This window comes from Dermacentor variabilis, chromosome 6 (assembly GCF_050947875.1).
Source record: "Dermacentor variabilis isolate Ectoservices chromosome 6, ASM5094787v1, whole genome shotgun sequence".
In the NCBI taxonomy this organism is placed as follows: domain Eukaryota; kingdom Metazoa; phylum Arthropoda; class Arachnida; order Ixodida; family Ixodidae; genus Dermacentor; species Dermacentor variabilis.
The window spans coordinates 117,637,188-117,709,276 of NC_134573.1; the positions used below are offsets into that span (position 1 = coordinate 117,637,188).

General features: G+C 45.7%; 1 protein-coding gene across 2 annotated transcripts; it reads right to left on the bottom strand.

Moving 5' to 3' along the window:
- Positions 1-19,582: 19,582 nt before the first annotated feature.
- On the bottom strand, positions 19,583-48,333 carry LOC142585100 (uncharacterized). Of its 2 annotated transcripts, none has more exons than XM_075695615.1 (4): positions 48,161-48,333; positions 32,633-32,703; positions 30,780-30,962; positions 19,583-20,713 (listed from the first exon to the last, which is right to left on the bottom strand). In XM_075695615.1, the coding sequence occupies exons 1-4, from the start codon at positions 48,240-48,242 to the stop codon at positions 20,531-20,533; spliced, it is 519 nt and encodes a 172-aa protein (XP_075551730.1). In that variant the 5' UTR covers positions 48,243-48,333; the 3' UTR covers positions 19,583-20,530. The 2 variants fall into 2 exon arrangements, with proteins under 2 accessions (XP_075551730.1, XP_075551731.1); XM_075695616.1 differs by lacking the exon at positions 48,161-48,333 and adding an exon at positions 35,330-36,332.
- Between the last annotated feature and the right edge of the window lie 23,756 nt (positions 48,334-72,089).

Below are 72,089 nucleotides of genomic sequence, written 5' to 3' on the forward strand. Positions count from 1 at the left end.
GGCTGTGCTACGAGGAAGGCTGGAAGACGGGAAGACAGTAGAGCGAGAAGACGTAAGACATGGGGCTGCGCCCCATGTGCTTCATTGGGTCGAGCTCTCTGCCTTACGAAGTCTCAGGTATCATTGCGTCCTGTATATGTTATCCCAAAAGTGCTGTCCTATAATACAGGTTATGTCAATATCTCTCTTTACTGTTTCTACAAATGTTCTTCTTGGCCGAAAAATTCGGCTTTTCTTTCTCACTATTACCGATTTGTAGCGTCTATCGACCTTTCTGTGCATCACCTCACAATTAGAGACACTTTTATTTTTTTTTTATTTACAGAGACTTCACAGTCAGGTTAAGCAAAATGAATTAGGAAAGGAGGAGGAGGAGGAATAAATTTTATTTGTGCATAGCAGATTTGAGACCTAGGCCTCTCTACCTAAATGACGGCCTCGAGCCCTCGGGCCCTGGCGGCATCTTCGGCCTGCTGGATTGCCTTGAGTTGGTCGTCCGGTGCACAGCTGAGCAACGTGGTCTCGCACTGCCCTCTGGTCTTATTTATGTTATTCTGTATGGGTGTACGAGGACAAGTCCAAACCATATGTTGTAGGTCCGCGCTTTCTTGACAGAATCTACATCTATCCGTGTAAAGGTCCGGGTAGTAGCGGTGGTAGACCACCGGTTCGGATATGTATCTGTTTGTAAGAGGCGCCATGCCGTCGCTTGCCGTCTACTTAACGAAGAGTGTGCCGGGGGGAATTGGGCCCTTCCCAATTTATAGTGTTTGGTGATCTCGTTAAAGCTGGTCATCCGGTCTCTCTCCGTTCCCAGTATTTGTTGCGTGTCACCTGCTCGGTCTGTCAGTTCTCGAGCCAGGTTGTGCACTATTTCGTTCCCGGAAAGGGAGGAGTGTGCGAGTGCCCATATAATGTGAATGTCGCGATCTTCACGAAAGTTGTTTAAAATTCTCAGTGCTTCCGGCGAGATTTTTCCTTTTGCGTAGTTCTTGACGGCTGTCTTGCAGTCGCTTACTACAATGTTAGCTTCCGTGGAGGCTATTGCCAGTGCTAAGGCAGCTTCCTCCGCCACCTCTGCCTTTCATGTTTTTACCATCCCGCTAACTCTGCAGTCACCCTCTAGACTCGTAGCAACTATCGATATAATGTGCCCATTTGTGTACTCCACCGCGTCCACATAGACCTCGACCCTGGCACTACGGAATATTTTGTGGAGAGCTCTCGCTCTTGCGTTTCTTCGATCTTGGTGAAACTCCGGGTGCATGTTTCTGGGGATTGGGGATATTGATAGATGTTCCCTTATTGTCCTTGGGATGTCTCTCCGCACTCCGTGCTGTGCTTCGTAGGTTATTCCGATGTCATCTAAGATGTGTCTCCCCGTCAAACTCTGTGTAAGCCTTTCATACTGCGCTACTCTCTGGGCCTCAATAAGTTCGTCTAATGTGTTGTGCACGCCGAGCGCCAAGGATTTCTCGTTTGACGTATTTGCCGGAAGTTCCAAGGCTTGCTTATACGCCCTTCTAATAATACATTCTATCTTGGCTTTCTCCGCAGCGTAGAGCTCGAGGTAAGGAACCACATATGCAATACGACTGATTACGAATGTTTCTACTAATCGGATGAGATTGTGCTCTTTCATGCCATAGTGCCTGTTGGATACCCGCTTTATTAGTCTGATTGTTTGTTGAACACTCTTGTCAAGTAGTCTAATGGTTTCTCCGTTATGGCCGTTTTCCGATATGCGGAGTCCCAGTATTCTCAGGCTCTCCACTCTCGGTATCGTGGTGCCTTCTACTGTGACCACAATGCCCGGCCTTTCTCTAATGCTTTTTCGACACCGGCATGTGGGTCTATAGAGCAGACGTTCTGATTTTTGCGAGGAGCATCTCAGTCCCTTGTCTTTGATGTAGTCTTCCATCGTGTTTACTGCTGTTTGAAGGATATCTTCCACATGCCCATCACTTCCACCCGCCACCCAAAGGGTGATGTCCGCGTAGAGGCTGTGTCCGAGTCCCTCTATCTTTTCGAGTCTCGCAGGAAGACCGATCATTGCCACGTTGAATAGAAAGGGAGATAGGACTGAACCCTGCGGGGTACCCCTATTATCTAGTTTGGGCGCGTCCTATTCGGATTCTCCAATTTAAATCTTTGCGGTACGATCTGTCAAGAAGTCTTTGATGTACGCGTATGTTTTACGTCCTACATCCTGCTTTTGGAGATTTTGTAGTATGGCCTTGTGCGTGACGGTGTCAAAGGCCTTAGCTAGATCGAGACCTAGTATTGCCTTAGTGTCTAGACTTTTCTCACCCACATTTATGATCTGATGTTTCAGTTTGAGCATAATATCCTACGTCGATAACTTTGGTCGAAATCCAACCACGGTATGTGGGTAAAGTCCTCCATCATCCATGTATCTCGTGAGACGTGTAAGAACCAGATGTTCCATGAGTTTACCGATGCAGGATGTCAGCGATATGGGCCTTAAGTTCGTCAGTTCTGGTTTCTTTCCAGGCTTTGGTATAAAAATGATTTGGGCTGATTTCCATTGACTTGGAATGCTGCCTTGCTTCCAGCAGTTATTCATGTAGTCCGTGAGAGCTCGGATGGATACGTCGTCGAGGTTCCTGAGTGTTTTGTTGCTTATCCCATCAGGTCCTGGTGCAGATTTCGAGTTCAGCCTGGTAAGTTCATATCTGACTTCTGCCTCTGTAATAGGGGTATCAAGATCAGGATTCTCGTTACCTAGGTAAACCGAAAGTAGTTCTATCTCCGCATCTCCAACGTACATCTATATATTGGAGCTCTCGAAAGAGCTCTTCTTCTGTACCGTTGTAGCTGTGTATAACCTTCTGTAGAGTGTGTCTTTGTATAGTTTTTGTACTTCCGGGGTCCAAGAGGCATCGGAAAATGTTCCAGGTCTTGGACATTCCTATCTGCCTTTTCTTCAAGTCGCACATGGCTTCCCACTTTTGTTGGGTTAACTTATTTGCATATATCTCGATTTCCTTGTTTAATTCCACAATTCTCTTCCTTCATTTCCGATTATGTTTTTGCTTTTTCCATCTTTTCAGCATGCTACCTTTCGCCTCCCACATGTGCAATAATCTGCTATCCATCTCCTCTATACCTGCCTCCTCTGGAACAGTTTTGGTAGCTCGTTTAATGTTTTCTTGCAGTTTCTCTGCCCATTTCTCAATGTCCGTTATAGTGTCTTCCGAATCATCTTGTCGGATTTTGCGGAAAGGCTCCCATTCTACTAGCTTCAGTTCTCTCCCCCTCTTTTTACTTGGGCCTGCTTGTATCATTGTGACGACGGTGTAGCGGTCACTACCTAAGCTTTCCTGCATGTTTGTTCATTGAGAAACTGCTACATTCTTCGGAAATGTGAGATCTGGTGTCGTGTCGTTGGTTACGCTGTTTTCTATTCTGGTTAGTGTCTGAGAGTCGGTTATGAGCGTTAGTCCTTCGTGCTGCGCGTCTGCCCATAGGCTTCGGCCCTTGATGTTCTCTATGCTGTATCCCCAAGCCGCGTGTGGCGCGTTAAAATCACCGACCACGACTAGTGCCTGCTTGTGCGCTACGCTCAACACTTTGCGGAAGAGTGGGCCGAATTTGGGCTTGTGTCGGGGTGGACTGTATATGTTGAGAATAAATAGACTTCCCTCTTCTTTACGGGAGGAGATTATTTCAATCAGGACGTGGTCTATGCCGCGCACACCGGTATCGTGCTCGACAGCCGATAGGTTTCTGTGTATCAGCGTCGTGACGGTTGCCTTCTCGCCGGAAGCACTGTAAGATTTATACCCCGATAATCTTGCGATCCCCCGGTCTCCTGCAGGGCGATGACATCTGGCGCCTCCTTACTTGTTACGAACTGCTGCAGGTTTCCTCGCTTGCGACGAAACCCGCGGCAGTTCCATTGCCAAATCGCGTATTGGTTACGCGGCGCCATGTTGATTTATCTGTTCTTCCCCGGTGGCCTTGCTATTTTCTACCGCATTCGGTCTGCTATGCAGTTTGCTTTTAACCGGTCCTGCGCCTGCCGGCGTAGTATCCTTTGGTGTGCTTTCTAGTGCCGCTACTCTATTCTCTAATCCATCGAATCGTTGTTTAATCTCTACATACACGTTTGTGATTTGTTGCTTTAACCCATCGAACATTCCTTTAAACTTTCCCATAACCTCGCTGATCGCAAAGACATTCTTTTCTTCAAGCGTTTCTTGCGCCCTCCTCTTGTGTGGTGGTGCTTCTGCGTCGAACGGGCGTTGGAGCCCGACTACGCATCGACGTCGTACTGGCGGAGGGTGCGTTGCCATTCTTTTGTTGCTGAAGCTTCGCGTTTTCTGCCCTAAGCTGCTTGATCTCATCTTTAAGCGTTGCATTCTCTCGGGTCATCTGTTCTAACATTTTCTAATCTGTGTCATTTCCTGTTCTAGTGCGGACCCTTTAACTTTAGGCGATTGAGTAGCAGTGCCGGAGACCGCGCTTGCCCAGCTCACCTGTGCTTTGCTCCCGTCTCCCCCTCGATTATTTCTCGAACCGCACCTCGACCTTGATCTCGTCCACGATCTGGTCCTGGACCTGGACCTGGAGCGTCCGCCACCGGCTTCCCCTGGCAGTCTCGGGAAGGAACTGGAGCGGTGTCTTCCATAGTTTTTCCTGCTTGTTTCTTCTCTGTCGGTTGAGGGCTGCTTGCTCGCTACAGTCTTATGATTATCGTTGTTGCTCCCTCTGGTTTCTATGTAGTTGTGGTAGTAGTACTTTTCCCCTTCGGCCTCTTCTTCTTCCCTCCTCCGTCGCTCCCAGGGGCGTCTCCTGACCAGGTACGGTATCTTGTATCTTGCCTGGCACTTCTTGTCTCCCGTGAGGTGGTCTTTGTCGCACAGTTGGCACTCCGCGTCGCAGTTGTGATCCTGCTGTGGATTCTTGCACCCACACCCTCGGCAAATTTTGTCTTCAGAGTTGGGGCACACGTCAGCCCTGTGCCCTGTTCTTCCGCATCCATAGCATATGTCGATGTGTTTTTTATACAAGGAGCATTCGATAAGCATCGCTCCATACCTCACATATCCTGGGATGTGAAAACCTTCAATGAAAATGATCACGTTGTCTGTGTTACCCATACTCTGGGAGTGCAAGACTCCAGGATTGCGTAGCGTAACCAGACTGGTCACTATGTCCTCCGGAGACTCCCGCTGGCATATTCCTCTGATAAAACCCTTGGATGTGTTATCAGGAGCTGCTCTGTAAGCACTTGCTTCAAATTCTTGTTCTCCAAGGCGTAGCTTATTGATAGCCCCATATTTCCTGGCTCGGCCTCGGAAGGCGTGCTGAGCACCACTATATTTTGTTTGCTGTTTATGCATATGCTGTCTTCCTCCGCTGTCTCTCGGCCGACGCCGGCAGCGTTGCGCAGACGGTAGTAAATGCGATCCAGCTTGTAGTCTGATACGTTAGGTCCGCCACGTGGACGCACGATAACCCTATAGTCTTCTTTTGGCAGGTTAGGCAGCCTACTTGCTTTGATGATTTGTCGCACCTTGCGTTCGTTCTTCCATTTGTTTCTATTTTTTGCTTCCCCGACGAAGGTTCTTCCCTGCTGCTCGTGTCCCGCCAATCCGACCCCACCGCTGCATCGCTTCTTTGTGCCTCTTCTAACTTCGCACCAACCTGATTCTTTTCCGAACTCCTCCGGTTGCATTTCTTCGCCTTCCACGCTCCCGACTTCCATCATGGAACAGTGCCTGGGTATCACCGTCGGCGCGGTAGGCCGAGCTCTCTCAGGCACTGCTGCGGAGGAGGCGTTCGAGATGTTGAGGCGTTCGAGTTAGGTGTAGATCTCCCGCCACGCGTAGCGAGATGAAGGAACGATTGACGGCCGAAAAACGGGCCCACCTGGTAGAGAATGGTGTTCTTGGAGTCCTTGGCACCTGTTCTTTTGATGATCAATGGATTTCTCCACAAAATGCGATTTTCCGCCGAGAATCATAAGAAAATGTGGAGCTGTTGTTGTTGTTGTCCTGAGTGGCTGACGCGATGTGTTGTTGTTGTTGTTGTTGTCCTGAGTGGCCGTGGCACATACCCACAGTGGGGGATTGGCCAAGAATCGGGCGGTTTAATTAGGTGCCTAAATAATAATGATAACAAGGGAGTTAACAATTTGGGCGTGTGAGTTTAAAAGTGAACGTTTTGTGTTTGGAGAAAAAGGAAATAATCAGATGAAAACCGGGTATAAGATAATAATAATATTAACAATAATAGTTAATAAAAGATAAGAAATAAAAGAAAGCTATGGTTGGGAGGGAGAACGATCAATCTAACATGGAAATCGCTTGGTTTCAATTAGGTAATTTTGGATCGCCAAGCAAACATTTCTGTTGCTGAACCCAACAATGGAGGCTCCAAAAGATAGGATCACTGGCACTGATAAAGTTAGACCAATAGAGCGAAGCGGGATTTCGAGTAGTCGTTTTCTTATAATAGAAAAACGTCTGCAAGACAACAAGAAATGGTCGATTGTCTCCGCCTCGCCGCAGAATGAGCATAATGGTGAGGGGACCAGACCAGACCTGTGGAGGTAGAAGTTCAATGCAGGTATACGGCAGCGCAGCTTTGTTATGGACACTTCAATTTTCCGTGTTCGGCAAAAATCTCTGTTCCAAGGGTGCAGGAGATGTCCGTAATCCACAGAGTTAGTAATTGTGGAGCCTGATACTGACTGTATAATGATACTCCTGCGAAATCTAGCTGCAGTAACATAAGCAGTCAAAGGGCAGCAAGGAAGAATCGGGCCACTTATTGATGCCTTGGCTGGAGAGTCTGCAATTTCATTAATGATTAGTCCTTTATGGCCAGGCACCCAAATCAAACGCACGCTTCTCAAGTAACCAGGTACCAATGATTGAAATGTCCTCATTACGCGAGAATCATTAGAAGCAGTAAGGGAGGAGCACAATGATAAAGAATCAGTGACTATCACGGCTGACGTAATTGATGGTCCTAATTTGCGTAATGCCAGCACCACGGCCATGAATTCGGCTAAAAAAATCGGTATGAAATCTGGCAGCCGAAGAGAAAATGTCCAATCGAGAATCGGGGAAAATATTCCTACACCTGACTGTTCTTCACATTGTGAAGCATCTGTAGCAATTACAACGTTTGTTTGAAGGTTTTTCAGGTGATCTTGTAATATACCGTCTAGAATACGGTGTGGAAGTAATTTTGCATTATTAGGAAAGATATCATCAAATTGAATATCCGTGGCAACAGCTCTGTCGGTAATAGGAAGAACATCGCATATGCGCACGCCCAAACAGTCAAGTAATTTTTGCACGAATATAATTTGCGGATTATGTAGTCGCGGCCAGATGACACCGAAAAACAACGCAGGTTGTGAAATAAAGATTATCTGGGGATGACGCAGTGGTGATTCGTAAATCCTTAAGAACGTCTGCACCGTCAAAAGCCGGAACCTGCACGAAAGTGGCGGGACACGGGATTCTAGATAAAGAATAGAATTTGCAACAAATTTAGGAAGACCTAAACACAGACGTAATGCCTCTCTTTCTAAGAGGATTAGAGGACGGGACATGTAGGCTGGAGCTCCAGAGAAGAGCACGCAACCAAATTCTAATACAGGGCGAACGTACATACGATATATCATTAGGAGTGTATCTCTTCGCATTCCTATTCGACGACTGCTCAGCCTACGCAATATGCCAATTGCACGGGTACCTTTCCCAGTCAAATGATCTATATGTGAGCGCCAGTTGAGAGAGGCGTTATAAATAATTCCGAGGTATTTAACAGATTCCACCTGTGGTATGTCTTGAAGGTGGTAAGACAATGAAATGTGCACTATGTCACGTATCGGAAATACGAGAACAGCACATTTGCTGGCATTGAGTGTGAAGTGACTAGCATCTAACCACCTCTCCAGATCATAAAGGTAAGTTTGCAGTCGTTGGTATAGCGTGTGGATGTCGTTGGCAGATGCAAAAAACGCAATATCGTCTGCATAAACATAAGTGGTTATTTCTGGATGACAAGGTAGTGTGCACATGAGAATATTAAAAAGTACCGGGGAAAGAACTGAGCCTTGCCGTACGCCTCTCGTTTGTTTGTGTCTAGAAGAAGAAACGCCCCTTTCGTAGCAATAGAATTCTCGTTCACCTAAAAATGACCGAATCCACGCTACTATATAACCAGGAACACCACAGGAAGTTAACCGATTGATCAATATACTGTGCTCCACAGTGTCGTATGCTTTAGCGATATCGAGCGTCACTAAGGCAGCGTATTGCTTATGACGTCGAGCGAGTTGTATTCGGCTTTCTAAGTCGACGTGGGCATGCCAGATGGAGCAGCCAGCCCTGAAACCAATCTGACAGGGACTAAGAATGGAATTATCATTAGGAAATTTCATGATGCGACGGTGAAGAAGCCTCTCAATGAATTTTACTACGTTTGATGTAAGCGCAATGGGCCTAATGTTCTCCAATACATACCTTCCTTCTTGTTTCTTAAGCATCAATATTACTTTCGCAAGCTTCCAGTGTAACGGAATCCATGCATATTTAATTGAATAATTCACCAGGTCTAAAAGAACGTTAGGCGATTCCTGTAACAATATTTTTAACATTGCATTTGTGACGCCATCAGGGCCAGGGGCTGAATTCGGTAAACATAGTGCAGTCTCATTTAGTTCAGCTAAGGAAATTGGAGTAAAGCCATCCCAATGACCTAATGTAGAATGAATAGCCGGAAGCCTGGCCGTAAATCGATTTTCTAAGCCTTCGGCAATCTCTTCTAGGGAGGCGCTCAGTTCCTGCGGGCTCAAAACAATTGAATCTAATGTTAAGGGTGTTGGTAGCACCTTCCTAGCACGAAGGAATGAAAATAAAGCACGCTTATTTTTTGAATTAGATAAATAATCGTAATGTCTAATATCGTATTCCTCTTTGGCTCGATTAACAGTACGCTTAAATACACCAGCATGAAACTGATAATTTTTCCAATTGGTCGGGCACTGATTATGCAGAAGCATTTTCCAAGCGGCCTTTCTTTTTCTATAGTCCCGCGTACACTCATCATTCCACCAACGACAAGCGGTGCCTTTAGCCGAAGGGATGACAAATTCAGCTTGCTTCCGGGAATCCTCTAGTATTGAGCAAATGGTTGAAGCGATTTCCTTATCATTGGCATTGGCAAGTTTCGAAACGGCAGAACGCAAGAAAGCGATGTGTATCCGCACTCCATGGCTTCTTCTTCTTCTTCCCCTTAGGAAAGGAAAAAAAAAAACTGAGTTTCTCGCACGGTTGGCACTACCACACGAGAAACGTGGTACATAAGCAGAATCGGATAAACACGTGAATACAAGAACACGCTAGAGTAACGTACAAAAGCGAAGACAACTAGAACCAACGTTCTGAGACATAATTTTTTCATTAATGTAGCGCACGACGCCAGCATCACAGCAAGCGGGTACCCAGCGTTTTTCGACCGATCAACTTGCTAAAAAACGCAATGTTTAACAGGATAAAGAACTATGCCATCATCATCATCATCGTCGTCGTCGTCGTCGTCATCATCATCAACCTGGTTACGCCCACTGCAGGGCAAAGGCCTCTCCCATACTTCTCCAACTACCCCGGTTATGTACTAATTGTGGCCATGTTGTCCCTGCAAACTTCTTAACCTCATCAGCCCGCCTAACTTTCTGCCGCCCCCTGCTACGCTTCCCTTCCCTTGGAATCCAGTCCGTAACCCTTAATGTCCATCCGTTCTCTTCCCTCCTCATTATATGTGCTGCCCATGCCCCCATTTCTTTTTCTTGATTTCAACTAAGATGTCATTAACTCGCGTCTGTTCCCTCACCCAATCTGCTCTTTTCTTATCCCTTAACGTTACACCCATCATTCTTCTTTCCATAGCTCGTTGTGTCGTCCTCAATTTAGGTACGAAGAATGAAACGCAGGAAGATTTAGCTTCCAATTTTTCAGTGATTCCGTATGTACAGGGCCTTTCACACAGACTTCTAAAGGTGGCTGGGAGTTACGAAGTAAAAGTGGTCTTTTCGGCTAGAAGCAAAATAGGTAGTGTCTCTTGTAGGGTAAAAAAGTAAGTTCGAAAGTAAGGATGATGCAAAGAAAGAATGTTGTATTAAACATTCGCATAAGAACCAATTTGTCACGTCATAGATTCCTATGACGTGTGCTCTGGTGTACGTAGAGCAGACTGCGAGATGCATTAACGGGAGAATAAGGGAACACTTGTCTACTCTGAAAGGTCACCCTAGTACGCATTTGCGAATGCATTGTCAAGAACATGCTTGCTCACACTCTCTTAGAAGCACCGATATATTGTTTACGCATAAAATTCAAACCGCGAGAGAAATTGTGGAAGCTCACAGGATTGCAAAACTAAAGAAAAAATGCATCAGTCATCCTTCTGTTTCATTATTAGATAAAGAGAATTCGCTCCTGTCAGTGCTTGTCTTATGCGCTTTGCTGTTTTTATGTTGACCGGGTAGCACTGACCCGAGGCATTTTATCACAAGTGTTGTTATATGCGCTATTGGCGTTTTCTGTTGACCGGATCGTTCAGATCTGTAGGGAATTAAGAAGGTGGTTCTTCGAAAATAAAACCAGTTGTTAGAAAGCGCTCGCCCTTGTGTTTCTCCTTCTCTTTGTCCCCGTTTGTTTTTCGGACAAGTTCTTTTTTCTCTAAAAATGAATCTGTTCCAACTAGGCCGACTCGCACTTAAGCTTCACAATGTTAGTTGCGAATTTTATTCGTAGACGATAATCCTTTGACCTATGAATGTTTAGTTGTCGAATCGGTTCTTGCCATTTCCTGCCGATCATATTGAACGTACATATCTTTATCGGTAGGGCCATGTAAAAAGGCATGCAGTAATTAGGTTTATTAGACACGTAACAGATGGCGGGCAGGGAAATTCGCCGAGCACATTCAGTTTGCAGATAGGAATTTCGTTTGTTTATCGTTTATAGCTTATACAGATACCAATCATCTACATTCACACTGTTTTAACGATTAAATGTACTGCTGTAGCTCCACTGGTTAGAGCGTTGTACGCATAATCTGAAGACGTGGGATCGTTCCCCACCTGTGGCAAGTTTTTTTTTTCATCCCCCTTCGTTGCCGTTAATTAATCATTCCTTTAATGCCATTAGTAACCACAAGTAATTTCCCCTATGTTTTCCTTGGTGTCTTTGTTTGTGGGCTTATCATTACTATCGGGGCGTCTCAGGTTAATCCCCCTTCTTCTTGTTGTTTACATATTTTGACACTTTGCGTAAATGAATACAACCTACATCCTTTATTACGTGTTCTGGCATTAAATGATAAATTACAAGCAATTACAATTAAGAATTGTAAATTAAATAAAATTAAATTAAGAACTGCGAGCGATTGGGCACCGCTGAAGTGATGCCTTGTGTTCTTGTGCAGAAAGAATGCATGGTAGTCCTGAGTGTTCTGCAAGGGAGCCACTGCAGTAGAGCTTCCCACGGCGTCCTGAATATGACGGTAAAACCTCTAGTTTGTCTTAAAGTGGTGTAACAAAGTTTAAGCTTGCATATTCTGTAAATTATTTTTTAAATCTTTGTCCATCATCCACTAATACATATTGTGTTGCTGACTTAACTGACAAAATCAAAGATCACCACAAAGCAAAACAAGCTATGTGTCATGCAGGTGCCACCAGGACAAATCTTTCAATCTTTGTTGGATATCTGTTCATTTTCATTTACTCAAAAACCCACAAGCATCGTTACACAAGGGGCCAGCTGCACAAAAATTTAATATGATTGCCCGTTTTGCAGGCGATGAAAAGGCACTCTAGCACACATCCTTGCAGAGTGCACTAAGCTCAAGAACCCCCCACCCTCCCCAGCCCCAACTGCCCCGAGCGATTGGAGACCTTGTTGTCCAGCCCCGACCTACCGACCCAGCTCGCGCTGCCGGCTAGGGGCCAGGAACTGCTGGACCCATAGGGGGCATGAGAAGAACGTTCCACCCCATCTGGTGCCAGCGCGCACCAACCTTTACTAAGGGCTCAGTATAAAAGTTGATTCTCTCTCTCTCTCTTTAATATGATGGCTGCATGGATTCAGTGCAGTCTGAGTGGTCACCTGAAGGTTTCTACTTATTAAAACGTATGCTCACTGTCTGTTTACGTATTTCGATACTTTGAGTAAACGAATACAACCTACATACTCTTACTACATGTTCTAACATTTAATGGCAGCTTTTCTTCGCTACAGGCAGTTGGGCGTAGCTGACTGAGCCGTTCATATTGAGTTAACAAAATTTCTCATGATGAGTCCAACGCTAAATTCATGTTACATTGCAGAAAGCAGCCATTTAAGTTTCATCTCAACGCCCTGTGGAGGAGGTAGATTTGAATTTGCAGACTGTTCTAAAACGCACACATTTTATCAATGTGATCATTTTATTCGAAACTGCCGTTTATTGCTTCTATTTTGGTGACATTGCAGACGACGCTCAGAGTGACTTGCCAGGCTTGTGGCCGTTAGTCGAACGACGACACCAAGCTCAGGTAAGGCCTGCATGGCTACAGAAATCAGCTCCAATGGTATATTTGTGCTGTTTCTCGAAGGCCACTACGGCTGTAGGATCCAGCCATTTGAGCATGAACATTTAGGTAATTTGAGTGCCTCATGTTCTAGTACCATGTCATGCCAATTTATTCCCTTTGTTGCATCGACACTTGTCTTTACGAAAAGTGTAGGAGAGACGCCAGAAAACCTTCTCCCATGCCCACTAGCCTCTTATGGCTGCCTCTCTGCCAATAAATGACTTCTCACAATCAGGTAAGACTAAGTATATTGATTGCACTGCTTTTACTTATCTTGCCATAACTTGCAGGATCATATGGGCTGAGCAGGGCTTCATTTCCCACTGCTGATGTACTGTCTAGTAAGTGCATATTACTTTTAGTTGATAAGTGATAATTTGAATGCTAAGTTTGGTCATGCTCTGTCATACAAGAGGGCATGACTATGTGTTTTGCTTTCTGGTACAGTAGTGAGTAGATTCCGTTGCAATTTAAATAGACAATACTGCTGAATGAGCTTGCGAAATGTGATTACATTCAGAATCCAACCTCGACATTAGTATGCTATGTAACTGCAAGCTTGTGAACCAGAAAACCTTGTTTTGCAATTGATGGACATTTCATTGGCAAAGAACCTCGTGCGGGCAATTCACTCCCAATGGTTAAATTACTTGCAGCACCTACCTCAAGGCCCACAAGCCGGCCAGTTTCAACTGTAAATGGGCCATCTGGTAAACAAAAAACTACATTCTATTAGACCGGTGTTCAAATTTGAGAGAGGCTTTCTAGTGCTACCTATTCTGCCTGTGCATAATGCATGCCTGGATTCCTTGGGCTTTTTTAACATAATGGTTAGCATCCAAAGCCACAGTTGAGTGTGACACACTGGACCAAATTTAAGACTTTTGTGCACATGGATTTTTGCTGTCGATGTGAAATAGTCAAGAAACTACTAGTGTGCATGACCTGAGTTTTCGCTGTCAGCTTGCCTTGTCTACTATAGGTGTATGGCCTCTACCTTGCACTTCAAATTGACTGTATGCTTAATCTGCCAAACCTAACCTATGCCTGCGGATTTCTTGATCTCATCCCTGTGTCTGCATAATTCTCTGCTGCCCTCAACTGCCTACTCTTCCTTTTATATATCACCATTCATCTGTTGTACCCAGTACATACATGAAACAACCTTTCCAGTTTCACTTCCCCTTATTCTAAACTAGAATGTCATTTGCCTACCTTCTACAGTTACATATAAATATTTTGTTTCATTACTCATTGCATGATTGACATTTTTTTTCAATTTTCGTAGTTACCAAAGTTTTAGTTCCATAAGTTAGTGCTAGCAGAATACAATGATTAGATACATTTCTTTTCGAATATGTTAGTAAGCTGCAGATGTTTTATTAAACTGTTATTGTTACCTCAATCTTTGTAGATTTTGAACACCAGGTCTTCAAGACGTTGCAAACAATTTTAATGAAGGTCGAGCACCAAGGGCGCCAACTTGATGTCATTACAGAACAGCTATGCAGTGGCCCTTTGAGAGTTGGCCCCGCAAAGGCTGTGGTCCAAGAACCATTCAAGGATATCGAGGAATTTGAAGAATTTGATGCCGAGATATCGACAAATGAAGGAACAAGGACACGCCTGGTCTGATATTTTTTTTCTTTTCTTTACCTGCTGTATCAAGTGCACTAGCATATATGAAACTGGCATACCAGTGCACGTTTTACAGGAATAATTCTGGTGTAGAGCGAAATGTAACACGGACACTAGGAGGCACATAAATAAGACAACACACAGCGCTTCTAGCAACAATGATTATTTTCAAAACCAGACTGCTCCTATACCATCAGCGGCAAGCACACATAGATCACGTGGAAGAACTGAGACATGTGCTATGAAAGTCACACTATCGAAATTGTCAATGCTCACGCAGGAAAGCTAACTCCTTGGGAGATAACGCTATTGGTGGCTTGTTAATGCAAAATTAACCAAGTACGTCGATATGCTCAGCCTCAGCAATCAATAGGGTGATCTCTCCTTTATATCAAGCAACAATGATGGCGAAAACATGATTATTGTTGGCCATATTCATTGCTGAGGCAGCAGGCTATGACCCGCAACACGGCGCATTTTACGAATTTTGCTAAGCCAAGAAGTTGCTGTGCAGTACAATTGGCTTGGCAAACAATGAAAGTTTTTCTGCATTGAAAGTGGCTGGCACAATCACAAGTAAGGGATTGGCTACCTGAATGTTTATATTGTAGGTGAAAAGAAACTTGGTAGAACCATTTCCTTTCTCGCTTTCAAAAGTCAAACTAGTACGGGGTTGCATACTTCGCAAGTTTGTCAAGCTGAGGAGCGTTAAACCAGCTGAGCCAAGTACTATTGTACTTGGGCAAGCTATAAGGTGGCTAATATGAAATTTCCTGTTGTTTCTGGATACTGTTAATGTTTTGCTTTGAGCGTGTATACACACAATGTTGTATATAAGTAATCTCCAATGCAGCTTTCAGGGGCTGTGATGCAAAATTTTCCTACATCAAAAAGAAGTGATGTCGAGAGTGTAATAAAGTGTGGCTGCGCCACTCTGGCGAAAAACTGCGAGAACAGCAGGTCAAGGCTGCCACATCTGAAGGTGAGCTTTGTATTTAGACTATCGTGAAAAATGCTCAAAACATTATTATCTTGCATGAATGCTTAAGATTTGAAGGCGAGTGTTTTCGTGCTTATGGGTTTGATCCCCATATGACAATTTGGATGCTGCCTGGCACCCAACATAGCTGCATGGGCTGCCAGTTTGAGAAGTTGCACTTTGCTGTACATGCAATACTTGTATTCTTGCAGAACAATTGTCATTATCAGTGCTCATCATCAGATTATATGATTTTCTTCTAGGCTCACTGGATTTGCACTCAATGTTTTCGGATTAAATGCCTCAAATTTCAAGTACAGAGCCCAATTTCAAGAGGAGTCACACTTTGTTCAGGAAATATTGCTGGCCTTTGCAAGGGCCAGCACAGTCATTCATAATAGTCTAGTCAGGAAACTGCACTTCGTTGAAGAAACGTTGGTCTTGGCAAGTGCACCCACAGTCTTGTAATACACCAGTCATTGGGAAACTGGCTATATTTGTGTTTGCTTCAGCAGGTGCCATGACCATTAGCCGTATGCATTGCCTGCTACAGATACGTTTTATTAGCAGGTAGATACATTTTCGTTGGTACAGAAAAATTACATTTTCTTGGAGCCGGAATTTCATCCATGATTCAAAAGGCAAATTGACATTATCTGGGCACGGTGCTCATGGCACCTTCAACATTGAGTTTCTTGCGATAGATGAAGTAGCCGATTCAATTCACAACCACACGTCAGGCAATTAACGAACCTTACTGTGCATATGTGTTGAAAACTAGCTGATCACGGCAAGAGTTTGTGCTATTTTTGTCACGTAATGCAGTCAAGGCATTGGCTGTTTAATATATGTAAATTAGCCTTGTATATTAACCAGCAAGCCGAGGCTACCAAGGCATTCCATTCATTATTGATCGACTTCTGGAAGCAGCAATATATGTGGCCCATAACCATGCTTTAGTGTTACGTTCTGTTAAAAGTAAAACCAGGTTATTGAATGAGAAAATTCAGCATTCAAGCAAGCCTAGAGTGTGCCCTAATAAGTCCTCAAAACACCCTAAAAAAATCCTTGTGGACTGCCTGAGGACCTTTCTAGGCCTTTGCTAGGACCAGTAGAGTATGTCCTCAGGACGTTGCAATGTCCTTGCGAGGACGTACTGAGTAACTACTCAGGACGTGAGTGCGTTGTCTGGGAAGCGCGGCATCCGCATTTCGACGGAGACAAAATAGAAAACGCACATGCACTTAGATTTCGAGACATGTTAAATGCCATTACCCTGTCAAAATTAATCCGGAGTCCACCACTATATTGTGTTATTTATCACTCGGATGGTGAATAAGACGGACTGACTGAATAGGAAGGTGCAGATATGGGAGCACCTGGGCTTATTTATGTGAATCAATCACTGCTGTTTCTGACGGCAGCTAAATTGAGAGTTGAAGCGTATTTGACCTGCCTGAAGCTCGGGTAATTGTCATCATCGTGTTAAAAACACGTTGTGAATGCGTTCCGTACAACTGAGGACGTCGAGGGGAAGAAAAATTTAGAGATAATGTAAACTTTTGGTGCGAGGAAACCTAGGTTGTTTATGTTGTTTTGAATTGAGCTCTATTTGTAACCTTACAATTTGAAGGTGAAAGCAAAATTTAGGTTTTCATTATTCTTTGCATAAAAATATCAGGAAGGAGAGCCTTCTACACTGTCATTAACTGTTTATCCGTCACCTATATGGACATTAGACAAACACAAAATGTCTAGGTAAATGAGTTACTTATATGGTCATAGTGCTCCGAAACGCCTACGTTGTTCCAAATCCGCTTGAAACGTTTGGCGAGAATTCAATGGCTTTTTGTTTCTCACTTCAGTGAAACGCCTCAGAAAGGTTCGGCAACACTGGACTGTAGTAGTTCATTATCTGCGATTGGTAACCACATATGTGAATCACAATTATTGCAGCTATGCTGAGGAAGCTTGATGCGACTGTTCTTATAGGTGGTCTTATGCGGAATTCATTTTGTGTTCCGAAATTCCGTTTCGAAACAGTGCTTCTGTTTGGCTACTGTTGGCTCAGAAGACTTCTATAGACAAGCAGTGGAAATTGGTCAGATCTTTATTCTCTGTTTCCCCCTCTCCACTTTAGATTCTCTCATTAAATATCATTTCACACTGCAATGCGCAATAATGGGCAATCAAATGACAGTTCTCCTTTCCTAGAAATTGTCTGTCGGTCCGGAATTCAGCGGTAGTCTTTTTCAAGAACTTGTTCATTGGCCTCAACTCAGCACCAATCTCTCCCACACCAAGACCGCAACAATCATTGGTTCTTGTCAGAGATTGCCACAGCCTCCTTCCGCCCCCGCAGACTTTAGATCAGCGTGAGAACAATTGCTATTCCGGTGTTGTTCGTTCTCAAAACAAGTGGCCGCACACAACGTCTTCGGTTTCACACTTGGTACAAACAGTCAAACACCAGCGGGGCGCGCGCGCGCGCGCGTGTGTCTGTGTGTGTGTGCGCGCGTGTGGCTTGACTCTCCTCCCCCGCCCTCGAAAAATAGTTGGTACACCACTGTTCAATCGAGAGACTTGCTCTTCCTATTCCCGATTCGGGGTTTGTGGAGCCAAATCGAATTATTAATTCATTAATTCAAGCACGGTTTACCAATCGGTGTCCTTTGTTGCGCAAGAAACATTGCAACAGTTTATCGACACCTTATTCTATGAAAGTAGCAGCATCACATCGCCAGCATGTATTGCAGGTGGTAAAATAGGTGAAGCAGCAGGCACTGACGCCCGATTTGGCGGCCGCTTTGTCGGACAGACTGTCTCGCAGCTGCGGCGCTCGTGCGAAGTCATTCGTGGCGGATGATAGCTTTCTGGCGTCTTACGGTGATGTACCCTGTAAATAACATCAGAGATATTTTTGTGGGAGCAGTACAGCGACCGTAGCGGATCCCGGGCCGCATATATCGAAAATCTAGAAGGCAGAGTGCCTTAGCAACCGCGGTTGAGCGCAAGTGGCTCAAAGGCCGCCGGTGGTGATGACTGACTCGATCAGCACCAGCGCCGCGGGCGCGAGAAAGTCTGTCCGACGTACCTTCAGAGGCAAAGTTCTGACCGGTGTTGCAGAAGTCCTCCCCTAAAGAATTGGCAATACATGCGGAGCGCCGCACCAGCGTACATCCCAATCCAGGTAACTGTGAAGCTCCGAGAAAACACGTTTTGCTAGCTTTCGTGCTCCTAAAATTTTCGCAACACGATTTTCTCAACATTGTTTATCTGGCACCCGGGCGTGAAGTTTTACAAAATAAAGAACTACAATATAACTCGATTGAAAGGGCTGTTAACATGGGTGAAATGAGCTGATGATAGTGTCCGCGAATAAACCACGATCAACCAGACGCACGCGACGCGTTGAAAGGTTGTGCGCAACGTTTCGTTACGAACGGTGCCTGTGCGTGCAAGGGCACCTCGCCTACTCGAGAATAGCTGAAAAGCGAAACACTGCACTTTGCAACAGCAAGTTTATTTTCTGCAGTACTACGGCGGGTGCGATGAGCGACGTCAGGATATGGAAGCACGGGAAAGCCTATGTGAAATAGGGCCGCGGCCGGCACACGGTAGGCATGGCTTTGGTTACAGAATGGAACAGAACGCACCTTCATTTCTTAGGTGGCACGTACTGTTTTCATAACACGTCCTCGATCAACTTCCGCCAGAATGTTGGTAGTCAAGCATGACAATCTTAGAAGTTAGAACACGTTGGAACAGAATAAGTTTAATGTGCGTGCTCGAAGAAATAGTCAACTTCATCCATTCGCAATAGCTGACCGAGTTGAGTACGCATCTTTCTTTCATATCCCAGTTTGATCATGGGTGCCGAGTTCCGAGTTCGCCGCTGAGCGCTCACTGGGAACAAAACCTTCGGAAGATACACGCAATGGCATCAAGTCCTTTCTGTTTATGCTGGCAATACAAAGCGGACGCTAAGCTGCTCCTGCAGCGCGGCGGTTTCCACGAAGTTGCCGCGGCTTAACACGCACTTCACGCTTGCTTGCGAAAGTTATTTTTGCAGCAGAATACACCAGAGTGGTAGCCCGTAGATCTTGAGTCATCCAACATCGCAGAAACCCCAGATAAAACATGTTAAAACCGCAGAAATTCGTAATTAAACCCCTACCTTTCGAAGCTCGCGCTGGGAGGAAACGGAATCCGCACATGCCAGTGCGACGCGCTGGTTCGAGGATACGTTCCTCCTCGTCCATAAAACAGTAACTCTAGTTTGGAATAAGCCCCCGTGTTCTGCATATATTTGCTCACGGGTGTACACTGAAACATTTCCTGAGGAAAAAACATTTATTGAAACGTATCACATCTGAACCGCATTCTCGAAGCGCCAATGACAATTCACTGAGAATTGCGAATACCAATATACACCCTACCACAAAACCAAAACTTACAAGCCGTATCCCAATAAGAAACGCATTCACCGGGCCTCGTTAATGATTTTCACGTGTTCTGCATCCTTTCTACACAACGATTAATTACCACCTCATATTACCCAATCCACTGAGCTGGTTCAGCAGTGACGACATTGAGATGCTGAGCACGAAATTTCAGGTATAACTCATGGCCAACGTGGCCTCATTCTGACTGTGGCTGGGCGCTAAAGCCTAGTGTACTTGGCTTCATATGCTCGTTAAAGAATCCCAGGTGGTCGAAATAATCCAGAGCCGTCCACTCGAGCACTACGGCGTCTATGATGCACCGTAAGTTGCTTCGGGACGTTGAACCTCATTACTAGATTATTGCATTAGCACCTGCTGTTGACGTACAGCAGTGATGTTTTCCCAATTATGTCTTAAGCATTTCTTTATCAGTAATCCCTATCGTAGCGACAACAAATATCTTCCGAACGAAGAAAGCAAAGCTGTGCACCAGGCAGCGATTCGTATCACCATTGGCGCCTTGGAGAGGAGCAATTCCACTAAGACACAGCGCAGATCGAAAAAATTATCTGGCTTCGAGAGCCGTGACGTCGCTTAAACTATGACATCTGCAACATCACTCAATTCGTCACTGTCTAAACTGATCGTTTCAGTAGCGGAGGGAACGTGTCATTAGGACGAAGATTTATAACTAACTAGGAAGTACACTTAGGTGTACCCCCCCTCCCCCCTTCGGAGGTAAGCTCTTTTGTATTTTTCTTCAATAAGTGTTTTCACCACCATCACCAAACGCGCTGCTCGATTCTAAACAGCATATCACCGTAGGCGGTTTAATACTGCCTTCTAGGAGAATTCCATGCGCCGGTAATTCGTTCGCGGCTCACGGCGGGTGCCCCGGTGACCACCGTGTGCATAACCGTGGTCATAGCGATCATGCTCCCTGCGACGAGCAGTGCGCTCACGTTCGCTCGTGCGCTCTTCCATATTTCCTCGTCCGGTTGTCCAGCGTCTTGGATATTCTGTAATCTGCAACGGGAGGAAAAATGCAGAGTAAAATGAGAGTCTGAAAAACGGAGGCATTGCTATCTCTTTCAACTTCTGAGAGACGAGAGGAGAAAACCGTCACTCCATATAGTACCCTGGTTTGACCTCGATGCAAACATTTGAAAATTTAAAATTACACTATGGCGTTTCGCGTGCCAAAACCACGAGCTGATCATGAGGCACGCCGTAGTGGGGGGAGGGACTCCGGAAAGTTGGACCTCCAGGGTTTCTTTAACGTTCACCTAAATCTAAGTACACGGGCGGTTTCGCATTTCGCCCCGTTCGAAATGCGGCCGCCGTGGCCGGGATACAGTCTCGCGACCTTGTGCTTAGCAGCCCAGCACCATAGCCACTAAGCAACCACGGCGGGTGCAAACATTTGCGTTCATCACACTTGTTTTTTACACTGCTGGCATGCCAATGAGCTGAAAGAATGTGCTCAAGGTAGGAAAAGAGCAATTGAAACACTGTTGACAGAATGGCGAGATTTTGTCTATAGTTCATTTGTGTTCGTATCAACGAACCAACTTGACCAACGTCATGTTAGGGTATCTTTATATTCAGTATGGCGGAAGTCTGAATTTCCTGGCCCTGTTATATTCTGAGGAGTTGGCGTTACTTAAACATCGAAGGCGAGGTAAAAGTCTGTGGGCATACTAGATACCATTTCTGCACTAATCATACCTATGAGGCAATGGCATCATTAAAGATGCCTAAATTTTATAATATCCCTCATTGTCATAACTGAGGGTGTCTACCAAGTTGACATTTCCAAATTCCCTGAGTTTTCCAGGTTTTCCTTGAGTGCCATTGCAAAATTCCATGAGTGACACAGAACTTTGTTTTACGTCAAGACAGGCTGACACATGTCGCCCCATGCTGCCACTCTCTAGTAAGCATGCTAAAATATGACTCAATCCAGTTTTAATAGTAAGGAGTATCATTTCTTTTATAAAAAAAAGAATATGACGCGAGGGGGTAAAATACACAGCGAATAACTTTGAAAAAAAAATAGTAAAACTCATTGCAAATCGAGTGGAACATTCTCAAATACGAATAAAAACGAGATGCATACTAAACAAAAGTTTTCGAGTATCCACTTCAGTCCCGATTTATGATCAACTGTCGATACATATGTGTGAAGCATAGGTGGTGCTTGAAACTCCACTGAAAGCAAATCATGGTGATAGAATGACTCTGAGCATTTTATGATGAGCCATTACATTTACAGAGTAACTTAATATTTGAATATTGTAAAATCAGTCATGCTACGTTTATTCATAACAAGTATTCAATCCCCCGCTCGAATTACACGCACTAGTTATTCATAAGCCTCAAGCATTTCAAGAAAGAAATATATATATTTCAAGGTTGCTACCGACATTCCCCACATCAAGCGTCACAAAAAACATGGTAGTGCCTTTACCGAAGCCGTACTCTGTAACGATACATATCACTCAGAAGCAAAATGGAAATAATTTAGGTTATCAGAATGTTCAAGTTGCCGTAAGCTTAGTGTTCATGATCTATTCCTTGCTACCACTGCACAGAAATGGCAAAAATAGGTCGCGTCTACAAATGTGGCCGCCGTGACTGAAGGTGATATGAGCTACTTTTATCTATTTATAGTAAGCTCATTGGTGTGAGGCCCGAACTTTGTTACAAATGAGATTCTCAACAAATGAGATTCTCAACAGCTGGTGTGTCAACCTCATCTCTCCTGACATACTCTCAGCCCGCGCACAACGCCTGAGTGTTGCGTTTCACTGCTTTAAAGAGTTTATTTCAGTTTGGATGAGGGATGCCTGCATTCCGGCGTCAGCCAACACGTTGTTTCTTTAGCTGAAGCTCCTTGAAAAAAGCGGCGGCAGGCTTCCTTTCCCATTCATTCCTCAGTGCATAGGTCCTTTCTGTTCTTGTCGTCCTTCCGCTGCGCGTTCGACCCACGGACAATTTGAAGCATCCTCTTTGTCAGCTGTACAGTCAACGTCCGATTTTTCGGACGTTGACTTCGGCGGTTTTCGGCCTAAGGGCCGCGAGAACGTCCGAAAAATGGAGCAGTCCGAAAAAATGAATGCATGTCTTTTACTACCATTAAAGGCTCAAATCACCACAGGCACGTCCGAAAAGGCCTAGCAGCACGGTTATTAGGCATATCGGAGCTCGTACTGTGATAGGAGATGGCGGATGGACGCGTGTATAGTTAAGGAATAGGTGCTGTGTCCCGTGACAATGGCCCCTTCCCACGCTTGCTATGCTTCACCGCGTAAAACTTCTGTATTGAGGCAAAGCTGACTTTTGGGAACAAGCATTTTGCAAAGCGCCGTACTTTCCGAGATTCGAAGCCATTCGAGGCCCACAAAGACGGAGTCGATGCCATTGCTTACAGCGGCGAATTCTTTCTATGAAAAACACGGCGCCGGACGGCAAGAAGCTTAAAGGGACACTAAAGTGAAAAATGATTTCTTCTGCATCACTAAATTAGCGTTCTACAACACCAAAGCCAACTACAGAAGGCACTCTTATCACGCACATCACAAGACTTGGCAACACCCGTTGCCTGAAGCTGTGGTTTGATGGAGACAGCCTTCCCTCACATGTCAAAGTTGGCCACGTCCGCCATCCAGTCCGCCCATACATACCGAAGCCCCTGCAATGCTACAAATGCTGCAAGATGGGACACGTAAAAGGTGTCTGTAGGAATAACCTCGTGTGCCCACGGTGTGCCGAATCCCATTCAGCAGATGCCTGCCGCGCAACTGTGTTAAAGTGCCCTAATTGCCATGGTACTCATGAGGCCTCATCCAATGATTGCCCGCGGGTGAGGAACAAGCGAGCAGTACTCAAACGAATGGTACGGGACCATTCAACCCACAAAGAGGTTGCCGCTACTCTCAGGCGACGACATCGGCCCCGAAGAGCAGCACGAAGGGTTACGTCAACTGAAAGATATACGCCATCTTCCGGCAAAGCGGCTACCGTATCAACACCGACTTCCACAAAAACAGATACTGCGAAAACGAAGACTGCGGCAACACGCTCACCTCCTGAAGAGTGGTCTACACTTCCAAGAGCACAACCTGCCTCGGAGTCACACCAAAGTGCGCCGCCCACAATGACCTCACGAACCGCGGATGGGACGCCGACTGAGGATCGCCAAGTCAAAGTGATGCTGAAGTCACTTATGGACGCCATGCGCATCCTACTGAGCAGCATGAAAACCCCGTCGGCACAGAGCGCAGTACAGGTGCTGGACACCTCGAGTCCGGTGCTTGCGGCTCTAGGGTAAAACCATGGCCCGAGAGATGCCGTCGTTTCAAGAGGAAGTCAAGCATGCATCTGTCTTGCAGAGGAACGCCAGAGGGCTTAAGTCACGCATGTCCGACTTTAGACAGTTTGTCTTTACGCACCAGTTCCCCATTATCGTGATTTGCGAGCCCAACCTGTCAGCTCCCATCAGACTGTCCGGGTATGAGTGCTTTATGTCCTCTACCTACGGAGAGTGCAGCAAGGTTGTTGTGTTTATACGCCGTGACTTGACTTATGTACATCACCCAATGCCTCCTGACGAAGCAAATCAATACGTTTGCTTAACAGTGAAGAAGAAAAAGCTCACGTTTACAATTCTTGGAGCCTATATATCTCCAGCAAGCCGTCTAGATTGTGAGCGCCTACGGGGAATTTTGACATCGACTCCAGAGCCGTGGGTGCTCACTGGTGACTTTAACGCCCACCATTACCTATGGGGAAGCTCCAAAATTAACTCTAGAGGCAGAACGTTGGTGTCCTTTGCTTCTGAACGGGAATTTTGCTTGTCAAGTGATGGTAGCCCCACTTATCTGCGTGGATCAGCGTATAGCAGCTGCTTGGACCTAACCTTCGTGTCACGGTCGCTTTCGAGAAGAGTGCACTGGTTTTCCGATTTAGAAACACGGGGTAGCGACCACATCCCAACCTATTTGAAGATCGCAGGTTTGACTAGTTCCAAGTCTTCCAGAACCGTCCAGTGCACCGATTGGCCTAAATACAAAATAATAATGGAAGACTGTTGTCGTGACGGCACCTCTTATAACCTACAGGGCGCGATAAAGGATGCCATACAAACAACCACGCATTTGCTTTCGAGGAGTTCTTCCCGCACCGATTTCGACATTGAACTAGCAAAACTTCGAGCCATTCGCCGTCGTGCGGAGCGAAGATATAGACGCACGAAGTCAAATCATGATTTGAGATTGGCTAGACGAACACAAAAGAAAATACAGCGTCACATGAACAAGCTGGCTTCGCGACAATGGGCATCCTTTTGCGAGTTCCTGGATCCGCGAAAACCTTTGTCGCTTATATGGAGGATTGTTCGTGGCCTTCGCACAACCTCTGGTCAGCGCCACCCGTTTAAATCTTTGGCACTTTATCTACAATGTAGAGATATTGACATCGCTGAATCTTTCTGCAGAAAGATTGCTGGCGAGGCAAATTCCGATGGAACGGGTACGGGAACGCTCGACGACCCACTGTTCTCACGCGATCCCCGCATGGAATGCCCTTTTTCTATGGAAGAACTAGAAGCTGCGCTGGCTTTGTGCAGGCGTTCTTCAGCGCCAGGACCTGACGGCGTTACATACCGTGCCCTGTGTAACCTAGGAGACCAAGCTCGGAAGGCACTCTTGCTCCTATACGACTCCTGGCAGACGGGTACGGTTCCGCAAGAGTGGAAGTCAACTCTCCTCATTCCACTTCGCAAAGCTGGTAAGTAGCCTTTGGACATTTCCTCATACCGTCCGATCGCACTTGCCAGCTGTGTCGGAAAAACAATGGAAAGAATGGTTTTAACACGTCTGCAATGGTACTTAGAGTACTATGAAATCTATCCATAAGCTATGGCCGGATTCAGACGGGCCGTTCGTCAACAGACAGCGTTGTTGACTTGATAACATTTGTGCAACACCAAAAGGCCTGTAAGCGACTATCTGCTGCTCTGTTTCTAGACGTTAAAGGAGCTTATGATAATGTCACCCATGAAGCCATCCTTAGCACGTTAGAAGCCGTCGGACTTGGTGGTAAGATGCATATGTGGGTGTGCAACTACTTACAGAGGAGACCTTTCTACATGCACACAGAAAATGGCCCGACGTCCGAGCATTACAGTAGCCGAGGAGTCCCGCAAGGAGGAGTGCTTAGTCCGACTCTTTTCAATCTCACCCTCAGTGGATTAGTTTACAACCTGCCAAGCACCGTACGACTTTCCATCTATGCGGACGACATCTGCATTTGGGCATCAGGTGTGACACGACTTCAGCTTCGTGCTCGGCTTCTGAAGGCTGCCACAGTGACATCTTGCTACCTTCGTCAACAAGGACTTGAAATTTCATGCGGAAAGTGTGCAATGGTGGCATTCACGAGGAAGCCAATGTCAAGGTTACGGCGTATCTATTAACGGACAACTTATACCATACAGCAGAAGCCACAGGTTCTTGGGAGTCGTAATTGACAGAGACCTGTCTTGGACTCCGCACGTCAATTACGTGAAAAAGCGGCTGACTGCTATCTGTCACCTGTTCAGGTTCCTTGCAGGAAAAAGTTGGGGAGCATCTATACACGCTATGTTACAGTTGTACATGGCGTTGTTCGTTGGATTCCTGCGATACAGCCTGCCTGCAATATCCAACACCTGCAAGACTAACCTGTGTACGATTCAGAGTATTCAAGCCCAAGCCCTTAAGATATGTCTTGGCTTACCACGCAGTGCATCAACGGCTGAAACCATTGCCCTAGCGCAGGATTACCCGATCACGACGCACATTGCCGTTGAGACAATGCGTATGCATCTCAGGCATTATGCTAGGACCCCTTCCCACCACTTGGCGAGCCTCACTGCTGCAAGGCCCGGCTCGACATTTAGCGGTATTGTCAGTGCACATCGTGCGTCGTTTACCTCGGGGACGCACCTGCGGCCAAGCCAGCGTTTCCTCCGTGGTGTTTGAGCCGTCCACAAGTTGAGATAACGATTCCAGGACTACAGAATAAGACAGATCTACCGGCCCCTGCTCTAAAACAGCTGAGCTTACTTCTTCTGCATGAAAAGTACAGCAACCACGTGCACATCTATACCGACGGATCGACTACGTCGTGCAGTTCTGGTGGTGCCGTGGTTATACCAACGCGAGGAATGACACTGCGGTTCAGGACATCGCATGTCACGACCTCAACCGCGGCAGAACTAACGGCCCTGCGTCGAGCACTGGAATTCATTGATTCGGAAAGACCCAGAAAATGGGCTGTGTTCTGTGATTCAAAAGCGGCATTACAGTGCACGCAGTCAGTTCTCCGACACGGATGTCATGACCAATTGACATACGAAGTCGTGAAACTTCACCATGATGTCCAACAAAAAGGCCACGAAGTCGTTTTTCAGTGGGTACCTGGCCACTGTGGAATCAGTGGCAATGAGTCCGCCGATAACGCTGCTCGCACAGCTCATCAAGAAGAGCACAGCATTCCGATTCCGCTTTCGAGGACTGACGCTGCAAGGCAGCTTCGACACCTGGCACGTAGCCTCACAGTGACCGAGTGGAACTCGCAAAACTTACGACTTACACGACTACATCGACTAAACCCCTCCCTGTAGCTCCGACCTCCACCCGGACTTCCTCGACGTGAAGCTACGCTTCTCTGTCGCCTTTGGTTAGGAGTGGCCTTCACAAAGGCACACTCTACATTAATTGGGGTGACTGACAGTGCAGCATGCGAGGTCTGTGGCACCGAAGAAAACATCCACCACCTGCTGTGCCACTGTCCAAGATATGCCCTAGAGAGGCAAGAACTTGCCAAAGCTTTCCAAAAACTGGACAATCGGCCGCTTTCTGTGCAGGTGCTGCTGGAACACCGCCCCCATCGCCCGTCGGCCCATAAAGCGGTGAAGGCACTTTTGCGTTTCTTAAGGACGACGGGTTTGTGCGACCACCTGTGACTATTAAGGCAATTTCTGTAAAACCGCACGCGTCAGCGAACTTGCCACAATTTCATTCTTTCCTTCCCTCCTCTCTCTCCCTGTGATCTTTGCTTTCCCCTTTCCCATTCCCCCGGTGTAGGGTAGCCAACCGGACGTTATTCTGGTTAACCTCCCTGTCTTCTTCTTTTCTCTTTCCTCCTCCTCCTACAACACCAAAAACACCACTCTTACAACGATAAGACGTTTGGCAAGCCAAACGTCTTTGGTAAGCCAACGAAATACGGGTGGCGACGCCTACTTGAGTTCCCGCACCTGGGGGCTGTGACGTCTTGGATTTTGATGGCATCTTCTAGGGCCTGCTAATTATATATAGCGGTACAGATTGACTATATTGCGTTCTAAAGGAACCAAATATTAAACATGGCAAGTTTCAGGAAACTTTATTGAGCCAACGCGGCCCAAATGCGAAAACATACTTTGGAATCCCTGACGTCACGCTGACGTACCGGTGCTGGGGTTTCGGCGCGAAATTCAAATAAGGATACTTGGACCTTCATTTTCTCATCTAATAATCAAACTATATTTTTGAAATGACTGCCTGCAGGGTTCTCAAACAATGCTCCATTAGTCTAAACTGATTTATTGTTTCGCTTTAGTGTCCCTTTAACAAAGAAAGTTGAGGCAGCTAGGCCTAGCATTTACCACGGCGGCGAGGTAATCAAAACGGCGGCAGTGGTGGCTCGGATTAACGCCATTTCGGTCTTGCGGTCACGGCAAAAAGTCGGCAAAATCGGACGGTGTAAAGCTCTTGCGTCCGAAATTTCAGACGTTCTTAGACATTGACTCTATGGGGCACGTGACCGGGCCGCGGAGCCGTCGGGCGTCCGGAAAGTCGGCAGCCGACGACACGGCGTCACAAGACGATTCGTTACAATTCCTCTCTGTTACGCGAGCCAGCATTACTGCGACTTTTGTTCCCTTTCAATAAAATTACAGCTAATTTTCCCTGATAGAGGCAGAAATTCCCTGAGTTTTCCCTGAGTATTTCCAGACTATTCAAAATCCCCGAGAATTCCCGGCTTTCCCGGTTGGTAGACAACCTGTAACTAATGCACGAGTAATAGCCGCATAAAGTTCACAAAACGTTCTTAATTTAGGATTTATAACTACACTGAAGATACAATGAATATACAAAGCAATGTCTACAAAATATCAACAATTTCGTGTGATCCTAAATGATCATCTGTCGTGACACGCACTAAACATTGGTGCATCGCGGTATGAGTATAAATCACATACTGCGCAATCTACCTGTTTACTCTTTGTCCTAATTAATGTATAATTAATTTGCAGTCAACATACGACTTATATCTACTGTAATGTTTTGTTCCTTAGTAAATATTTTGTGATGTTTTGCAGATTTTGTCCAGTTGTTTATGTGTGCGTGCGCGTGTTATTGAAATAGTTTATTGCAACCTTTAAGCAATAACCGCCCCCCCCGCCCGCCACCTCTCCATGCCAATGCCTTGACACAACATACAAATGAATGAAATGAAAAATACCAATTGTGTCGAAGTGGGTTTCTTTGTTCACGATCGATGGCCTAAAGGAATGGCGGACACAGAAACAAGGGAAACGCAGACAAAAAATAAATAAAAAATAAAGGACACATTGCACACGGGAAGTTATCGAATTCTAAATGCTGTGTGTGTCTTTTCGTGGCTGTGTTTGTCCCGGTTCCTGCGCTCAGCTGTTCTTCTGTACCAACACTAACGACAGAAATTTCAGGTTAGATTGGTAGTCAGTTTAGGCATCTGTTTCGGCTGATATATAATGCCTCCGGAGCTTGATATAAATTTCAAGGATAGAAAAATTGATATTTAACGAACAAATGCAGGACAAGCTCCAGATGAAAAATATTTGCGCCTGGAATGGCTAGCAGACACTGCACACATTTAAAGCAAAACTTACTTGAATTCGCAATTTCTAATGTATAGTCTACAAATACAGCAAAAGTTTCCATTCTTTTCTCCCACGAACACATGCTTTCAAATAAGATGTTTTGCGCAGTGCAACGTTTCATATACTCGCATGAAACATCGCAAATCTACGAGTGTAGAACATTGGACGTCGCAAGAAATGTCAAATTCCATTGAGTCATGGTCGCAAAATTTTAATTTAGGAGAGGAATCCTAAGAAGGCGATAGACGATAAAAGTACCGTTAAATATTCTCAAATATAAAATTCACCGTTGCTTGGTTCAGCCAAGAAGTGAAAAAGAATAAGAATATTGTTCGTTAGTTTATATACGAACTAAGTTTCTCAATTATGACATCATCTTGCGAAAAAACTTTTGAATAGCTGATATAACTACGAAGCAATAAGTGCAACGAACGGTACCATAAAAAATAACCTACTTTCCGTACTATAGCATTAATTCTGCGTGTGCCGACTTTTCTTTCTGCGTATTTACCGCGTCTGTTCTACCATTACTCCGGTTTATTATTTCTGTACTGTATTTACATTGTCATGACCCCTCACCTAATGCTATTTGGAGTCTGTGAGGTATAAGTAAATAAATATATGAGGCAGCAGTTTATATTTACGACGTTTAATGTCGTAATATAGTAGGCACGTCTACAAAAACAGAAAGAGGTCCAAGTGCACTTCCAGATTCTTACCGTGCTAAAATGCATAGCGAAGTCAGATAATAAACTTTAATGATACCCAGCGTAATAATCGACCAGGGGTCTTGGTGATGCCAATAAACTTCAACCAAAATTCTACCTTGCAGGGTAACGCAGTGCGTGTGGATCACTAACCATAAAAGTTGTTTTCAATCTAAGCCTATACAAGTAGACCCGAAAATGCCGCATTGTTTTTTTTCCCCATTGATTAGGCAAACTATTCTTCCGCACAACAGGTCCAGCTACTTCGTCACTTTCCTCACCGCGTCCCATTGCGACGTGCCGGGTAATTCACGTTTTGCTGGCTGAATAAAAGCAGCAAGGCGCGCTGACTGCAAGAAAGGGCGCGTGCAGACGGTGCGCAGACCGACGTGCTGCAGTAACTACAACGAGCTCCGGCTCGACGACATACCTCAGTCCGACGCCTGGAATTTCCTGCTCGACGCTCGTTGATGGGGCTGCGATCACGTGCAGTTCGGTAGGGAGTGATGCGAGTGTAATTCTGTCCTATGGTACAGTTTGTCAAGGTCTGGTGGTAAACGTTCCCATTGGATACGTTTATTAACGGCATCCGGTGTTGAACAGGTTCATCCACCTGCTCTTAGAAGAAGCAGAAATTATGTGTAACACCCACAGACGCACACAAAAAGGTCTAGATGCTTACTATCAGTGCTAGCATATTATATATATATATATATAATATATATATATATATATTTGACACAGCAATAGCAGCGAAATGTGTAGCTTTTATTAGAAGTAATGATTGTACTTGCGGCCACCTTCATGGCATGGTGACGCTTCTGCGGGCCTCAAATTTCGCCGGGCGAAATCTGGTGTTTCGATAATCGCTATTTAAAGCTACCCCATTTTTATTTGACGCCACAAAGTTCCGCATTCTGTTGTTTTCAAACCAACGACAAGTACTAAGCAAAGTTGGGAGTGATGCCAAGACTTCCCGGAAAATTGGGCATAGAAGAGTATTCTTTCACAGTCGCACACGACTCTCATTAAAAATTTTCTTTTCTGTTTTGTTTGCTTTTTGGCATATGAAATGTTGACACAAAATTTGTTTTCGACCTCTGAAGATGAGTTTTTATGGTGTCAAACAAAGCGGTACTTATTGCAATTCGATAAAATTAAAGAACAGAAGGTGTAATAATAAATAATAAATGTAATAATATTAGGCAACATTTCCGAAGATAATTTAAAACCTCGATGCGTTCGCAGAAATATCTGACTGGCACCACCGGTAGATGATGACTACATAAGAACCGCAAAGCGCAGGGAGATGTGCTCTGGTCTTTGCATCCACCGTGGCCAGCCGACTTGTAAGGAGACCATACTTTTTATCGGTTACGTTTACCAATAGCCACGAAGTAAGGGACATAATATAGCGCAACAACACAGTCCCAAAGAGAAAAAAATACACAGGCATAGAGTCACGTGCTATTCGTTTCTTCATTCCCTTGCCACTGTGTCGATGTGTTATAGTTTGTACTTTAGCGAGCACCATAAATCTATGGAACGAGAAATGATAGGCGCAACGTTAGGAGACAGGAAGACAGTGTTGTGGATTAGCGAGCAAACAGCCTAGCCGATATTGTTGTTGACATTGGGAAGAAGCAATAGAGTTGGGCACGACGTGTAGTAGCCACTGTATCGTATGCCAGTAGCCACTGTAGTCGGTCTCTAGTTTCTGCCCAGTTACTTAGCTAAATTTATATTCGTCTATGCTGCCACTGTGCAAAAGACAGGTTTCTAAAAGGCTTTAAATAGAAGGACAATGTTTAAAGTGCGACTTATATTGCGACAGAAACAATACAGCATAGAGGACATTTTAGAAATTTATGCGTTTTAATTGGCAGGTGATCATATATTTATTGGTGCCCCTCGATTTCTGTGTGCGCTGAATAAACCATCGGCTGGAAACTTTCAACTATCTCAGTCTCCGCTTCTTCTCAACGGTATTTGCATGATTTTTTTTCTGTGAACGTCTTTCTTGCCGTATATAGCCAGCTAGCAGTCGGCTGAGGCAGCTCTCAGTAGCATCTGTTCTTGCTATGCAAAAGATTTGAAGATAGCTTTTTACAATGGGCGGTAATCTTTATTCCGATAACGTTTAAGTATGGACGTTTTAATTAAACAGTCAACCATTAAGTAATCTGATTTCATCAATTTATATTACCATACTTAAAAATGAAATGTTTGGAGTATGTTCTTTATGCTCAATATCGAAGTGGAGGATAGGGAGGTTCTACGTACCTTGTTTTGTACTTGGGAAGGAGACCCCTCTTGTGATGGACTGGGTCCGGTGTCGTCGAGCGCGAACTCAACTGCATGACAGCAGGAACACAATAACGCATCTTATTGCTTAGGCAAAGAAATGCCGCACATTATTTCCGGCCGGTCCTAACGTCTATTTCTAACCTCGAGCTGCTTCTAGCGTCTATCGGGAGCCCATTCCATCCTGGAGAGAGTACAGTCTAAAAAATGCGACAAAACTGATGATGATTATGGGATTGACGATTATGCATATAATTTGTTCTGAGAGCCCCACCGATGATGAAAATGTTGATCATGACGATTGATCTGCTGGTGCTGCCGATGCTAAAATGTTGACAGAAAGCTGGAAGGCGATTTAACGTGTAGTTGACGACGATGAAACGTTGCCTAGCGCTGCTCTCAAAATAAATTATGTCGTTCATACATCGTGCACTACCCCACCCTCCCCCCCAACTCACTCAGGAAGACACTGTCTTTCAATGACTTCAAGCAAAGCTTGAATCGCCTTCAAACTCTTTTTTTTGTCCTGTTGGCTCATCCCTCTAGGTGGTTAGCGCGAGCCATATTTTTGCCAGCAGGCTTTCTCTGCACAGAAAGGTAATAGAGGTGACCAGGGCTTGATCTCGTAATGGCTTTTGACAACATTGAAGCTGCATTGTTCACAGAAGTAACTAGCATTTATTGGTTTTGATTGATTGATTGATTGATTCTGAAGCTTTGTTTATATCTTGAGGATTACACTTGCGAAAGCCTGCGCACAGAAGCATTGGGAATACACAGTACGTCTGCGACCAACGTTATCTCCGTTGATACCGTGCTCAAGGGGAAAAAAAAGAAAAGGAAGTTCCTCCTGACGGTGGGCACCTGGAAAATTCCGAGGGCTCCTATTTTTCGGAACCACCTGTCAGCAAGTACAGCCCAGTATGGTTATATCTTATCAAGGAACGCTGAACTATCACTTCTGAAGCCGTTAAAATCTGGCTTAATATGCTGGACTGGGGAAACACGTTCGTTCTATAGATGCTTGCGCAAAGTGTCACATTTCTAAAAAAAGATATGTTGAAGAAATTGAGTGGTTCCCGGATTGAGCGTTACGTTGAAGAGCGAATCAGATTACAAATTTAACTGCACCCTTTTAGCTACCGAGCTCCTATCTCGCGTAGATGAGAATAGAATAATCGTTTTGCACTGCATCGACAGCAGCGCAGGTGTGCTGCATTATAAGGAAAATCTTAAAATCTGCGGACTGTAGGGAGCTTTCTCTTGTTTATTCCATTGTTTATCTCTTGTTTATCCCAACATTCTTGAAAACTGAAAAAAAAAAAATAGAAGCTTCAACATCAAGCAAGAACCTCTTTAAATCAGCAGCAAGAAACAATATCACACTTCTAGAAGCTGCACTGTCTATTCCGACATATTACAAAGACAAAATGGATGCTTTATGCACTTCCTTAAAATATACCCCCCATCTGCGAGTACAGGTTTTTGCAACATCTTCCTAAACATTGTGGCAGTATGTTGTAAAGTAAATAATGGCATTTGTCTACTTTAGTTGCTGTATCAGACGCAGTTCACAGAAATGTGCCGAACACTATTCCTTTTGGGGCTGAGTTTTGGATTTGCAACATTTGTGCTTTAATTTTTTTCTAAGCCTTACAAATATACTCATGAATGTTATGAAAAACTATGAAGCACGGCTGAGCTTCCTGCGATAGGCAAACTATACCTTTCCATTCTAAATGTAACAAATTCATTTTAATAGTTCCGGTGAGTATCTAATGGGAGAATTGCTACGTCTAATGATTATCTGAATAAGTAAATCGCAGTTAGCTCCAAGCTAAAGCCTCATCTAAAAGAAAATTGAATTATTTATGTCGAGACCGATTGCACGCGGAATAACGGAATATCAACGGCTTCTTACGCAAAGCGTCACATTTCGCACTTCTTTCTTAGTAAGAAATATGGAGGTCACGTAGGCTCGAACGCAAATTATGTGTTATTTTTTGCTACAAATCATAATACGCCTTTGACACCCTGTAGCCTCATGACGCGATTTCGCCGATCTACTTCATCACAGCCCATACCTTGACGTCATGTCGGACGACCCGATATGACGTCACAACCACGTTCATTCGTGACAATCTCCGAGTCAAAAAGCAGCACTCTGACACGGAGCTATCGACGAGGTTGCACACTCTAAGAAACATATCCCACGGGCGCATTCATTTTATGCATGAAAATTTCAGTCACCTCCAACACTGGCTGTTTTAGTGGCTGCCACAACATGTGAAGTTAGCCTGAGCTTGCACAGTGTGAAAATGTGCTGATACAGAGGCATTCCATTTGTGCCGGACGCCCATATCAGTTTTTGTAAAGAGCCGACAAACTTAGCCTACAGGTATGGCAAACGATGTGGAAAGAATTACGCATGTTCTAACTTTTTATAACAAATATCTTCAAGTGCAATTAAATTTAATAAATTTTCACACACATGACACAAATAATTATGGAATTTTTAACCTCACATTTGAAGTTATTTCTCAGTGCAGGTGATTTCAAATGTTTCTTCAGCCCCTCGAAAAAAACGCTAAGGGCGAGCAAAAAATTCACGTCGCAGTGCGGCACCAATATGGTTATAAAGCTTCGACTTCCAACCCCTTGCACAAACTAGCATACCCCATTCGGCATCGGGAGATCCACTTCGCTTCACGTTCACGGGCTCCAGTCGCGACATGACGAACGCGCGCGCAAATGATCTACTAGCTGTATGCCGCGCACCGTAGACGCGCCTGCTGCACACTGCACACCGAAGCTGACGCAACTGGGATGTGTGGCGGGGACCAATCGTTGGGATTAAACGGCTGCACGTGACGGCGCCGCGTCTGTAACGGAGAACCAATCACTGCGTGCGATGTGGCTAAGAGCGTTTTTGGCGGGAAAAAAAATGTGGCGGGCGTGTCTGGAAGCGCAGCTCGTGCTGCTTGTGCACGTCGGTTTGATCGCGTCGGAACGAAACCGCGACAGAGAGAGAGAGAGGGGGGGGGGTGGAGAAAGTGAGGAAGCCGTCGGCGCGGCTGAGATGAGTCACATCTTATCTATTTGCAGCGAATGCCGACAGCACCAACGATGCGTGCTAGTTGCGTCAGCCTGTCGGCTCACCAGTGCCCCTACGTGGACACTTGCAAATGCAGTGTAGGCAGTGTAGGCGCCGCAAAATCGCATTACGAAGTGAGGCAGAAGCGTTGTTTAGGCGAACGCTTACGAATGGTCAAGAACGTGGTACGTAGGCGCGTGAACAGCGTCGGTGATTGTTTTTCGGTCGGCTTGTAAAAATAGTTCATTTCTCGCTATCGGGACGGTGGAAATTTCGTAAAACACGAAATCAAATGCTCAGGCATACAGTAGTCCACGGAAACGGCCGTGTAACTGGTTATGTAAATGTGCAAATAAATTTCGGAGCCTTTTTCTGCTATTACCGGTGGAGTTCGTGCCAGTGCCGTTGCTGCAAGCGATGAATGAATAAATTGAAGAAAAAGAAAGAGACCGTGGCGTCAGTGGAAGCGCTGATTTTTGTCGGTGGTCAGGACCGCTTTATCGTCTGATATCTCTCATCTATATTTATATCGCTGAATCAAAAGAGATCTATAATTATGCGCCTAGCCTAGAAAAAAAATTAAGAATGCGGCAACACACTCACTCAGCCGCACACACACATGCACGCATGCGGTGAGAACAAAAAACACCTGGCGCCTTAGTGTGCTGTGTTGAGTTGTGCGTATCGCCTCAGTTCTGTAGTCGAGGATGTTTTGTACCTAATAACAGGATCTTCTGAAGTGTAAGGTTTGGCTGCTGAGCACGAGGTCGCGGGATCGAATCCCGGCCACGGCGGCCGCATTTCGATGGGGGCGAAATGCGAAAACAACCGAGTACTTAGATTTAGGTGCACGTTAAAGAACCCCAGCAGGTCGAAATTTCCGGAGTCCCCCACCACGGCGTGCCTCATAATAAGAAAGTGGTTTTGGCACGTAAAACCCCATAATTTAATTTTGAAGTGTACGGTTTTGTAAAATGGTGGCGGGTTACATCTCAGGCGTTTGCGTGCGAGTCTCCGCACGAGAAACGTTGCACACAGCGTTGTGGCTGGCTACCGTTTATCTCGGTAGTGTCGCATATCTGTGTCGCATTTCGACGCGGTGCGTCAGCTGCGCGTGACCGGGCGTGGCTTCATAGCGTTTGCGAAATGAAGCAAAACAACTTTGTTTGCCGGCGAAGTCGGCCAGGCTAACCTAGCCTAACTTTCTTTTTTTATATCTTGCGACCTTAGCCTAGTCACCACCGCTACCACGGGAAAAGAAGAAAGCCCGTTTGGACCGAGCCTTATAATTGAGTGAATTTGCTTCCTTCTAAACCAATGCTTTCTTGGTAGCCGCCGCGGTAGCTTAGTTACTATGGCGTAGCGCTGCTTAGCACGAGCTCAGCAGCGCTTGGTAATTACTCGCCCGCGTACTTAAATTTAGGTCCACGGTAAAGAACCCGAGGTGCTGGAAATTCATTCGGAGTCCACAACTACGGCATCCTTCCTAATCGGATCGTGGTTTTGGCACGGGGCCCGAGCCGCCTCTGACCCCCTCCTCCGCCCTCTCGCTATCGCGCCATTGCCAGAGTTTTGTTACCCAGATCATTTGAGGTTTCTTTTGATTTGCCTCGACCTTTTAACTTAAAATTTTATTGAGCCTAATAGCTTACTGTATCATTGTTGGCGCGGACGTGCACAGATTTTAATTCATACTTTGCTTTCTTCCTGAAATTTTTTTAAGGAAGGAGAACCAGCGCATTAGCATTACCAGTGGCGGCTGCCTCATCCGTATTTTCTCACTTCAACATGTATTGTTTTAAATTCCCACTGTAAACAGCATGGACATACACATTACATAATATACACATAGGACAAAATTTATTATATTTTTTTGAAAGAGAAGGGAGGTAGCCAATTAAAAATGGTTTCTAAAGGTATGGATAGCCAATGCTTAGAGAACGAATATGTTGCTGTATGTTCACCTCGGTTCAAATTGCTTTGCGCGCTTTTTTTACCCTGAAAAAAGCCTGCAGACTTCAGTGACCTCTTCGGCAGAGTCTTTTTATCAACGACGTTTGAAATGCATGTGAATGATATGTGTCTCAGTATAGCTTCTCTTTCCAGTAAGCAATGTTACGACTCACGAAAATAAAAAAAAAACATCTTCTCATAATTTACAATATTCATTAGGAATGGAAAAATCGTCACTTGCATGCAGAGGTAATATATATATATATACAGTGTGTCCCAGCTAACCATTATGTACTTAATTTAAGAAAAAGAGTCATTGCATTACTCAAAGAAAACCAAGTGCATATTGTTTCCGGTGCAGTAGAGTAGCTGCCAGTAATTTTTTTATTACTGGGATTTATTTAGGCAATTGTAATTACTTTTCTAACTCAAGACGTAATATCCTAATTATCAAAGTGTCAGTGAGACATTTGTAGGCACAGCCAAGGGACATCTAAGTGTGGTATTTTCAGCGACGTACTCATTACGTACTACTTTTTTCCGACGATAAATACACCCCACGAAATATGAAAAATACCACATGACTGCGCTCCCACCTGCATCATAAAGCAGCGCCCTCGAACAAGCTTCCTCTGAGTTAGCCAGAACGAAATAAAAGAAATAAAGAAAAACATCGTGATCGAGCTAGTGCCTTATCTGCCCCGCCTCGGCCGATGTGACACGTCGCGTTTGGTGTTAGTTGGAAACTAGCTGTGATAGCTGTTGTCTTAGCGTACATAAAGTGCATGGATGTTTTTTTGTTTTTGCGCCACAAAAACCTATCACCACAGAAAGGAATTGACAACGTCAGTGCGAATGTTTAAAGGTGCGTTTTGTTGCGTCCCAGTTGCCATGTCTTTCTCTAATGAGCAGAAGGCAAAAATGCCTTGGGAGCTTCAAATGACAACAAGAGGAAGGCCGCAAATATATATCAGTCTAAAAATGTGGAGGTAGACCAAACGCGTAGACTATCATCAGAAATGATGCGAACCTGACAGAAACCCGCAGCTTCAAGAAACAGTGGCGTAGGACTCCATCTTTGAGTCCTTGCCTACGCACAGGTGTTCTAGCACTTATGACCTCAAAACCTCATGCTAACGTGCGGGACGAGGTCGCCCAGGTGCCAATTTCCAAGTCATCAGTTTGGAGGATTCTAAACGACGGCCTTTCACCCGTACCACCTTAACCAACACTAATGCTTGAAAGATGGGGACCTGCATAATCGTCTAGATTTCTCAAACTGGGTCCTCACAGAAGCCGATGAGCCACCGGACTTTGTGACCAACATCATCACAGATGAAGCCAATTCTCACAGAAACACACAGGTAAATTTGCATAATGCACACTGGGTAAAGCGCAATCGGCACCAATACCAGTGGTCCTTCAATGTGGGGTGCGGAGTTTACGCCGGTGCTATAATCTGTCCCACCTTCTTCGATCAAACAGACAGCATTACGTGGACGAACTCCTTGAAGGAGTGGTGGATGAGTTTCTCAACGAAGTCCCGCTGTCACGTCTTTCACTTCTGTGGTATCAGCAGGATGGAGCACCCGCACACAGCCGCAGCCGCGGGCAAGAAACTGGCTGTATGCGACTTTTCATGCGCAGTAGATTGGAAGGCATCATCATCATCAGCCTGGTTACGCCCACTCCTGGGGCAAAGGCCTCTCCAATATTTCACCAACTACCCCGGTCATGTACTAATTGTGGCCATGTTGTCCCTGCAAACTTCTCAATCTCATCCGCCCACCTAACTTTCTGCCGCCCCCTGCTACGCTTTCCTTCCCTTGGGATCCAGTCCGTAACCCTTATAGACCATCGGTTATCTTCCCTCCTCATTACATGTCCTGCCCAGCCCCCATTTCTTTTTCTTGATTTCAACTAAGACGTCATTAACTCGCGTTTTTCCCTCATCCAATCTGCTCTTTTCTTCCTATCCTATCATTCTTCTTTCCATAGCTCGTTGCGTCGTCCTGAATTTAAGTAGAACCCTTTTCGTAAGCCTCCAGGTTTCTGCCCCGTACGTGAGTACTGGTAAGACACAGCTGTTATACACTTTTCTCTCGAGGGATAATGGCAACCTGCTGTTCATGATCTGAGAATGCCTGCCAAACGCACGCCAGCCCATTCTTATTCCTCTGATTATTTCAGTTTCATGATCCGGATCCGCGGTCAGTACCTGTCCTAAGTAGATTTACTCGCTGACCACTTCCAGTGCCTCGCTACCTATCGTAAACTGCTTTTCTCTTCCAAGGCACGGGCCTGTAAATTGGGCGGCTAGGTCACCTGACCTCTCTCTATTCGGTTTCTTCCTTTGGGGTTATGTGTAAGATCGTGCTTACATGTTCGAGACGGACGTCAGATTAGCTCAAGACAAGAATAACAGATGTCTACCGTAGAATTCGAGCGTTGGTCGTCAAGAAAGCCGCTGAAGATGTGATAAAGCGGACTCGGTACTGCGTAGCTGCAGAAGGAGACCTACTCGAACACGTCTTGAACACCAGCAGCTGGTGTTCAACGGCGCTTTCTAATTCATAGATAATAACGGCACACTGAATCCTGATGTTTTTGTTTGGTTTTGTTGTTTGTGCAGACGTCCGATTGTCGATTGGGCTCATTTAGAAGTAGTATATTTACTTTTTGAATGCGTCGGTTTTACCTTTTCTATATATGTGAGTCGCTTCCCAGTCTGTTTATTTTGCTTTTGTTTTTTGCCACGAACCTGTTTATGCAGCATGTATACATTCTCATGAAAAATAAAACCATCACTTTAATTTGGCTTTGGTGTGAAGCAAATTTCCGGCGCGAAATATAGCTACGAGCACACTTTTTCGATGCGGTGCGAGCAAAGCCAAGAGTGCCCGCGTAACATTCTATGCCTATTCCATTGCTTTTCGCGTTTCGTGCGTGGTCAGAGCGGCGTTTCGGCCGCGTTATCAAGGGGCTTTTGTTATCTATATGATCAGTCGGTCTTGAGAGACAGATAACAGGTGTGACGTAGAGAGGAAGGAATAGCTGCAAAGCCGCAAAACCTGCTGTTGGTTCTCCTTCCGTACCATGCATTGTCAAGGTGATGCGCTCTCTCTTCGGGTTTGCGACAAGAGATGCAATTGCTTTCAATCATCTTATTTCAGGGCGCTGCTTTGTGATGCGGGTGGGAGCGCGGTCACGTGGTATCTTTTATATTTCACCAGGTTTGTTTGCCAATCGGAAAAAAATTGCACGCAATTAGTACGTCGCTGAAAACAGAGCAGTTAGATGTCATTTGGGGGTGCCTGGGGGTGCCTACAAGTGCCTCATTGATACTTTGATAAATAATAATAATAATAATAATAATAATAATAATAATAATAATAATAATAATAATAATAATAATAATAATAATAATAATAATAATAATAATAATAATCCTGGCTACGCCCACTGCAGGGCAAAGGCAGCCCCATATTTCTCCAACTACCCCGGTCGGTTGATAATTAGGACAGTACTTCTATGATTAGACAGTTAATTGCAATTGTCGAATTAAATTTCAGGAACGAAAGAATTACTGGCCACTACTCTACTGTACTGGTAACATTATGGACAAGGTTTCTTTTTGAGTAACGCAACTGCCCTTTCTTCTTTAAGTCCTGGTGCGTGATAGTTGGGGCACCCTGTATAATTCATTCAGAATCCGAAATTAGGCCAAGCCGGATACCCTCGAAATTAGAATCAACAGCAGTCATGCGCAAGCACTTATACTCGTACTCACAGAAGAAACAGAAAACAGAAAGGCAGAGGCTGCAGTTCTGCCGGAAAAGCGACGCAGTATTAGTGATAGCGAAATATACGACACTTACGCGAAGGTAGATTATACCACCGAGAGACGATAGATTCTTGCTGGTGGGAGAGGACTCAGGTTGTGAAATTAAACTGTTTCTATTATGAGGTCCTGTAAATTCTCATATGAGGCTGTAGCTTCAGTGAACAATTCTTCGAGGTCACACGAAGTTTCGTCAAGTGCAAGAAATATATATATATGGGATTCAGGAAGCTGGTCGCCTCCCCCCCCTCCCCTCCCCCGAAGAATGAAAGCTTTCCGCCCATGACTAGCGCTGCAGTAGGCGGGACTCGTAAACCTATATCGCCGCCGTGGTGGCCGTACGATGGATATTCCTAGCATTCTTGGAACTAGTTTCCAGAAAGTGCGTGCTACAATGCACGCCTTTACCACATGCGTGTTGCTTCTCTGTGCGCAATTTATCATTCGCTACCATATATGCCAACTTTCAAGCCCGTCTCTTGTAGGTGTAGAATGCCCCACTGATATTGCGAATGAAAATCCTTTGCCTGAGAGGGTGAATTAGGCTAACGTATATAGGGCTGTCCATGTTTGTGTAGTAGCTGTCCCTGGAAGCACAGCTGTCTCAAGCAACATTTCACAAGGCCTTGAAACTGGTGTCGCACGCCACTTTGTATTTCTTAGTTGTACAAGGTGGATTTTTAAACGCGCAGCCGCCACATACGGCGGTGCTGGCGTTATCGCTGTTGGAAGCAAGTTGCCTGTACTTTGCGGCATAAGCGTTCTACGGTAATGGCCCAGCCATTAAAGGAGCAGTGACCTACCTGGGTTCTGATCACCATCAAGTAGATTACATGAACTCTTAGTGCACAGCAGCCTGCCCAGTGTAACATAACATATGAGTGGGCCATAAGCAGCGGAAACCTTATTGCAGGTCATTGTGTAATACCGCTTATGAAAAAAGGAAGAGAGTGAAGAGGCTTTTAACAGCAGTACCTCATGCTACTCTAATAAGAGGAACGACGAGCAAAAGCATTTCTGGTAAAGCACTTAAACAGTAACTTTCTGAAAGACAGAACATTCCAGGTGAGAGATGGAGGTACATTTGGCCCACCCACACCAACAACACAGGCATACTACAAGAAAGACTACAGCCTATGGTGTATTACAGTCAATGGGAAAGCTATCTTATACAGAAATCAAGAATGATGCAACAAGCCCTCGACAACACTGCAGACTTTCTTGGCTAGTCTGGCCTCTCGCTTTCTGATAAGTCGGCTTACATCGACGTCGGAAAAAAGACTAGAATCAAGAACTACTCCAGATTGCACATTGTTCTCCCAATAGCTGGAGAAACATACCCGCATGTCAACATCCACAAATCCTCAGCTAGTGTAAGACCACGACGGCAGAGCCAGCATGTGGGTGAAACAATTATGCCATGCCTGGACGCAAATTCTACACCTGGTGAAAAGAATAATGTTGAAATCATGGGGGGTGGACGAGTGGATACTATGGAAAATAGCAGATGCTGTGCTTGTGTCCAAGGTATGGTACGGTATGAATTACCAGCAGCACACAAAAAAGACAACTCATCGAATACAGGCATCGGGTAACAACAGGTATTTCCGACTTTACCATGCTCGAAGACCTCTATGAGAAAGAGCAAACGAACAAGCACCTAGACAGAGTAGAGTTGCAGCCTGCATCACAAATTCTTTGCCTCAAGAGCTCAGCACCTGGTCCCAAGTTACCATGCCAGCTAGCATATGAGATGCGAGGACGACTACCCCTCCTTTCAGAAACAACCTCGGGAGCACCTGAACTTGAAACACAACACGCCCATACCGTGAAATATAGGGGCAAACAATTAGGTCAGGAGGCTATGCTACTGCCAAACACACAGAGGAGAAGAAGAAGAAGAAGTATTTGAATGATTGGAAAATGTAGAGAGGTCGGCCGGATAATGGAGCATCTGGCCTGCTAATCATGAATATGCAAGCGAACATCAGGCACACATAGTACACTGATGTGGCAATATCAGTGTAACAGTAGTATGACACTACATAAAGCTCAATCCCCTATAAGCGAGTACTATTCCAGGTCATCCTACACCTAGAAAAGCTGAACTGAAAGCAATCAAAGCAGCACTTGTAGTGCAAATTACACCCTGCACAACAACCTGCATGGATTCACCAGAAACTATTTGGGCCTGCACATCACACAAGATTAACAGGAAAATCAGGAGATTGGCATGCGACTTGCAAGCACATGGCCAGAAATTACAGGATACATAGACATGCAGATATTCCAGGACACAAGCGAGCTTATAAGCCCGACATAATAACTGAAAACTGGATGAGTTGGTGTGTATTCATTATTAACTAAAGTGCAACATATAGACAGCAGACAAGAACGAAGCGCTCTGTGTGTTCACTTCATTCTTGTCCATCGTATTTCTGTTGCACTATAGTTAATGAATTCATAAGGCTGCACAGGAGAAGAATGATACCTCTGCCCAAGGGCCCGATTTCACATCCAAATCCACACACACACACACACACACACACACGCACACGCACACACGCACACACGCACACGCGCACACACACACACACACACACACACACACACACACACACACACACACACACACACACACACACACAAACACACACACACACACACACAAACACAGAAAAATGTTGCAAGAGTGCATAGCATGAAGCAGTGTCAACAGGATGACACTAGAGATGGATGAGGACTAACTTTCAACTCAGGTTCATTTGTAAAGATGTGGCGAGTTATACAAATTACCAGAAAAAAAAAGACGATGAGCAAGACGAGAACAAGGTGAAAGGAGGAGCCAACTTTTCGACAAGTGGACTTGTCTTCTTCAAGGTCCACTTGTGGAAACGTTGGCTCCTACTTTCACCGTCTTCTCGTGTTGCTCATCATTTTGAATTTCCATCCCACCCCAGTGTTAATGACTCATCTATACCCGAAATTATATGTGAGTGATGTGTGCTGTGTGTGCCAGCGCGAGAGGGCCACCCTGACGCACATCCTATGGGATTGCGCCAAGTTCCCCGACGAAGCTTCGACAAGTACAACGATTCCGCCGCGACTCGCGGCTGCGGCGGAATGCTACGACCACGAAAGCCAAACCACCTGGGCCTTCCAGCAGGTCTCGGCGGCTCTTGAAAGACAAAGGCCGAGCGAAACCGACGGAACGTTGCCCCTCAGGGCGACCGACCGCGGGAGTAACACGCGCTGGAGTTGAGTAGAGACCACCCGCTGAGAAGACGTCAGGGCTCGCGTCACGGCGCCATATAGTCATGGTGTCGTTCTGCAGGCGACTACATGAAGTTGTTTCTCTCTCTCTCTCTCTCCTGCGTTCCCCGTGCTTTCCCCAGAAAAAGAAAGACATCTTTGAAGGCTAGATAAAAATTGGTGCTTGATGCAGCCAAACACAAATAACAATGATACAGAAAGAAAATACAGAAAAATTCAAAATGCAGGGAAAAAATCATTACAATTGCCAGTCCTGCATGCCAGCACCTTTAAAGAAATACTGTTGTTATTCCAATAGACAGACTGACAGCTTGCTTATGCAAGCACATTCTTCCAGTTCCATGCCATTGAAAAAAAAATTGTTTCTTGGAAAGTAGCCACATGCACACTTGGTGATCACAATCTTATTTTTTCCCTGGACTTGTATACTATATGTATTTTCTCCCTTTCCTGCTTTTATGTTTGGTTTCAGCAAGCACTAGTCTTTATCAGGTTTTATTGCTGTACTACTTTCTAGTAACCTTTATAGATCGCAAAGCCACACATCTTGCAAAGCGCGATGTGTGGCATTCCAAATAAACAATGTGATAAACCAAAGCCAAACGTGTGCATGACCTCGTTAGAAAACACAGACATAACCAGTAATATAGAAACACTTGAATAAACTATTGGAATGAAACCAGTGATAAATACCGGGGCCGCACATTTCAGCTTCGCTGGTTTACCATCTGTACAGGGTGCATGGGCAGTAATTTTTTCTGTTATTGTTTGTTAAGTATTGTATAATGTTGTGCCAGTAAAACACGTTGGGCTAGTTGGTGCAATATATTGGTAATGCTTTTCTTGCTGGTTTTTTTTTTAAGTTGTGCCCTTCTTCCTTTTGTAACAACCTTTTTATTCCCCCTCGCATAATACTTCAACATTGCAGCCTGCGAGGTATATAAATAAATAAGTACATAAGCACGTCATTCATTCATCTGCATACACCTCGCACCATTCCTTGCTGAACAAACATCACTGTGTTGATGTCTCGCAGCGTGCATCTACATTAACTGCCGTTTGCGTTTCGGTATAGTTTGTGAACAGTGTTATGCATAACGATTACACGACATTAAGATTGTGACCTATGCGTTGCATAAGCAAACCTTGCAAAACATGATATGTTGGATTGTTGAAAATAAGACAAATTTTATATATTGCAGTTACTTTAACAGCATTTAATTGACCACTTGACAAAAACTTCACATAGATTCCAACACGTACACTGAATCTGCACTTTCTTGCTTGATTATGTGGTCGTTATTGCATGGCCACATTGTAGGTTTGAAAACAAAGTTAAATTTTTTTGTTGCAATATAACAATATGCGCAGATCACTGCGATTGCTACACCAGAACTTGATACAAACATGCACACTGTAGGATGCAGAGAAATGCTCAGGACAAACTCCCGAATGTTTGCATCCTGATACTTATGAAAGTGAACAGTTTCATTCCATGGCTGTCAATGAGAGGGAGAAAGAAAACTTAATTGTGTTCGTGGAAAAAAAACCATTGATAAGCTTAGAGATACAGTCATTGCTTAACACTTTCGAAATGAATAATTACAGCTTGAAGCAGGCTTTCGTCAGCAAGAAAAGGAATCAGTTTTTCCATCTCTGAACATAGAATTGCAGATAATGCAAGCAGGCATAAAATTCAGCCAATATAATCTGTTTAGGAATACCAAATTGGAATAAACATTCAGACTTGCATTTGTACTTTCTCTGGCAGAGCAATCTAGCTTGAAATGACTCCCATAAGCATGTCGTAACAGTGCTGATATAAATGCATGACTAGCTTAAGAAATATGGATTGCTATAAATTACAGTGAAGAAACTATAATATTTAATAACCTTATTAATATAACAATAATATTTGTTTCCACAATACAGGCTAACCGTGAGCGGTGTGCGAGGCTGAGCAGAAAGCTGAAAAATTATAAGGCAAGTGCGCCTGCCGTGGGCCTACGATCCTGCATTATGAATAGCGCGCATTGATATGGTCTTCTTGTTAGAAGTTCCGAGTATACTACGAGCGCGAGACACAGGACAACAAAGTGGGCGAGAAGCGTGTCTTTTAGAATGTCATGTTACAACGTACAGGTTTCCACAAGAGTGACGGTGACTGCTCGAAACATTTGATGCGTCGGCTTTTGAGCATCTAGAATTATTTAGAGAGGGCTCCCATATATATATTCGCAGCGCAAGCACGGCGATGGAGGAACCAGGCTAGCGCTAAGGTTGAATTTCACAACACAATTTCCATTCCACGTCCAGTAATCACACAGAGCATTTGAGGCTTCGTTCAGGGGCATACGCGGGCTTTCGGGTTGGTGCTTATTGTTGCGTTTGGTGTAAGAATATGGCTAGGAGCAGGCACCACATATGCGCAATCACAGGCAATATACATGCATCATTTTTCCAGAAGCTGACGCCGAGCACGGGTAGCGCGAGGATCTTGTTGGGCTGACACGACGCGTGGCAGCCGAATTCCGAATACATGCATATGCGGTGAGGGTAGCTATATGAACTTGTCGATAGGTCATCTTGTAGATTGTAGTAGCGCAGGCAAAACGAAACGGTCATAGAAGGCAGATGAGACAACACACAGCATTGAACCACCTGCGAACAGCTGTTTACGTGCGCCATGTCGCACTGAACTACAGAAACGGCCGTCGCGCACTTGAAGACAATTCTTAACCAACGTTTGTAAATTAGTAAACGTGCGTATTATTTGCTTCTAATCAAGAAAAGTCAATAATATTATAATGCAAACGTTTTATTCATTACAATAAAATAATTATGCAGCGTGTGCTACAAAACCTGGCAGTAAGCAACCCTGAGCGTCGCATCAGTCACATTGTAGAAATCGCAATCATGTGAAATGAGCCCTCTAAAAATCGCATTGCGACGCGTGCGACTGCACCTATTTTCGTCGCTCCAGTCGCAGCATGTGAAACAGCCTAAACGCGACTGCAAGACACATTAACACAGATACACCGAGACAGTAAAGTCCCCGTTACTTAAGCGCGGCAGGTTTGCCACAAAGCTCAGAGTGCCAGAGTGCGTGTCTAAACTACATTTACCGACCGGTAAGCGGTACAGGCCAGTTGGTACAAACGACGTATCGCAGCTAGGATGCCTCGTTGTAGCGACGCGCTACATCGAGTGACGAAAGGCGCGACTGAAGCGTCGATAGTTCCAGTGACAGCTTCCGCGGCCACATCGGCCGCATAGGGAGCCGTGAAACTGAAGTATGTGTAAGAACGCTCACTAGAACATCAAGGTAATATGCTAGCCGCCTCACCTGGTTTGAAATGCACCACTTGGGGCTTCCCAAAGCTGCCGCTGCTTTTCGTCGCCGACGTGGCCGCGTTGTCTGTAGCCATGGCGGTGCGTCTTCCGATACGCCGATGTTGCGAGTACAGTCGTACTAGAATACTCTAGTCGCGAGCGGCCCGATGTGAGAAGGTTCAGAGAGCGCGTTGACGGATGGAGAAGGGCGAGACCCGGTGGAGGAGGTGCGTCTTCCGATACGCAAGATGTTGCGAGTAGTGTTCTAGAACACTCCAGACGTCGTAGGAAACTCTATGGTGGTGACGGCGCATGCTTCGCTGTGAGGCGCCGACGTCGAAAAATACTGTGGCGGCGCTGCGATCGAAGTGGATGGGGCCGCATCAAGGTCGCGCCGTTGGAGACTGCTGGCGATACTTCTTCGAAGGGTCGGTCGGATTACTTCGCGCGCTGGTATATGCGCTTAGACAACTGAAACGGTGTTTATAATTGCTTATGAGATGTATTCATGCCTCAGGAATAGATGCCTTTCTTTCCCTCCTTTATATCATTTTCCTTTACCACCGCTCGGTGATTGCGTGTGCATTGCGACCGCAGAGTCGGCTTTCATTCTGCTATGTTATTGTACGGTTTCCCTTAAAGAACAAAACAATTTTTCTTGTTCTTCAAGCTTTCAAGCAGCATGTATCTCATGTATCTTTGCGCATATATTAGTTGTCCGTGAGTAGGTATTGCGAAACGCAGACGCTAAAACATATGTAAACTTCCTGCTTGCCGCTTCCAACATAAAACATATCTACCCCATCCGGCGCCTAGTACTCAGATTTACGGGAAGTACGCTCAAAGAAAAAGAAAAAAGAAAACTGCAGTGAAACATTCCACCCATGTTTCCGTCTTGCTCGCGTAACAGAATGGGGAGTAATTGGTACGGGCTTTTTTATTGCGGTAGGACCTCGGGTGCCGAAAACAGTTTTAGGTAGCCATTATATGTGTGCTAATATTTGGCCCGTAAGCCGTGTGAATTTTTTTGTCCAGTCCACGCTTAAAAAAAAAAAAAGCGGCGTGGTATCCTTATTAATGGCTACATAGTGGATATGCCATTGCGCTGCTAAACTCTAGCTCACGGGTTGAAACAAGGTCACCGAATTCGATGGGAACGAAATACAAAAAAACACTCGTGCATTTCTATTTAGGAGCAGGTTAAAGAACCCCAGGTGGTGAGAACTTCAGAGGGTGCCTCAAGATCATATCGGCAGACGTAAAACGTCAGAATGTGTTAAAAAAAAAAGAAAAAGAAAGAGAAGTTAGCTGCGTCCTTCGGCGTTTTTCTAAAGGTGTAAACGAACGAAATTCTTCTCAAGTATGATTCCTGAGAAAAACATGTTACGCTTATCTTGTATTTCATACTTAAATGTAATACCGTTTCCATATCTACGTCCGCTCAATTAAGCCGCTTCTGTATCATGAACGGCTGCTTTCAGTTGTCCGGTGCATTATCATACGGGCAATAACGAAGCAAAAGAAGGGACGGCATGCACGTAGAGATATTTGTAGATCAGCTGTGTTCGCTGAAAAAGATAAGTGTGGTACAACATTAGGCACCCAGTTTAGTGGATTGCAGACGTGCATGGCGGGACAGTAAAAAAAAAAGTTTTCCTTGCCTGATCGAATGAAGCTGGTAGATTTAAAGGTTGCCCCAGAATGGTGCGTTTGTATTGAATGACAGCTAAGAACTTGTTCAGCAGAACCGATTAGCACGAGTGCGTAAATCCTCTCAGGAACTGGTGCGCAACAGCCACGACTCTCCAGCAGCAAAATGATTCGGAATTAGAGTCCTCACTTGGATCGGTCCCTCACCTTAGAGACTTCAAATGTGCTGTTATGCGTTACATTCGAACGGGAACGGCTACTCAATAAGTTTTGATAGTGAATTCTGAAGTCGAATACGATCTGAATAGCAAATGCCATTCGGTTAGACTACATGTTTCTGCTTCATTTCGCCTGCTGGCACGTTGAAGGAGATCGCCAGACAAGCCACGGAGATTATATTGGTAAAGACTTCCCGGTCTCCCCGATTAAGTCTGGGTACATAGGCAATGTCACTATAACAATGTTTCTTTTTTATCATGGTCCCTGGTCAATACTCCGCCAACAAGAAGCGCACGTAAAATGACACGATATCAATAAAATTTTTTTACGTAGCTTCATGTTGCATATAGTTGACTTTAGTTGAAAAAATTGTGTGTTACTTTTGGAAAACAATGTCGAAAATGGCAGTTCACCTGGCTAAAACTACAATTGGTGCCGGCCGACAAGAGTCCCGGCCGTGCCAAAGTAAGTAGAACCATAAAAAAATCTTACTGCGCAGAGGAGGAGGAATAAACATTTATTGATGAGGCAAAAAAAAAAAAAAAAGAAGTGGCGGAAGGGAGCGGTGCAGGGTGGGTCCCTATTCCAAGACTCCAGTGGCCATCGCGACCCGCCCAGCTTGGTCCAAGAGGCCCTTCTGGGCCTCGAGGTCAGCAAGAGCGAGGATGGCCTCCCAGGGCTCCCTTAGCAAGGTGAGTACCAAAGGTGAATTAATGGCATGAGGTCTTTTGGCGCACTCCCATGTTACGTGAGGCAATGAAGGCCACGACCCGCACCACGGGCAAGAGTTAGTGTACAAGGTTGGGCTTATTTTATGGTATCTACCCAAATGTGGGTAGGTATCCATCTGCATTCTTCTATATTTCTGCGCCTCCTCTACATTGAGTAGTTTGTGTGGTGGAGCGTACTGTTGCCGGGTTCTTCGCTGGTGCTCCAGTATATCGCGGACCAGTAAGCGATCGTCTTTTTCATCGTCGTGCGTATCTCCAGCTCGGTTTGTAAAGCCTCGAGCTAGAGTGTGTGCCTGTTCGTTTCCCGAGATACCCTCGTGGCCAGGACGCCATAAAATTGCATGATCTTCTTTCAATGTGTCGCCTATGATATTAAGGGCGACTTGTGGTATGTTGCCTTGTAGATACATTCTGCATGCCACTTGTGAGTCGGACATTATTAAAGCTGAGCTGTTTTGCTTTTCCATGTATGCGATAGCGAGAGCAATCGCCGCTGCTTCCGCTGTTGCAGTGCACCTAGTGCGTATCGAGGCTGATGTGTGAAGCGTTCCGTGGCGTGTGGGTTGAACTGCCACTATTACATGTCCTTTGCTAAATCTAGCTGCATCAGTATACATTACGTCTTGATTACTGCCGAAGGTTTTCTGAAGATGTTTAGCTCTCGCTTGTCTTCTCGCTGTGTGATTAGTTTTGTTCATGTTGCGTGGGATTGGGGAGACCACTATGCGCTCGCGTATTGGATCCGTCATTGCGGTCGTTTGTTCCTTGGAGTACTGCGGTCGCATTGGGTAGCCTAAACGCGACAGAACGTTTCTACCTGTGCTTGTCAGGCATAGTCGTTCTCTTTGTGTCATAAGAACGGCTGCTCTTAACTCTTCAAATGTGTTGTATATGCCTAGAGCTTGCACCCTCTCGTTTGCCGCATTCTTAGGAAGCCCAAGCGCTGCCTTATACGCGCCACGTATTAGTAGGTCGATTTCTTTGATTTCCGACGGGGTTAGCTCTTGATATGGTAGACCGTATGTTACTTTGCTAAGAATAAAAGCCTGGACTAGTGTTATGGTTTCGTTTTCGTGGAGCCCTTTACCTTTCTTTGTAATTCTGCTTATTAGTCTAGCGATGCTCCTCGTGCTTGACTTTAGAGTCGCAATGGTGTGAGTGGCTCTTTTGTTGCTTTGTAACCATAGTCCTAGTATTCTGATCATATTTCTTTCTGGTAACGTCTGGTCACCCATAGTTAGGTGGATGCTCGGTTTGTTTCTGTAGTTACGCCCGTGGATCCGGATAAACTCAGATTTTTCCGGAGCGCCTTCCATACCGTTTTGTTCTGCGAAGTCCTTCACCGAGTCGATAGCCTCCTGGATAGTTTGTTTTTTTTTGTCCTAACGAGCCTTTGCAGGCCCATAACGTGATGTCGTCTGCGTAAAACGCGAAGTTGAGGTCGTTAATTTTCTCTAGTTGTCGTGCCAAGCGGTTCATTGCGACATTAAATAGAAGTGGTGAGAGGATGGCACCCTGTGGTGTGCCTCTGTTAGGCATTGGGAGTTTGGAAGATCGAATATTTTACATACCTATTGTGGCTTTACGTTCAGTAAGGAAAGAGCGGATGTAATTGTGGATCTTAATTCCACAGCCCATTCTTTCGAGCTCTTCAAGTATGAGGGTATGGGAGATCGTATCAAAAGCGCTCTTTAAGTCAAGCGCTGCTATGATGTTCTCTCCCCCTGTAGGGACATTTTGCAGCACGTCATCTCGTAGCCTCACGAATATGTCTTCTGTAGAAAGATGTTGTCTGAAGCCGTACATGTTGTGCGAGAGAAGTTCATGCCCTTCGATGTAGCTGGTAAGCCTGATATGAAGGACCTTTTCGAAAAGTTTGCCTAAGCAGGAGGTTAGAGATACTGGCCTGAGATTCTGCAATGTTCTTGCTTTCCCCGGTTTAGGTATTAAGATGATGGTCGCTTCTTTCCATTGATTAGGAAGCTCTCCCGTTTCCCAGATTTTCTCATTGAAGTACCGTGTTAGGCGTTCCAGTTGCTGATCACTCATATTTCTTAACATAGCATTCGTGATGCCGTCCTCGCCTGGGGCTGAGTTACGTTTTAATGCTAGAGCGGCGGCATATACTTCTTGTTTCGTTATGGGTGCATCAAGCTTGGGATTGGCCATGCCTTTGTACTCTCTCTTAACGATGTTATCTCCTCCTGTCCCGATGTATCTGTCTGCCAGGGTTTGGATCAAGGATGCGTCATCCCCCTTAAATTCTCCTACCAATGTGCGTAATGCTCTAGCAGTGACTGTTTTTGTATTGTATGGATCAAGCATGCTCCGTAAAATTGCCCATGTCTTGGTTGTTGAGAGCGTTCCTCGTAACGAGTCACAAAATTGTATCCAGTTGTTCGCTTGTAGTTGCCTAGCATACTCATTTGCTTGTTCTGTCAGTTGTTCTATTCTAGCTCTGAGCTTTCTGTTTAAGCGCTGTCTCTTCCATCGTTTAGTAAGACTTCGCCTGCCTTCCCACATATGGACGAGGTGGGGATCCACTACCGGTGTTTTTTCGCTTAGCGCGACGTGCTTTGTGTTAGTTTGGTATGCCTGCATCAGTTCGTCTACCCATTCTTCTATTGTATCTATTGGATGCTGAGGAATCGGGTAATGTCTATATGCAGTCCAGTCTGTAAGTTTCGCGTTTCTGAAAGGCTTTTTTAATTTGGGAGTCGTAGTGGAGTAACTAATATTATAATGGTCACTTCCCAGGTTTTCATCCAGATTCCTCCACTGTCCCTCTTTTACGTTAAATGTAAAGGTGAGGTCTGGGTACGTGTCTCCGCAGACGCTATTTCCAAGTCTCGTGGGGGCGAGGGGTAAGGTCTCTAGTTGCATGTGATATTTTTCTACTGCTTCTACTAGGTTTCTGCCCTTTTTTGTATTTGTCCTATAACCCCAATTGGTGTGGGGAGCATTAAAATCCCCGACTAAAATAAACCTGTCTTTTTTTTCCAGATGTCCAAGTGCCCATTCAAGCATCTCGGGAAACGCAGTCTGCCGTTCTTTCGGCAGGCTGTACACGTTGCCAATAAACGTTTTGGTTTTACTCCTTTTTGTAGTGTGTAATTCGATCAATTGGTGCTCCGTTGAGCATTGGGGATAATAGTGTTCACTGGCCGCGATATTCTTGTGCACCAGCGTCGCCACTCTAGGATACACGGGATTTTGAAAGGTGTAGTAGTCTCTAAGCTTAACTACTCCCTTTCCAACTTCCTGAAGACAGATGACGTCCGGTTGAATAATGGCGGCGTCTAAATAAGCTTGTAGCGCTGCCGCTCTTTTCTGAAAAGAGCGGCAGTTCCATTGCCATATCTCAGTGGTGTCCGTGGTTCGGGTTGTTTTACTGGCCATGGTTAGCTATGATTTCGGTATCCGTCGAATCGGAAACAGCCCCGTTTTTCACCTTTCTCGCCGTCGGTGTTCCGGGGTTACTGCTGGCTCTTTTGCGTGATGTTTGCTGCAGTTTAGACATTTGTTCGTCCACATAAACTTTGTGGTTCTGCACCTCAGCAAATAACTGCTGTTGAAACGTTTGCAGAGCCTGAATTTGTTCTACTACCTGATTCATCATTCTTTCAATGTTGCTAATTGTTTTTTGTTGGGCGGCAGGTTTATCCCCTTGTGCTGGTTTAGCTTGCCCAATTTTGGTATTCTGAAACTGTGCCTTCAACGTTGCCATCTCGATTTTAAGTTCTTCTACTGTTTGTTTAAGCTGACGATTTTCAGAAAGGATTCTTTGGTACTCAGGGTTGGCGGTTATTGGAGCCCCTTTTCGTGCCATCCCCGCCCAGCTCACCTTATGTTGGGTCGAGTCTCCCATTGCCACTGAAGTCCTGGATGGGGTAGGGGATCTGGAGGACATTCGGTGGTGTCTGGAGGCGGAGTGGTCAGATAGCCCTTGGTCTCGATTCTTCTGTCGTTCTTGTGATCTTGATTTTCGAATTTGGGGTTGCGACATTGGAATGTCCCCTTGAGTCCGCAGTGGAGGCCAGTCGTCATCGTCCGTATCGTCTGTGTCAGACCATCTCCGTTTTGGTGGGGATGATTTGATCGTCTTGCCCGGCGTTTCGCCGGCCATCCGGTTTGGTGATTTTGGCTGCGGTCGCTGTGGTGGCAGCTTGAAACGACGTTTACACTCCTTTGATCCCGTGAGATGCTTTTCTCCGCAGGTGGCGCAAACAGGGTTGCAGTCGTGGTCTGGCTGTGGCTCCCGAGTGCCGCAGTTGTGACATACCGGCAGGTGGGGGTTCGGGCAGACGTCCGTTCTGTGACCCGTTTGCTTGCAAGTCTTGCAGAATTGTATGGTATTCTTGTATGGGAAGCAGGGAAGCTCCCCTCCCATATAATAGACGTATCGCGGTATGATCGGGCCAAAGAAGGTAATTACCGCTGTTTTCGTTTCTCCCAACATCCTAGCTCTTAGTATATCGACGCCTTGCGCACGAAGACGTAGGTTGGCTAGCAGAGTTTCAGGGCTTGTGTGAGGAGCGATGCCATGTATCATTCCTTTCTTTATGTCTTCGCCTACTGCTGCGTACGCACTCACTGCGTGCAGTCGACCGTTTAAGGTGAGGCCTGTAATTCTTCTTGCAATATCCGCCACCTCTTCGGTAGGGGTTGAGATAATAATAATGTTTGATCCTGGTTTCAGTCTCAGCAGGAACTGGTTTCCATTCACTTTTCCTTGGCAGGCATTTATAACTGCTTCTGCGATCTGCGGCGCCGTGAGTTCCCTGATAGGGAGACCTTGGTGAGGGCGCACGATCACCTTAAAGTCGTCCTTAGGCAGTGGTGGAAGCCGCCTTGTCTTGGATTTCTTTTTATTCGCTGGTCGTACCGGGGGCTTGGACGATGGGCCCGATGATTCGTAGCCACCCTCGGAAAAAGCGGCCTTTTTGCCCGCTCGTGCGAGTGCCTTCTTTTGGCGCACGGTCGAAACCGTTTGCCAATCTCCGTCGTCTTCTTGGCGTCCATGGGGTCCGCCAGTTTCTTCGGTACTCTGGAGTACGATGCAATCCTCATTAACGGTTTCTTGGTACTCCATCTCATCTCGGTCCACGTCCGAGGAGGTGGGTTGCGCGTTGGGCGTTTTCTCGGGGCCTATTGCCTCGTTAAACGTTGTCGTCGGCGTTCTCGGTGCTTCCGTAGCTGGAGTCGGCGTAAGCGTCGCCATCTGTCACGGCCGCGTCGCCGACGCGTTCCGCGTACCAGCGGCCGCCGCCTCACCGCCGCCGTTAGCGTTCACACTTCACACACGTTTTGGCCCGTTACAAAGGTTTGGCGAGGTGCTCACCGGAAAGTTTGGTATCCACAGTGTCCCCACAGCTTGCCGAACCTCGTGAAGTCCTCGAAATTGAGGTCACAGCAAAAGATCACTCTCAAAAGGCGAAAAGAGATGGAAGCCCATCCTGAGCTGACCGCTCTAGTCGACGCCACCTAGCGGTCCTCTACTGCGCAGACATTCTGCGAGAAAAACTTGGCGTCCGCCAGCGTCCGCGCACCGAACTGAACGAACGCGCGCTCGCTAGCAGACGACGCATTTGACGACAGCAAAATTGAAGACGTCCTGTTGTAAAACTCATGCCTCGGATATGTATACGTAGCAAAAAGCTGTGGAATAAGATTTCGATTCTGTGGCATAAGCGTTTGACCGTAATGACCCAGCTAATAAAGGTGCAGTGGATTACCAGGGTAGTCATCATCATCAAGTAGATCACATGCATGTACTCTTAGTGCACAGCAGTCCACCAAATGTAACTATGCACGGCAAGCTCCATCCTCTTCTGGATTTCGGCCGACGCAAAAATTGCAGGGCTACGTATTGCGACTTCTTTAGCCACAGCCATGGGAATATAAGTGAGTTTAACAGAACAAAAAACGTACGATAAGGAGCCAAACGACGTCGACAAAAGAGTAAAGCACGGAAGCCGGTGACGGGGGAGGGAGTGCGCCGAACGTGCGCTTAATTTACGCGTACTGTTGGTGACGGCGGGAGAGCGGCCATTGCAGCTTACTGCACAATACGTTCTTAATAAAAAAAAACCCTTTCTGCCAGCGGTAGTGGCGACGCAGTCACTGCTTACGACTGCTCTTTATTGGTGCTGACAATGCCTCGCCACGTGTTAGGTGAAACACCGTGCACTAGCACAAAATTTGATACCTAGTATTTGTACATGCTTGGTCTGTTTCATGTCTCCATGTAATGTTATCGCAGCTGCGACCTAAATTTTATGCTTCACATTTCCTTACTTAAATTGTTCCCTGACATTGAAGCATATTATTTATCATTATAAAATACCCCTACGAGACTATGCCCATCCTGTAAGAACAAAGTAAAGTCCTCCGCATACGATAATACCTTTATACCTCTTTCGAGCGGGCTCTCGCTAAAATGCCTTAACAACGTGTCGATCGCAATCAAAAACAATATAAGTGACAAATGACAGCTCTGCCGCACTCCCCTTGTCACATCAAACCTAGGTGTGAAAGTGCTGTTAAGTAGTAGCTCAGCTGTTGTTCCCGAGTACAACATCCGCTGGACAACTACAAACTCTTCTGGAAAGTTATAGCACCATAAAACCTCAAATAAGTACTGGTGTTATAAGCGATCGAATGCTTTGGCATGGTCCAAGTTTACCAATACTCCTGAAGCTTCATGCGATGTTATGTATTGTGTGATATCATGTGCTAAGTTGACAGACGAAAATATACTACGACTAGGCGCGGAACATGTTTGATGTACACTGACTATTTTCGGCAATAATACCTTCATGCGATTTACAAGAAGGGTTGTCAATATATTGTAGTCTGTCTTGAACAGCGTTATAGGCCTTGAGGATGAAGGTTCTGCAAGGTTGGAGTCTGGCTTAGGGAAGAGCATCACGCGGCCCGATTAAACGATTCAGGAATACCTTCTCGAGCGAGAATTCCGTTAAGGAGTAATACTAAGGCAGTACGTACTTATACCCAGCAAGACCGGTAAAATTCGCCTGGTAAGCGATCTGGGCCGGGTGTTGATCCGTTAGTCATAGATAGGATAACGTCAAAAACTTGTTGCAGATTTGCTGGAGACAATAAATTCTTGCCTTCTTTGTCTTCCACTTGGGGTAGGTTATCACAAAAACCCAAAACTTCGTCACCTAAGAGTTGCGCATTGTAAATATTTTCTGATGAGAATCCAGCTGAGAACCATGCAGTTCCATAATCTTTCGATATCTCGCCTCGCACCGCTCTCTGTGCCATCTTCTATTATAACCTTTTCAATAAAAGAGCTGCCATTTTGCCTCTTGCTGGACGTACGAGCCAGCCGCAGTACCTCAGGATCAGAAATTGGACTGTTCGTCATCCACGCTTTTGCAGAGGTACGAGAGCACGAGATCATAAGTCTATGGTGTCGTTCACGCTGGTGATCTGGGTACTCGGACATTAACTGTGTTTTGGAGCCCCCGTCTAATACTACTCTTATCCTCAGGCACTCACAAAGCTGCTCAGTCTCTTTTTCGTTTCTTGCTAGCTGCTATGCGTGCTGACCTCCACATTTCTTTTGAAAGTATCCCATGCTTTGATATTGCATCCATAATCACATACTGATGTAGCTACTGACGCTTTTAGTTCGGTTGCGGTCGCCTGGTCACGCAAGGAAGCAATGTCTAGTTTCTACATTTCAGTGCGTTCACCTGGCAAGCTTAGAGTGGCAAGTTGCAAGAGCTAGTTGGTTAAAGTTCGTCTTGTAACAAGGAGGGTCACTGCGTGCGTCCGGTCCGCTTCTACTTCTGTTGTCCGTAGGTTCATAGCGCAGTAACCCCCCTCATTACAATATCACCTGGCCTTCCTTCGATGTTCAACATGACCGCGAAAGCTCGATGATCTTCAATGCGGCTGGCGGCTGCGGGAATGTCGAGGACGCTGCACTGGACAATTTCCATTGTTAATTAAGGGGAGAAATACATTCGATCTAGACGACATAGCGATTGCCTTTGCTGCCATGCGGCACCAAAACTTCCACCATGCACATGTACATAGGCATCTGATAAATTGTATTCTTTCCCTATACGAGTCAATTCTGCTGCATGCGCATTGGAAACGTTTTGTCTTGCTCCTCGTGAATCGCGCATAGGGTAGAGTACACAGTTAAAACGCCAACGATAAAGGATCGCCGGTTGTGTAAGAAAAATGGTGATAGCATTGCAAATAAGTCATTGCGGTCTGAACATACGCGGTTCCATAGACTTTCAATCCCCGAACTATGGACTATGCCTGGACTATGGACTATGCTATGGACTATGCAGACTATGGCCGTTGCCATAGTCTGCAGCATCAACGTAGAGCACGTCCTTCGAGTTTTTGAAACGCTTCTCAAGAGCCTCGGCCCGTTTCTCTCTGCGTTCCTTGTGATGGATTGGGTGCATGTTTTGAAGTAGTGGTGGGATTATTAGTCAGTTCCGCACGCTTCGCGGTAGGTCGACTTTGATGCCTTCCTGCCCCTCGTAGTTTATGCCTAGCCTAGCTAGGATTTTCCTGCCCATAGGACTTCCCGCAAGTCTCTCATACTGCGAGATCCTCACTGCTTCAATAATCTCCTCAAGAGTGTTGTGGAGCCCTAGAGCTAAAAGCTTTTCATTTGCAGTGCGGATGGGAAGCCCCAGCGCCTGTTTTATACTTTTACGTATGATGCCCTCAATCTTCTTCTCGAATGACCTAAAGCTGAGGAAGGGAGCAACATAAGCTATTCTACCTATAACAAAGGCCTGGACTAGCCTAACTAGATTCGTCTCTCTGATCCCGGACCACCTGTTGGCAATCCTGCGGATCAGCCTCATGGTCTGCAGTGCGCAGCCGCCTAGTTTCCTTATTGTTCACCATTAAAGCTGTTGGCCTGAATCAAAAGTCCCAGAACTCTGATTTTGTCCACTTTTGGAATGGGGATCCCCCCAGCTGTGAGGGAGATTTGCGGTTCCTCCTTACTGGCCCTGCCTTTCGGCTGGTATAGACGCAGTTCCGATTTTTGCGGTGAACATTTAAGTCCCCTAGGTCCGACGTAATCTTCAACTGCCTGGATAGCCCTTTGGAGGGTTTCCTCTATTTGGGCATCGCTGCCCCTAGCTATCCACAACGTGATGTCATCAGCGTACATGCTGTAGTTTAGTCCTTCAATAGCCTCCAGTCTTTCAGGGAGTTTGATCACGGCCACATTGAAAAGAAAGGGCGAGAGCACAAAATTCATCACAAAACCATTTAACTTCCCGCTAGATTAAGTTACACTCGTGGAGAAAGAAGAGGTGGACATCTTTCTCGCGAGCGAAATGAATTACTTCTCTCTGCTACGAAATAATTGTGCGTTAAGAGTCATTATGTGCAAATACATTGTAAGTTATTTGTATACAGAGATAGACTAAGGCAGATGGCTTACCACGTATAAGTTGCGCACTCAAACGGCGTCCCAGATCATTGCAACAGCCAGAACACGGCAAAGTAAAAAAAATGACACAGGAGTACCACAGCAGCGAACGCGAAACGGGCACTGCTCATATTCTTCACACAGGTTCGCCGGAAGCAAGCTGATTCCTAAAATACCGAGGTTGTAGAGGCTCGCACAGGAACGGGAATGCCATGTCTGCGCCAAACGTCATTCCATCCACGCTGCCTCAGCTTCGTAGCGGGGAAAATCAGCCATTACGGGCAGCAGAAGCGGTGTAAGGCGCCATCAATAGTACGTCTCTAAATCGGAGACAACGTCCACGGTATTGGTGTCTCGTGGCATCTTTTAGCATTTCTTGGTGGCTGACGGCGTTGGTTCTGATGACGTAGAACTATCTGAAGACTTGGCGTCTTTAGACGCCGTTTCTGAGCATGTGCGTCTCATTCACCGCTGTACGGGTGCCACTCGCAAGCGCTGTCGTCTTCTTGGCAACCAGCGTGATCCTCGACAGACCAGCCGCGACTTCGGGAATGCGGAGGTGGCGTCCATATGCGTCCTCGCTAGAGTTTGGTGATTTAGCGCATGTAAGCGATAGCGTAAACTGGGCGTCTAACACAGGCTCCCCATCGTCTTCTTCCGTGATAGGCGACGCCATTGCGGCTCTCTTCATCAGCAGAGGAAGAAGACGCAGCGTCGCTGGCATCGGGGGACGCTGGAGTCGGCCCCTCTGGCGCACTTTCTTCTCTTGATTGATCGGTGGCTTGCGTCTGAACTGCTGGCTCTTCAAGTTGCTGCTGTCACTTCATCAGCAAACGAACGTGGGTCGCATGCGTTGGGGGCACGTTATAGATGCGCTGGTGGTCTAAATCATTCCGGAGTCCCGCACTATACAGCGTGCCTCATAATCAAATCGTGGTTCTCGAATGTAAAACCCTACAATTCAATTTATTCTTCTTCTGTCTAGGCAGTGCGCTCTGTCTTTCTGGCGTCTTTCAGTGCCTGTCGTGTGGCCTTCAGCCGGTTTTCTTCCGGCTGGGCAGTGTCGATATGTACCAGTGCACAGTATGACGTGGTGCGGTGTGGTGTGCCGTAGCGAACGTGTACTACACCCTTTTTAAGATTGCGGCTAGTATCATCTGCAACCAATCTGCTTTGCCGGTTGCCATTTCATGCTTACATCTACTCTCGATTACGGGACAGCCAGGATTGTTTTACAGCGAAGCTGTTTGCCTCTACCCTCCAAGGAAATTTTCGTGTCGTTGTAAGCAAAAAAAAAAAAAACACCCCGTACGTGGACCAATCCCGAAGATAATGCAATGCCGGGCCGACCCGCGGCGGAGGTCCAGTTCGTCATTAAGGGTCCCACGTACACAGCTTCGCTGGTCATCCTTCTTCACAGAGTGGAAGGGCAGCGAGTTTATTTTTTCCCCAGCGGCTGTGCTACGAGGAAGGCTGGAAGACGGGAAGACAGTAGAGCGAGAAGACGTAAGACATGGGGCTGCGCCCCATGTGCTTCATTGGGTCGAGCTCTCTGCCTTACGAAGTCTCAGGTATCATTGCGTCCCGTATATGTTATCCCAAAAGTGCTGTCCTATAATACAGGTTATGTCAATATCTCTCTTTACTGTTTCTACAAATGTTCTTCTTGGCCGAAAAATTCGGCTTTTCTTTCTCTTTCTCACTATTACTGATTTGTAGCGTCTATCGAACTTTCTGTGCATCACCTCACAGTTAGAGACACTTTTATTTTTTTTTTATTCACAGAGGCTTCACAGTCAGGTTAAGCAAAATGAATTAGGAAAGGAGGAGGAGGAGGAATAAATTTTATTTGTGCATAGCAGATTTGAGACCTAGGCCTCTCTACCTAAATGACGGCCTCGAGCCCTCGGGCCCTGGCGGCATCTTCGGCCTGCTGGATTGCCTTGAGTTGGTCGTCCGGTGCACAGCTGAGCAACGTGGTCTCCCACTGCCCTCTGGTCTTATTTATGTTATTCTGTATGGGTGTACGAGGACAAGTCCAAACCATATGTTGTAGGTCCGCGCTTTCTTGACAGAATCTACATCGATCCGTGTAAAGGTCCGGGTAGTAGCGGTGGTAGACCACCGGTTCGGATATGTATCTGTTTGTAAGAGGCGCCATGCCGTCGCTTGCCGTCTACTTAACGAAGAGTGTTCCGGGGGGAAATGGGCCCTTCCCAATTTATAGTGTTTGGTGATCTCGTTAAAGCTGGTCATCCGGTATCTCTCCGTTCACAGTATTTGTTGCGTGTCACCTGCTCGGCCTGTCAGTTCTCGAGCCAGGTTGTGCACTATTTCGTTCCCGGAAAGGGAGGAGTGTGCGAGTGCCCATATAATGTGAATGTCGCGATCTTCACGAAAGTTGTTTAAAATTCTCAGTGCTTGCGGCGAGATTTTTCCTTTTGCGTAGTTCTTGACGGCTGTCTTGCAGTCGCTTACTACAATGTTAGCTTCCGTGGAGGCTATTGCCAGTGCTAAGGCAGCTTCCTCCGCCACCTCTGCCTTTCATGTTTTTACCATCCCGCTAACTCTGCAGTCACCCTCTGGACTCGTAGCAACTATCGATATACTCTGCCCATTTGCGTACTCCACCGCGTCCACATAGACCACGTCCCTGGCACTACGGAATATTTTGTGGAGAGCTCTCGCTCTTGCGTTTCTTCGATCTTGGTGAAACTCCGGGTGCATGTTTCTGGGGATTGGGGATATTGATAGATGTTCCCTTATTGTCCTTGGGATGTCTCTTCGCACTCCGTGCTGTGATTCGTAGGTTATTCCGATGTCATCTAAGATGTGTCTCCCCGTCAAACTCTGTGTAAGCCTTTCATACTGCGCTACTCTCTGGGCCTCAATAAGTTCGTCTAATGTGTTGTGCACGCCGAGCGCCAAGAATTTCTCGTTTGACGTATTTGCCGGAAGTCCCAAGGCTTGCTTATACGCCCTTCTAATAATACAGTCTATCTTGGCTTTCTCCGCAGCGTAGAGCTCGAGGTAAGGAACCATATATACAATACGACTGATAACGAATGTTGCTACTAATCGGGTGAGATTGTGCTCTTTCATGCCATAGTGCCTGTTGGATACCCGCTTTATTAGTCTGATTGTTTGTTGAACACTCTTGTCAAGTAGTCTAATGGTTTCTCCGTTATGGCCGTTTTCCGATATGCGGAGTCCCAGTATTCTCAGGCTCTCCACTCTCGGTATCGTGGTGCCTTCTACTGTGACCACAATGCCCGGCCTTTCTCTAATGCTTTTTCGACCCCGGCATGTGGGTCTATAGAGCAGACGTTCTGATTTTTGCGAGGAGCATCTCAGTCCCTTGTCTTTGATGTAGTCTTCCATCGTGTTTACTGCTGTTTGAAGGATATCTTCCACATGCCCATCACTTCCACCCGCCACCCAAAGGGTGATGTCGTCCGCGTAGAGGCTGTGTGCGAGTCCCTCTATCTTTTCGAGTCTCGCAGGAAGACCGATCATTGCCACGTTGAATAGAAAGGGAGATAGGACTGAACCCTGCGGGGTACCCCTATTACCTAGTTTGGTCGCGTCCTATTAGGATTCTCCAATTTAAATCTTTGCGGCACGATCTGTCAAGAAGTCTTTGATGTACGCGTATGTTTTACGTCCTGCTTTTGGAGATTTTGTAGTATGGCCTTGTGGGTGACGGTGTCAAAGGCCTTAGTTAGATCGAGACCTAGTATTGCCTTAGTTTCTAGACTTTTCTCACCCGCATTTATGATCTGATATTTCAGTTTGAGCATAATATCCTACGTCGATAACTTTGGTCGAAATCCAACCACGGTATGTGGGTAAAGTCCTCCATCATCCATGTATCTCGTGAGACGTGTGAGAACCAGATGTTCCATGAGTTTACCGACACAGGATGTCAGCGATACGGGCCTTAAGTTCGTCAGTAGTGGTTTCTTTCCAGGCATTGGTATAAAAATGATTTGGGCTGATTTCCATTGACTTGGAATGCTGCCTTGCTTCCAGCAGTTATTCATGTAGTCCGTGAGAGCTCGGATGGATACGTCGTCGAGGTTCCTGAGTGTTTTGTTGCTTATCCCATCAGGTCCTGGTGCAGATTTCGAGTTCAGCCTGGTAAGTTCATATCTGACTTCTGCCTCTGTAATAGGGGTATCAAGATCAGGATTCTCGTTACCTAGGTAAACCGAAAGTAGTTCTCTATCCGCAGCTCCAACGTACATCTATTGGAGCTCTCGAAAGAGCTCTTCTTCTGTACCGTTGTAGCTGTGTATAACCTTCTGTAGATTGTGTCTTTGTATGGTTTCTGTACTTCCGGGGTCCAAGAGGCATCGGAAAATGTTCCAGGTCTTGGACATTCCTATCTGCCTTTCGTTCAACTCGCATATGGCTTCCCACTTTTGTTGGGTTAACTTATTTGCATATATCTCAATTTCCTTGTTTAATTCCACAATTCTCTTCCTTCATTTCCGATTATGTTTTTGCTTTTTCCATCTTTTCAGCATGCTACCTTTCGCCTCCCACATGTGCAAGGATCTGCTATCCATCTCCTCTATACCTGCCTCCTCTGGAACAGTCTTGGTAGCTCGTTTAATGTTTTCTTGCAGTTTCTCTGCCCATTTCTCAGTGTCCGTTATAGTGTCTACCGCATCATCTTGTCGGATTTTGTGGAAAGACTCCCATTCTACTAGCTTCAGTTCTCTCCCCCTCTTTTTCCTTGGGCCTGCTTGTATCATTGTGACGACGGTGTAGTGGTCACTACCTAAGCTTTCCTGCATGTTTGTTCATTGAGAAACTGCTACATTCTTCGTAAATGTGAGATCTGGTGTCGTGTCGTTGGTTACGCTGTTTCCTATTCTGGTTGGTGCCTGAGAGTCGGTTATGAGCGTTTGTCCTTCGTGCTGCGCGTCTGCCCATAGGCTTCGGCCCTTGATGTTCTCTATGCTGTATCCCCAAGCCGCGTGTGGCGCGTTAAAATCGCCGACCACGACTAGTGCCTGCTTGTGCGCTACGCTCAACACTTTGCGGAAGAGTGGGCCGAATTTGGGCTTGTGTCGGGGTGGAATGTATATGTTGAGAATAAATAGACTTCCCTCTTCTTTACGGGAGGAGATTATTTCAATCAGGACGTGGTCTATGCCGCGCACACCGGTATCGTGCTCGACAGCCGATAGGTTTCTGTGTATCAGCGTCGTGACGGTTGCCTTCTCGCCGGAAGCACTGTAAGATTTATACCCCGATAATTTTGCGATCCCCCGGTCTCCTGCAGGGCGATGACATCTGGCGCCTCCTTACTTGTTACGAACTGCTGCAGGTTTCCTCGCTTGCGACGAAACCCGCGGCAGTTCCATTGCCAAATCGCGTATTGGTTACGCGGCGCCATGTTGATTTATCTGTTCTTCCTCGGTGGCCTTGCTATTTTCTACCGCATTTGGTCTGCTATGCAGTTTGCTTTTAACCGGTCCTGCGCCTGCCGGCGTAATATCCTTCGGTGTGCTTTCTAGTGCCGCTACTCTATTCTCTAATCCATCGAATCGTTGTTTAATCTCCACATACACGTTTGTGATTTGTTGCTTTAACCCATCGAACATTCCTTTAAACTTTCCCATAACCTCGCTGATCGCAAAGACATTCTTTTCTTCAAGCGTTTCTTGCGCCCTCCTCTTGTGTGGTGGTGCTTCTGCGTCGAACGGGCGTTGGAGCCCGACTACGCATCGACGTCGTACTGGCGGAGGGTGCGTTGCCATTCTTTTGTTGCTGAAGCTTCGCGTTTTCTGCCCTAAGCTGCTTGATCTCATCTTTAAGCGTTGCATTCTCTCGGGTCATCTGTTCTAACATTTTCTAATCTGTGTCATTTCCTGTTCTAGTGCGGACCCTTTAACTTTAGGCGATTGAGTAGCAGTGCCGGAGACCGCGCTTGCCCAGCTCACCTGTGCTTTGCTCCCGTCTCCCCCTCGATTATTTCTCGAACTGCACCTCGACCTTGATCTCGTCCACGATCTGGTCCTGGACCTGGACCTGGAGCGTCCGCCACCGGCTTCCCCTGGCAGTCTCGGGAAGGAACTGGAGCGGTGTCTTCCATAGTTTTTCCTGCGTGTTTCTTCTCTGTCGGTTGAGGGCTGCTTGCTCGCTACAGTCTTATGATTATCGTTGTTGCTCCCTCTGGATTCTATGTAGTTGTGGTAGTAGTACTTTTCCCCTTCGGCCTCTTCTTCTTCCCTCCTCCGTCGCTCCCAGGGGCGTCTCCTGACCAGGTACGGTATCTTGTATCTTGCCTGGCACTTCTTGTCTCCCGTGAGGTGGTCTTTGCCGCACAGTTGGCACTCCGCGTCGCAGTTGTGATCCTGCTGTGGATTCTTGCACCCACACCCTCGGCAAATCTTGTCATCAGAGTTGGGGCACACGTCAGCCCTGTGCCCTGTTCTTCCGCATCCATAGCATATGTCGATGTGTTTTTTATACAAGCAGCATTCGATAAGCATCGCTCCATACCTCACATATCTTGGGACGTGAAAACCTTCAAATAAAATGATCACGTTGTCTGTGTTACCCATTCTCTGGGCGTGCAAGACTCCAGGATTGCGTAGCGTAACCAGACTGGTCACTATGTCCTCCGGACACTCCCGCTGGGATATTCCTCTGATAAAACCCTTGGATGTGTTATCAGGAGCTGCTCTGTAAGCACTTGCTTCAAGTTCTTGTTCTCCAAGGCGTAGCTTATTGATAGCCCCATATTTCCTGGCTCGGCCTCGGAAGGCGTGCTGAGCACCACTATATTTTGTTTGCTGTTTATGCATATGCTGTCTTCCTCCGCTGTCTCTCGGCCGACCCCGGCAGCGTTGCGCAGACGGTAGTAAATGCGATCCAGCTTGTAGTCTGATACGTTAGGTCCGCCACGTGGACGCACGATAACCCTGTAGTCTTCTTTTGGCAGGTTAGGCAGCCTACTTGCTTTGATGATTTGTGGCACCTTGCGTTCGTTCTTCCATTTGTTTCTATTTTTTGCTTCCCCGACGAAGGTTCTTCCCTGCTGCTCGTGTCCCACCAATCCGACCCCACCGCTGCATCGCTTCTTTGTGCCTCTTCGAACTTCGCACCAACCTGATTCTTTTCCGAACACCTCCGGTTGCATTTCTTCGCCTTCCACGCTCCCGACTTCCATCATGGAACAGTGCCTGGGTATCACCGTCGGCGCGGTAGGCCGAGCTCTCTCAGGCACCGCTGCGGAGGAGGCGTTCGAGATGTCGAGGCGTTCGAGTTAGGTGTAGATCTCCCGCCACGCGTAGCGAGATGAAGGAACGATTGACGGCCGAAAACGGGCCCACCTGGTAGAGAATGGTGTTCTTGGAGTCCTTGGCACCTGTTCTTTTGATGATCAATAGATTTCTCCACAAAATGCGATTTTCCGCCGAGAATCATAAGAAAATGTGGAGCTGTTGTTGTTGTTGTTGTTGTCCTGAGTGGCTGACGCGATGTGCATCCGCACTCCATGGCTTCTTCTTCTTCTTCCCCTTAGGAAGGGAAAAAAAAAGACGGAGTTTCTCGCACGGTTGGCACTACCACACGAGAAACGTGGTGCATAAGCAGAATCGGATAAACACGTGAATACAAGAACACGCTAGAGTAACGTACAAAAGCGAAGACAACTAGAACCAACGTTCTGAGACATAATTTTTTCATTAATGTAGCGCACGACGCCAGCATCACAGCAAGCGGGTACCCAGCCTTTTTCGACCGATCAACTTGCTAAAAAACGCAATGTTTAGCAGGATAAAGAACTATGCCATCATCATCATCACCATCGTCGTCGTCGTCATCATCATCATCAACCTGGTTACGCCCACTGCAGGGCAAAGGCCTCTCCCATACTTCTCCAACTACCCCGGTTATGTACTAATTGTGGCTATGTTGTCCCTGCAAACTTCTTAACCTCATCAGCCCGCCTAACTTTCTGCCGCCCCCTGCTACGCTTCCCTTCCCTTGGAATCCAGTCCGTAACCCTTAATGTCCATCCGTTCTCTTCCCTCCTCATTATATGTGCTGCCCATGCCCCCATTTCTTTTTCTTGATTTCAACTAAGATGTCATTAACTCGCGTCTGTTCCCTCACCCAATCTGCTCTTTTCTTATCCCTTAACGTTACACCCATCATTCTTCTTTCCATAGCTCGTTGCGTCGTCCTCAATTTAGGTACGAAGAATGAAACGCAAGAAGATTTAGCTTCCAATTTTTCAGTGATTCCGTATGTACAGGGCCTTTCACACAGACTTCAAAAGGTGGCTGGGAGTTACGAAGTAAAAGTGGTCTTTTCGGCTAGAAACAAAATAGGTAGTGTCTGTTGTAGGGTAAAAAAGTAAGTTCGAAAGTAAGGATGATACAAAGAAAGAATGTTGTATTAAGCATTCGCATAAGAACCAATTTGTCACGTCATAGATTCCTATGACGTGTGGTCTCGTGTACGTAGAGCAGACTGCGAGATGCATTAACACGAGAATAAGGGAACACTTGTCTACTCTGAAAGGTCACCCTAGTACGCATTTGGGAATGCATTGTCAAGAACATGCTTGCTCACACTCTCTTAGAAGCACCGATATATTGTTTACGCATAGAAATCAAACCGCGAGAGAAATTGTGGAAGCTCACAGGATTGCAAAACTAAAGAAAAAATGCATCAGTCATCCTTTTGTTTCATTATTAGATAAAGAGAATTCGCTCCTGTCATTGCTTGTCTTATGCACTTTGCTGTTTTTATGTTGACCGGGTAGCGCTGACCCGAGGCATTTTATCACAAGTGTTGTTACATGCGCTATTGGCGTCTTCTGTTGACCGGATCGTGCAGATCTGTGGGCAATTAAGAAGGTGGTTCTTAGAAAATAAAACCAGTTGTTAGAAAGCGCTCGCCCTTGTGTTGCTCCTTCTCTTTGTCCCCGTTTGTTTTTCGCACAAGTTTTTTTTCTCTAAAAATGAATTTGTTCCAACTAGGCCGACTCGCACTTAAGCTTCACAATGTTAGTTGCGAATTTTATTCGTAGACGATAATCCTTTGACCTATGAATGTTTAGTTGTCGAATCGGTTCTTGCCATTTCCTGCCGATCACATTGAACGTACATATCTTTATCGCTAGGGCCATGCAAAAAGCCATGCAGAAATTAGGTTTATTAGACACGTAACAGATGGCGGGCAGGGAAATTCACCGAGCACATTCAGTTTGCAGATAGGAATTTCGTTTGTTTATCGTTTATAGCTTATACAGATACCAATCATCTACATTCACACTGCTTTAACGATTAGATGTATTGCTGTAGCTACACTGGTTAGAGCGTTGCACGCATAATCTGAAGACGTGGGATCGTTCCCCACCTGTGGCAAGTTGTTTTTTTTTTCATCCCCCTTCGTTGCCGTTAATTAATCATTTCTTTAATGCCATTAGTAACAACAAGTAATTTCCCCTATGTTTTCCTTGGTGTCAGTTTGTGGGCTTATCATTACTATCGGGGCGTCTCGGTTAATCCCCCTTCTTCTTGTTGTTTACATATTTTGACACTTTGCGTAAATGAATACAACCTACATCCTTTATTACGTGTTGTGGCATTTAATGATAAATTACAAGCAATTACAATTAAGAATTGTAAATTAAATAAAATTAAATTAAGAACTACAAGCGATTGGGCACCGCTGAAGTGATGCCTTGTGTTCTTGTGCAGAAAGAATGCATGGCAGTCCTGAGTGTTCTGCAAGGGAGCCACTGCAGTAGAGCTTGCCACGGCGTCCTGAATATGACGGTAAGACCTCTAGTTTGTCTTAAAGTGGTGTAACAAAGTTTAAGCTTGCATATTCTTTTAAATTTAAAATTTAAATCCTTTTTAAATCTTTGTCCATCATCCACTAATACATATTGTGTTGCTGACTTAACTGACAAATTCAAAGATCACCACAAAACAAAACAAGCTATGTGTCATGCAGGTGCCACCAGGACAAATCTTTAAATCTTTGTTGGATATCTGTTCATTTTCATTTACTCAAAAACCCACAAGCATCGTTACACAAGGGGCCAGCTGCACAAAAATTTAATATGATTGCCCGTTTTGCAGGCGATGAAAAGGCACTCTAGCACACATCCTTGCAGAGTGCACTAAGCTCAAGAACCCCCCACCCTCACCAGCCCCAACCGCCGCGAGCGATGGGAGACCTTGTTGTCCAGCCCCGACCTACCGACCCAGCTCGCGCTGCCGGCTAGGGGCCAGGAACTGCTGGACGCATATGGGGCATGAGAAGAACGTCCCACCCCATCTGGTGCCAGCGCGCACCAACCTTTACTAAGGGCTCAGTATAAAAGTTGATTCTCTCTCTCTCTCTTTAATATGATGGCTGCATGGATTCAGTGCAGTCTGAGTGGTCACCTGAAGGTTTCTACTTATGCTAACGTATGCTCACTGTCTGTTTACATATTTCGATACTTTGAGTAAACGAATACAACCTACATACTCTTACTACATGTTCTAATATTTAATGGCAGCTTTTCTTCGCTACAAGCAGTTGGGCGTAGCTGACTGAGCCGTTCATATTGAGTTAACAAAATTTCTCATTATGAGTCCAACGCTAAATTCATGTTACATTGCAGAAAGCAGCCGTTTAAGTTTCATCTCAACGCCCTGTGGAGGAGGTAGATTTGAATTTGCAGACTGTTCTAAAACGCACACATTTTATCAATGTGATCATTTTATTCGAAACTGCAGTTTATTGCTTCTATTTTGGTGACATTGCAGACGACGCTCAGAGTGACTTGCCAGGCTTGTGGCCGTTAGTCGAACGACGACACCAAGCTCAGGTAAGGCCTGCATGGCTACAGAAATCAGCTCCAATACTATATTTGTGCTGTTTCTTGAAGGCCATTACGGCTGTAGGATCCAGCCATTTGAGCATGAACATTTCGGTAATTTGAGTGCCTCATGTTCTAGTACCATGTCATGCCAATTTATCCCCTTTGTTGCATCGACACTTGTCTTTACGAAAAGTGTAGGAGAGACGCCAGAAAACCTGCTCCCATGCCCGCTAGCCTCTTATGGCTGCCTCTCTGCCAATAAATGACTTTTCACAATCAGGTAAGACTAAGTATATTGATTGCACCGCTTTTACTTATCTTGCCATAACTTGCAGGATCATATGGGCTGAGCAGGGCTTCATTTCCCACTGCTGATGTACTGTCTAGTAAGTGCATATTACTTTTAGTTGATATTAAGTGATAATTTGAATGCTAAGTTTGGTCATGCTCTGTCATACAAGAGGGCATGACAATGTGTTTTGCTTTCTGGAACAGTAGTGAGTAGATTCCGTTGCAATTTAAATTGACAATACTGCTGAATGAGCTTGCGAAATGTGATTACATTCAGAATGCAACCTCGACATTAGCATGCTATGTAACTGCAAACTTGTGAACCAGAAAACCTTGTTTTGCAATTGATGGACATTTCATTGGCAAAGAACCTCGTGCGGGCAATTCACTCCCAATGGTCAAATTACTTGTAGCACCTACCTCAAGGCCCACAAGCAGGCCAGTTTCAACTGTAAATGGGCCGTCTGGTAAGCAAAAAACTACATTCTATTAGACGGGTGTTCAAATTTGAGAGATGCTTTCTAGTGCTACCTATTCTGCCTGTGCATAATGCATGCCTGGATTCCTTGGGCTTTTTAAACATAATGGTTAGCATCCAAAGCCACAGTTGAGTGTGACACACTGGATCAAATTTAAGACTTTTTTGCACATGGATTTTTGCTGTCGATGTGAAATAGTCAAGAAACTACGAGTGTGCATGACCTGAGTTTTCGCTGTCAGCTTGCCTTGTCTACTATAGGTGGATGGCCTCTACCTTGCA

Excerpts from the sequence above, each read along its gene's own strand:
- LOC142585100 (XM_075695615.1), bottom strand. The coding sequence starts at position 48,242 with ATGGCTACAGACAACGCGGCCACGTCGGCGACGAAAAGCAGCGGCAGC. Across the intron at positions 32,704-48,160 it reads AGTGGTGCATTTCAAACCAG|TTGAGTTCGCGCTCGACGAC; the intron begins GTGAGGCGGCTA and ends GCTGTCATGCAG. Across the intron at positions 30,963-32,632 it reads CTTCCCAAGTACAAAACAAG|GTGGATGAACCTGTTCAACA; the intron begins GTACGTAGAACC and ends TTCTAAGAGCAG.